Source organism: Corylus avellana, chromosome ca1, assembly GCF_901000735.1.
Source record: "Corylus avellana chromosome ca1, CavTom2PMs-1.0".
NCBI lineage: Eukaryota > Viridiplantae > Streptophyta > Magnoliopsida > Fagales > Betulaceae > Corylus > Corylus avellana.
Window position 1 is genome coordinate 2,757,804 of NC_081541.1, and position 69,022 is coordinate 2,826,825.

The window sequence follows — 69,022 nt, forward strand, 5'->3', positions numbered from 1 at the left end:
GTTAGTTATAGTGGAGTAGTATTTTTGCCTTTTTCACTTTTTGAGTTGATCAAAATACCCCTATACTATAACTAACCGGATATTATCCAGCTCATTTGAATTGGAGAGGATGATAATTTAATTTGATTTGGGCAGTTAGAGCCCGAGGAACATTTATATTAGAAAAAATTTTATGTTTAATTTTAAGCCCGACTGTTCAATTGGTAAAAATGTTAGGCATTTTTTAGCCAAACCTGATATTGTTTTGGTTTACTTGGATCAAATGTCAAACTTCCCTCTTTTTTTAGGTTTTAAATGAATATTGTCAAATTTTTTTTACAGGAACAAAGTTTTCCTTTAAATTTAGGGTAGAGAAATTCTCTCCAATCTATTTTATTAAGTTGACGCTGACATGAGTCTAAAATTTATGTAAGAATCATATGCTCTATTAAAAATATATGTAAGAATCACGTCCATTTTTCTCCAATCCTTTTTTTTTTTTTTTTTTTGGTTAAAAATGAAAACCTTTGTTCTTCTGAAGGTTTAGGTTTGAACAGATTGTACGTTAGCCAATCCTTTCATTTAACAAATTGATTGGCACTACCATATTGCGCAGAATTTTCATTCAAGTTGAAAGTTAGTGGCTTAGTTTAAAAAACCCAGTGTAATTTCCATATTAAATCAAATTATATATATAGGATGCATACAAGTGGTTTCCCTAAAGAATTAATATGACTTTAGAAATATATGATCTACAAAAGAACTGGTAAGATTTCTAAAAGCAATAGATCGCCCATTCTGGCATTCTTGCTCCCTTGGAAAAGAGATTTGAACCAAGGGGTAATCTGCTCAACACCATTAAATGTATTAATTATTCCACTCACTCCAAATCATCTACATGGGACAAAAAGAGCTGCATTCCAAATAAACATTTCCAGCACAAATTTAAAGTTCATCACAATTGGAAAAAAGGAGAAACAACTTTATTCTTTGCCGCCAGGATACCCTTTTGTCATATGATCTGACAGAAATCCAGAATCAGTCAAGGGTACAAAATCTCTTTTAACTTCAAATACAAAGCTTGATCGCCACATCAGTTAATTACAAACTTCAGCCAAAACTGTCATCCCAGAATATTATGGGACAAGGGAAATTATCAAAGCCAAAATAGGACCCATCTTTATTTACCCCTGACCTTAACATCAAGAGTCCACTGAACCTTCCCCTCCGGCAAAGGGATAGACTTGGGAAAGCGTAGTGGCAACTCAAATTCACCAAAAGTTGTCAAAGGAGAAGGTAGATGCAGGTTTTCAGGTGCAATCCGAACACAAAGCTGCCTTTCCACCTGAAATGGCATACAAACTGTATCAGTGGGACAAATAGAAAACCGGGGGGGCGAATCACCAAGCCTATTCCCAGATATTTATGTGTAGTTCCCTTGATTCCATTCCAACACTTTATTAATATTTTCAGTGCCCAACACCTAATCAATAGCCGCATCTAAGTCAGTCTCCAGTGGATCTCTGATCAACAAATCTATTGCCATCGTTACAGTCGAAGGATTACATGCAAATTGTTTGCAGTTGTATACACATTAAGAAAGGAAGTATAAAACATGAAACACATATGAAAACATATGATGACTAACGAGGAATCACAAGGTGAGGTGTGTTTAAATAAATACGGTCGTAAATAATCACTATGTATTGATTTCAGAGCCAAATCACACCTTTTAAACTTTCCAAATTCCATTATTGTATACAAACTGTCTGAGCGGTCCACAGCTTATAGGCATTAAAAAGTAAAATATTAACCATATGTCCTAGAATTCAAAAATCTCCAGGTGCAAGTAAACCCTCGGTCCCTCCAAGAAAAAAATGCTAGTCAAAAGTTAAGAGGAATCCAAGGATTATAACCACAAAGCCGCCCTTTGTTTTTCCATCTACACTCTATGGCATAGAATGTTGGGCTATTAAGAAGCAATACCTTCATATGATAAGCTTAGCCAAAATGAGAATGTTAAGATTGATGAGTAATTTGTTAAAAAGCAGGAGTAGCTCTGAGGAGAAAAGATGTGTAGAGTCCCTTAAAATGTTTGACACTGATGAAAAATTGTGATTTAATCAAGTTGACGAAGTAAAAAGAGATAAATAGAAACCTAAAATAAAATGGGTGGAAGAGATGAAGAATGATATGTTAATTGAGGTAACAGAAAGAGTGATTTTGGATATAATAGGATAGGGGAAAGGAATACATGTGACCCTAACGATTAGTTAGCAAGGATGCATAGAGCTGACCCCAAACAAATAGAACATATAGAACAAAAACCAAACCTCAGCAATGATATCATCCTTTGTTACTGGTGAACGCAATTCTATAGGATCATCTTTTGTGGCACGTGAACGAAATTTTTCAGCATCGATTAACCTCCGCAATACCTGCAAAATCTTATACATGTCAGATACCCTGCATCTCAATTTAATGCTATCAACATTTAATTCCTGTATCAGAGACCTACACCAATAATTTAAATGATAGGATAAACAGTGATAGAGAGGCAGCCTATCAACCTTGATGGGCCCACACCTATTTTCACCTACAGTTGTGGGATTAAATAAATATTTAGACGATAAGGTACAAAATTTTGAATTTTTTCTTAAACTAGTGAAGTAAAAGAATCTATATCTCTACTTATAGTTATAAGGCAAAATAGTATTACATGTATTAAATTTTAAAAATAAAAAATAAAAAATAAAAAATTGTTATCTTTATGAAAATAAGCGTCCAATTCACAACTTTCACTTTGTTATCTATATAAGAGGCCTTTATGTATTGAATGGTTTAGATTGTTTTAAAGACCTACAATTGTAGGAGAAAGGAGAAAATAGGTGTTTCTTGACTGCCACCCTATCATGGTTTCTCACCTTAAATGGTAACTTAAAAGAGCGTACATATATCTAAATGCAAGTAACATGTCGATGGTACAAATTTCCATATTTTTTATTTTAAAAAAAACCATATATTAACTTTGGGAATTGTTCTTTAAACATAGCACACATGGTGAGAAACCAGTTTAATTAAGTTTTAAACCTTTTTTTTTTTTTTTTAACTTATCATAATTTTAGAATCTTAAGGAGATTCATCTCGTACTTTTAGGATCACACCCAAAGATGAACTTTGATCTCTGTCCAAAAGTAAATCAGAACTAATTGCATCTATTAACATATATCGCAATTTTCACTTCTTGACAAATTAGATCACGCTTTAACTGGGAAAGAAGAAAGGGATATAAATAGAAAAAATAAAAATACTAATTAATTTTTAGTAGTACTTATCAAAAAAAAAAAAAAAAAAAATACTGTGCCGATTAGCAATTAAAAGCATTGAAAGGTGCAAACCAGCTTAGAATTGTCTAGACGCCTTGCTGCCTTCTCATATGCCTTCATCATGTCTTCCTTAGACTCTTTAACTACTTCAACCTCTTCTTCTTCCTCCTCAGGTTGGTAGATCTGAAGCAAATAAATTAGAAGCATATGCTCAACATTTTATTACATAACATAAAGAGGCTTTGCTATAATGTCAGAATTTGTATCTACATCATGCTTCACTAAAATTGAGAAATGTAAACAGTTCAAGGGCAGGAGAGTTTACGACCACATGCACGAGAGACAGAAAGAACACCTAATGTCCCTTTAAGTTTCCAAGAGCTTACCAACTAGCACTAACAAATTTTCTAATAAGTTATACCAGCACTACCAGCATGCTGCATAAGTGCAACAACATTCCATCCCAACGATAGATTCTTAATTTCACATGCATATGTGCACATTTTTGTGTCTCCAAAACATACCCAATACAAAACATAATCTACTGATGAGATCTGTGCAGCAGAAAAGAACCTTGCGCTGTTCCCTGACAAGAAACGCATATTTCTCAATATTTGGGACCGCTAGCAACTTGGGCATAAGGTGGTTGCGGAAATACCCGGGAGCAACCTTAACTGTCTCGCCGGATTTGCCAAGCTTTTTTATGCTCTGAATGCATCAACACTAACCAATTAGTTAATAAAAATCCAACAAACAAACATGTAATGTAGCAATTATGGGCAAGAGCATTCTTAAATTCCCCGGCTCACCGTAGTTAGAATGACTTCCAACTTCCGATATCTAAGTCCTTGACAAGCATATAGCAGCGGATTCACCAAGCGATCGTTGCTCTGGAGGCTAGTGTTTGTAATAATCTTCCCAAATGCTTTTCTACCATATTGCATATAAGCCATCTAAAGCCTCAATCTAAATCCCCTTGACCACACACAAAAGCCCAAACATATTAATCATGAATCACGTTGAAACACAAATAGCATGAAAGTAAGTTTCTTAAAAAGGGATTTCAATTCTAATCCAATCTATCAGAAATGACAACCCTTTTATGCCACATACTAAGAATATTTACTTAACAGCACTCTCCAACAAAATTGTTACAAAAATGCTTCTATATATAAATATTGTTTAAGGGTTGTTGCAATGGAGATTGAGTTTTCTCGGGACCCAATCTTCAAAGATTTAGAATTCGTAACAGCCATAAAAAGAGGCATATAAGATTAAATCTACCTCTGGTTTATGCCTATATTTGAATCCATAAATTAGTATTGCCATTGATGTAACTTTGTTTTCTTCTTTTTGATCAAGAGCGTTGCCATTGATGTAACTTCAGATGAAAAAACAGTACACCCAAGCGCAGTTGTCCTCACAAATTTTCTTAAGCAGTATCAATTTAAAATTACTTGAATTCAAGAATTTAAAAACTCCCTTTGGTTGCTAAGAAAATGTAGAAAACGGGAGGACTCAAAACTCTAATATCTAGGCTTCTCACAATGTAGGACACAATAAAACAAAAACCACCACCCAACACAAGTGAGCCTAAAAGAACCATTTTGGGGGGTTCAGAGACTGAAATCTCAAACAGCTTCCAACAATAGCAAAATATTTCAGAGTCAAAAAGCGCGCCGTGCGTGCAAAAATGAGAGGGATGGGCAGGGAAGGAGAGATCAGAGAGTGACAGAGAAAGAGACAAAAAGAGTAAGAGAGGATTGATACCTGGAAGCCGGAGGAGCTGCGGCTGCTGCGCGAGAACGACGGCGGCGACGGCCAAGAGGAGCTGCGGAGGAAGCGAGAACCAGTTGAGAAGGAACCGGGGGGTTAAAATGTTTTACGCCCTGTGCCCTTATGTTTTCGGAACACGATCAACATTTTATTTTAGACTAAATATTAAATTAGTCAATGTGGTAACTTTATTTAATTTTTTTTCTACGTGGTTTTATAATTTTATTTTTTTTTTCTATGTGGTTTTATTTTTATTTACAGGAGGTCTTTGTAGTTTTGATAATAAACCAAGTTAGTTCTTCGTCAGTTGACCGTTAGTTGACTTAACAGAATTTCACGTGGACCAATCAAATGTTAACACGTAGCACCTACTTAAATTTTTTTTTTTTTAATTTAAAAAAGAATGTATTTTCTAAAAAAAAAAAAAAAGAATAAAAGTAAAAAAGAAAAAAGATTGGGCCCTTGTCCATTTGGGGGTGGCCTTTGGCCATAGGGGCCACCCCCATCTGGCCACCCCAATCTTTTTTCTTTTTTCATTTTGTTTTTTTTTTTTTAAAGAAAATACATTTTTCTTTTTATTTTTTATTTTTTTAAAAAAAAAATTAGTAGGTGCCACGTGTCAACATTTGATTGGTTCACGTGGAATTCCGTTAAGTCAACTAATGGTCAACTGATGGATGACTAACTTGGTTTATTATTAAAACCACATGAACCTTCTGTAATAAAAATAAAACCACAGGAAAAAAAAAATAAAGTTATGAAACCACATATACTAATTTAGTATTTAACCCTTTATTTTATTGTGTCACAATTTTATTTTATTTTACTGCATTACAGTAGACGGACCAAGGTGACTGATTTAAATGAGAGTATTATTTACATTATTTGTTATAATAAAATAAGACTTTAATTATAAAATAATTTTTATTCAATTTTAATTGAAATAAAGAGAATCTTTTTCTTATGTTTTTGTGGTCACGACTCAACAGAAATGATTTAACATAGCCTTATGCCTTGTTTTTTAATTGCGTTTGAAAAGCCTAAAAATATTTTTAACACTCAAAAAGTTCGTTTGAAGAAAAAAGTACTCGTTTGGTAAAAAAATTAAAAAACACTTTTAATGGTTGAAAAAACTTAAAAATAGTTAAAAAGTACTTTTGGCAAAAACTTAAAAATGAACTTTTTGCTCAAAAATTCTATTCATCAAACACAATTCCAAACAGGCTCTTAAAGGGTTTACTGGAGAAAATTTTTAAACACTCTTTTCACTAAAAACTCTATTCAAATACTAGTAAACTAAACAAATCGTGAGATGTAAGTTGCATTAAGAAATAAATTTTGGATTGTCTCTCAAAAATGCTATTTGAAAAACACGAATCATTACCTAAAATTGACAAACATTCGAGATATATTTCATTTATCAATCTTATTACCAAAAATTGAAATTCCAGGGTCAGTTTGGTAAATTTTTCAAAACCCTTTTCACTAAAACTCTTCTCAAATTGATCCTTTTAAGTACAAATTCTGCCCATTTTTCTTTTTACGGAGCCCTACGAAATTATATTTCCACCCTAAAATAAATAATAAATAATAAATAAAAACACATAAAAAAGATGACTTTAAGTTTAGAAATATGCTAGAATTTAATAAAAACTCAATATTTTGCCCATAAAAGTTCATGTAACAAAATGCCACATCATCTTCTTTTTATTGTCTTTTTCGCTTCACAAAAAAATGATGTAGAATCTTACCACGTGAACTTTTATGGGCAAAATATGAAGCTTTTATTAGATTTTAACATTTCTCTTAAGCTTAAGAGGCTGTGTTTGTTTATGAGGTGGTCAGCTATTGCTTTTTTTTATTCTTTGTTGAATGGTCATGTGTCACAAAAAGAAAGAACAAGAAAATACTTATTGCATCGTCTAACCATTAGAGAGGATACTCAATTTGGATTATAGGCAACAACTAACAGGTATCAACAATCAGTATCAAATTTGCAAATATTCAAAAATTGGCCCTTTTTTTTTTTTTTCTTTTCTTTTGCCACAACAGTCGGACAATGGAGCATATCATAAATGCAAATAGAAAAAATAAAAATAAAATTATACTAATAAAGAAAATACTTGAATCATCTCCAGGACCTTAAGCATTCTCTTGCTGATTACTTACTTGACTAGAAAGTCATAACTTAAGGAGCTTATCTAGGGCTCCCAAGAGGTAGCTCCATTCTGGCTTTCTCGGAAAACTCCCACGTGTACTTGCATAGGCAACGTTAACACACGTATGCGAAACAAATATCTGGGATTTAGAACTGGAGTTCGATCATCAACACAAGGGCATTACAGGCACGAAGTGAAAACTACATATATATCCCCCTAGGGAGAGATGGCTACGTCTATCCCATCCCTTCAGCAGGAAAACTGGAAGATGCAGAAAAAGTATTGGATGCCACATTTACAGTGGAATCTTTCTTTCGCTATGAACTTCATACTCCTAGAACCGGAGCCAGATGACGATATGCAAACCATCCTGCGCATGGACCATTGAGCAAAAGGCCCCTTGCGCTCTAGGACCGTACATCTGATGATCTGAGAAATCAGGAAAAAAAAAAACTAAATGGCACTATCCTGTATAGCGAGCTTTCAGTATGCGTGCTGCTTGCAGTAACTTACGGACCATCTTCTTGCGCTGAAAAAAAGAGAAAACGGGTGTAACTGTGGTTTCAATTTATAAGGGGGCCAGAAAATCCAAGATTTGAGCATGCATGCGTTTCTCTATGCTGTTTGTGTGTGTGTGTGTGTGAGAGAGAGAGAGAGAGAGACTTACTGCTCAAAATAAATCCCTGGAGCAAGCTCTGAGCTCTCTCAGTCTGCTCTGGAGTACCCGATATTTGAATGATCTTTTGTGTCATCTCTGGTCTATCTTCTACCAGGGTTACATTGGCTCCCGACAACTGTTCCCATCAGAACAAGGGTCAAAAGGCATTCTACTTGGTCACTGCTAAACACAAAAAATTAAGCTAGGCAAATGAGTAACCGAGGCCGGTCAGACTAACCTCACTTATCTGCGCAAGCTTGTTCTTTGATTTCATTACGAGCTTGGGAACTGCATGCTCTGGTATGACAACTTCGAGTGTACTCCTAGTGACAAGTGGTACGGCGATTCTAACAGAAAAATGAACAGACAGTATCAGCAGGAGAGGCATTGATTGAGAGCAGGCCCAAATGCAAAAGAAGAATAAGAAGATAGGGGACTATATGAATGAGACTTAGCATACAGTGTGCGAAATAGTAGAACGAAGCAGAAATTCACTACCTATTCAAGCTACTAAGAACATCCTCACGGCGGTGATTTTCATTCTGCTTTGGTATTTCACTGCTGGTCCCTCCAGTGTCCTAGAAAACAAGGGTTAAGGTATTAGAATACCAATTCAAGAGCTCATGTGAATGGGAAAAAGACTGCTACCAGTTCAAAATCATAGAGTGGAAGTCCATCGAGATGAGGCAGTAGAAAGTTGATGTAAAGGTTACATTTGCCCAAAAAACAAAAATCACAATTAAAACAAGATTAAGTTTGGCTGGCTGGAAATTGCATTTAACCAGATAACAGAAAAAGCAATTAAAAAGAGGAGCTAATATTGGCGAGAGAGAGCATATCTTAATCCATGAAGAAAAGAAGTTACCCTCGATGGCTGAGCTGTTGCCACATTCTGATAGGTTGCAGTAGGAGCATCAACTCCAATATGAGCATCGCGAACTGGAGTTATGTTATTGATAGAAGATGCTTCGAGTCCTAAACCGCTGCCCACAGGGCCTGGTGCAGAGACAGAAGGCGGCGTCATATCCTTTTGAAAGAACTCCCTATATAAGTAACTCCGCAGTCTTGATGTCACCTCCATAAGAGCATCTCGAGCCACTTTTATCTCCCCTACAATCTGTAGATGAAACGAAGGAGCCAATCAGACATGCCAAAAGTAGAATTGATCCTGACCTTGTGAGGCACAATATTGGACCTATCTGTTAGTTTTTGTTAGAAAACTTTAACTGATAATATGGAGACAGAAATATAGATGCCCAAATCCATATACATAAAGATGAAAATACACATCACATACAAGGGAAGAAGCAAATTCAGATAACAAGACACTCTAACATCAACAGCATAATTAGGTGAAAAATGGATCTCTGTCCTCTAAAAGTTCACTTCAAGTCCCACTATCATAGGTGAAAAAGATATATACAAACCCACTAATGAGGGACCACCATGCCTACACACACCATGAGGATGCTGTGACAAGGGAGAATTCATCGTCATTATAAAGTCCAGCATCCAATTTACTTATATTATCCGGAACCCAAGGCAACTAACAAATTTGGATACTTGAGCAAATTAATATAATGACAAACCTGTACAAGCTCATCAGTCCCTGAGACACACGGAGGAATTTCTTCTCTTGGCAAAATTTGAATGTTTGCACCGGTTAATCTCCTCATCTCTGACAATGACCCATCTCTTCCCTCTAAACATCGAATATCACTGGACGGTACAAGTAACCTAGTTGTTACTATGTTGTCTTTATCTGGAACAAGATCAACAATGCAGGTTTGGATATGCAACAAAGCTTCCTGGGCTGGAAACAGCTCGTCATCAGGACCCTAAGTAGAGAAACAAACAGATGGTTGGTTATAACCCACTAAAGTAAAAGTATCATCTTAGAAAGCAATCAACAGCTATTTTTTTTGATAAGTAGAAAGCAATCAACAGCTATAAATACATATGTTTTACCATTTAGATGTAACAAGATGTTCAAACTTATTTCCAAAAGCTTATCATAGCATTCATTGACCAGAAAGGGTAAACCTAAAAGAGTATCATCACTTCCAAGATATTTAATATTAAGCTTCTACTTATCAAAAAAAGATATTTAATATTATTTATCCACAGTACTTGATAAAGATAGAGAAATGGGAAGTACCTCCTCTGAAGAAATGATTATAATCTGCTCATTTGAACCAACCACGGGATCAGTAACCTTAACATCCACGCCAATTTCATTTTGAAGCAATTCTAAGATTCCATCTGCCTCTCCAACAACACAATCCACCTTGTCACTTGGGCAAAGCATTCGAAACACAAGGTCCTCACCATAAAAGGGCTGCACATTGTCAACCATGGGGGCAGCGCCAGATTCAATTGTAAAACCAGATGACCGTGAGGCATAGTTGTTGCCTCTGTTGCCAGATAATCTTGATCCAAACGCGGCACCATCCATGGATGACCTGCGTGCTGCATTGTTTACGTGAGGAATATAATCATCATCAGGAGGAAAAAACCTTTCTGGTGAATGCATTCGTCCATGGAAATGACCGCGGTCACGATGCTGACTCTCCCTCAAGCGCGATGAAATAATAGCTATAGCATTCTTTACATCATTCACATCACCTACAACCTGGAGGGAAACAGCAACATCATATTCGAATTTTAAATCTTCGGAAAGTCTTTTTAAACCATATGTTTACACGGGCATTTCAGATGCATGATCTTGAAGACTTCAACATCAAGCATTTTATTTTGCTCAAAATCTGAAGTACATAAAGCACAAAAGGTTGCTTTTTAGAGCATTACCACAAGGTGTATAGCAAAATAAATAGTTGACTGTAACATTGACCAGCAAATATGAGGCATTCACCATGATAATTTGTCAAACGAATTTACAACATATTCTGTAAGTATAATCTGCAATTCAAAATATTAGAGGGAAAAAAACTGCACCACATATATGTTTTAATGGTGCACAAATAACAAGCTCATCACAAACTTGTAACTTCACATATTGTGCATATGACAGGAACTTCAACCAGATTATTCTAGAATCTGACAAAACTAAGATTTGTTCCCTTTATTCCCTTCATCCCTTGTTTTGTACTGTTAATGACAATGTAGCTTCCAATGCCACATAGATTAGTTGTGTTGAAGTCATTCCAGCACAACCTGGATTGTGTAATTATGGTCTTTTTCAAAGGCAATATTGTGTAACAATCAGGTTACTCTTCATTAACATTCTGAAACTAAAACTAGTTCTCCAAGACCAAATTCCACTGCTATTTTTAATCTAATCACTGACTACCCCGAATATTCAGCACAGCTAATACACCAACTACCAGAAAATTTCAAACACCAGTCACTATATTATTAAGATGCCAGTGATTTCGTTCTTTTAGTCTGATATAAAGGCAATAAGCATAACCAATTGAGGTTACTCTCAGTATTCAATGAGCAATCAAAATTTGGCTTTCTGACACCCATATGTCCGATCACTTCCAGTCCAACCAAGGCAAACCCATATACCCATTTGAGCTAATAGTTGCAGCGAAATGTAGCTTCTCGAATGCCACATTGCCTAGTCACTATAACATTAAGCTCCCAAATGATATGGGTCGTTTTGCTTGGTTCTTCTACGCAGACAGGCAATAATTATACCCAAATCAGGTAGGTTAATCTTAGTAAAGTTCACCCCCTTCAATTTAATAAAAGTCTAACCGTCCAAGACCCAAAAGAAACTCTTTTATTCAACATGCAATGGCAGATTTTGTTGGTTTAAACCTGAACAATCTCCTCCGACATGGAAACGCAACGGGGCAACGTATGATCTCTAGGCAGAATCCTAATCTGGGTCCTCGTCTCAACCCTCATTTGCTCAATAATCTTGCCTGCTTTCCCCAACAAACACCCCACGTGCATTCTCGACACCACCAGCCTCGTTGTCACCTTGTCCCTCCCACCACCCACACCCCCCATTCCGTACCCGTCGTCTCCGCCGCCGCCGCCGCCGCCGCCGAACTCGTCGCTGCTCTCGAGGATCCGATCGTGGATGAGGAGCAGCGCCTCCTGGGCCGGCGAGAAGTTCGGCATTCGGCCCTCCGGGTCACGACGGCGCGTGTCGGAGATCTCGATCACGCGCTCGTCGTCGCCAGGGACCAGCTCGTGCACGTTGATCCACGCGCTGGTGTGCTGCCGGATCGACTTGATGATGCTCCCGGACTTCCCGATCACCCCCCCGGCCTTCGCGTCGTGGCAGAGGATCCGATACGTCGTTGTCACAGTCAAGGACGGGTCCGCCTGCGGCTTCGGCGCCCGAGCCGACCCACCACGATGTCGGTGGTGCGGCGAGGGATTCGCCGCCGGGTAGTTGTGGTTGTACCGTGGCCTCGTCCTACCCACCGTCTCCGAATCATAGTCCTGGTGTTCATAGTAGTAGTTCCTCTTAGATCTCGACCTCTCCATCTCAAAGACCAGAAAAAAACTAGGGTTTTTCGAGCTCACACTTCTCTCAGAATCCAACAGCGCACATTTTCACCAACGAATTTTCAGGTCTCTTGCTTCGGATTTCTCAGCTAGGGTTTTCTGTCCTCGTACTCTCTGTTTTCCAGTTCTTAGTTCCTTTTCTCTCCTGTTTGTTTCTCAGGAAACTGTGGCAAAAGTTTCAAATTTCAAACTCCGAAACCCATGAAGCTCGAAATCTGAGACTTGAGAGATTTAACAGATTTGAGTTGCTCAGGAATTTTGGCAGCTCGAGTGTGGTCACTTTACTGTCTCTTGTGTGATGCAACAGTTACATACACGATCGCAAATTTCGGGGATAAAAAGATAAGCAAACGACATCGTTTCCGTGTTGTCGTTGGCTTCTGCTTCTACTCCAAAAGTCGTGCGTAGAGTAAAACGTACAGTGTGTGAAATCCTATTTGTAGTGTTGTACTGCTAATTGTTAAAGCCTTTTGCTTGCTGTTTGGTTTTTGCCTTGGAAGAGGAATCTTAGGCTTCCAAACAAATTTTATAAAAAAATTTATAATTTAATTTAAAATAAAATAAATTTAATTATGTTGTAAAAAAATTTTTATAAAATTTATTTATAAGCTAAACATTTTTCTTGCTAAAAACCTCCATTTTCTGCCGGGTCCTGCCACTACTTTTTAGGAATTAATGGCAAAATTAGATAATAGGCTTTTTCGTGGATGCTTTGAGTGGCAGAAAATCTAAGAATGAATGATATGATATTAATTGAATTGTAAATTAATGAGACACAAGTACTTTGATGTACAGTTTTGGTAGATTCTTTGAGATGGGTAATTAAGGATATGGGTCAAATGACTATTGTTAATCTTTGAAGCAATTTTTTTGACGGCGCAAAATAGAAAAAATGGTAACCGAAAATTTGGAGGAAATAACGGGTGTGTTTGCGAATGGCCCTGGAACGGTACTGTTCCAGGGCCTCCCTCAATCCCAAAAAAAATTTATTTTCACCTCAAAATTAATCCCAACATCTCTACTTTTTATACCACATCAATCATTTTTATTATTATTATTTAAATAAATAAAAAATCACTACAAAATAAATTTTTTATATTTTTTCATATAAAATATATTTTTTTACTTTTTCCCACAAAATATTTTCACTAATACCAATCAAACACTCATTTCTAAAAAAAAGATACAGTACCGACCCTGGAACAGTACCGTTCCAGCGCCATTGGCAAACAGGGCCAACGTATCTCAGCATGAGTGTTAAAATAGAAAAAGAGATTCCCGATCTTCCAAGTGTGTATCGCTTTTTATAGGAGATCCTTCATAAATATACTGTTATTTTTTATATAGTGGACTGGTGGACTTGTGTTGTTATCTTCAATATAGTAGAGTGCTTGAAGGGTTTACCTGGAATTTTTATCCCCAACATTTAAGGTTATTATAGGGTTTTTTAAAAAAAAAAAATTAATGTGACAACTTTTTTTTTTTTTTTTTTTATAAGAATTGTCAATTTCTCATTAAAAATATCAAATAGCTGGAGCAATCTGCTCCAACAATATACAATCTCGAATGCGATCAGGCGGCTCCAACCATAAATTATCTATGACATATGTCTTTGCATGAGTAGCTAAAAGATGTGCCACTTTATTCCCATCACGCTTCACGTAAGAAATCTTCCGGTTGTACATGGACTGAGCCTCCAATTAATGTGACAATTTATGTATTGCTTAGTTGATCGATCATTAAACACCCAAATTTGTCTATTTAAGTTTTATTGTAAACATGATTAGACTTGTATTAATTGACTTGAACACAAAATTTGGAGCAGAAGAAGCTGTTTAGTGTTTAGTCAATTGTGTAGCCGTCATTCATGACAAACTAATTGATGTCATAAATTTAGGGATGATCATATGTCCCGTTATGGACCGACTAAATGATTTTGGTCTAGACGTGATTAATACGATATAGAGTACATAGAAGATTATAATTTTTTTATTTTTTTTTTAAAAAAAAAAGACTTTGATCAGTCCATTGCCAAACAGATTAAGATTTAGTGGATGTCAGAATTGGAAATTTCTAATTTTTCAGGCCTTGATTTTAACGATAGAGTTGGAAAAAATTGCCTACGTTGTTGTCACGTCATTGCAGAAAATAACCAAACCATGAAACAAAATTCGCTGGATTCATCAATTATGCGAGAGTGTAACGTCATCAATGACATGGACCACACCTCAGGAAAAATAATAATAATAATAATAATAATAATAATAATAATATATTAGTCAAAATTGGTTTTGCCTTCTGGTATAGTCAAATTGGTTTTCAAAGAAAAAGAAATTTGTTTATGGAGGGAGGAGGGTCGTTTTACTTTTCAGGCTTTAAGAGCGATAGCTTTAATAGTGATAGTGGCACAAAAGAAAAGGATTATTATGTGAATGAATGATTATATACTAATATTATAAAAAATATAAAAAATTTAGAATTCAATATTAAGAGAGAGTTGCACGTGTAAATTGGGTTGTGTTCAAGCTTTCACTATTATCGATACACATACATACACGGCTGATTTATTTGTTTAGTAACAATTGTTGCACGTGCAATGATGTATTAAAAAAAAACAAAAAAAACAAAATTACATATTTTTTAACAATAGTGGTAAGTAGGAGAGAAATTTGATGGGATTAAGATTCTTTTAATAATTTATTATTTGAAATGTTAGTAATTTGAATAGCTAATATATAAGAGTTTTTATGAAACTTATCTATTTGAGCCGGTAAACAAACAATACAAGACTTGTTTGTCAAGGTAAAGATGAGGTGAAAAGTGGGGGAGAAATTCAATAATCAAGAGAATAGACATTCTCTATAATTGCGTTGTTCGAAATAACCTTACTCCATTCATTAGATAGCTTTGGGGGTGTGAGTCCTATTGTCTTTATAATTTATATTGAAAAAGTTATATTTTGTTCAAAATAAGCGCAGAGCACACTAGCGCGAAAGTCATCATGCTAATTAAAGTAGTATAAAAAGTTATGTCATTTTCTTATAACCAAACGTGTTTTTAGGAACACTTGGTGACTGTTCCCAATGGTAGTTTAATTGACTAAAAACCATGCCTTAAGAAGCTGAGGTCATTAGTTCGAATCTCCGCTTCTCTCTTATGTGGACATGTAAAAAAAAAAAAACACTTGGTGACTAAACTTATGACCAAAAATTACTCAATAGTTCATTTAATATATATTTCTATAAATATTTGAAAGTTAGGTTTTTTTTTTTTTTTTTTTTTGAAAGCTAGGGTTGAAAGGATCAAATGTTGATATTCACTATGCGGATAGACCAAATTTGTTTTTATTAGAGTAATGTTATATTTCGTACCTTGTTTTTTTCTTCATAATTATTTTATAATGTTGACATTCTAAATAATTCTTTGATTTTTTTATTTTTTATTTTAACAATTACTAATTTAAAAATTGGTGGAGGCTGTCACATCAATATTACAGGATAGTTACAGAATAAAATTGTAGTTTCTAGCACTATTTAACCATAAAATAAAAAATAAAAAAAATAAAAAAATAAAAAAACTTATTTACACTTTCTTTTATTACGAGTGCATTTATAAAGTGTATTTTAATCGGTTCATTAAAATGTGTGGAGTTTTACTCAAAAAAATTTCATACTAATTCTTTTCATAAGTAAATTACTATGAAAATTCTTTACGTACTTTTTTACTCTATTTAATAGGTACTTTTTTTTTTTTTTTTTTTTTGAAGAAGAAGAAGAAGAAGGAGGTAGAGATATTCTCATTAAAAAAATAGTCTCAACAATATAATCTGGTATCTCCTCATGCCACGTATGCTCCACAGCCTCCACTCCATTCTTAACAGCAATTGTGGCAAGTCTGTGAGCTGCCACATTACCATCCCTCTTAACAAATGTCACATGCCAATTTTCAAACACTTGAAGTGCCCCAACTTACTGCAGTTGACACCCGAAGCTACCACAGCATCTATTATTCTCTTCGCATCCCCTTCCAGATGAACATGAATGAGACCCAACTTAGAACACAGCTTAATAGCCAATAGCGCCGCCTTGGCTTCAGCTGCCTCCGGCGAAAGGTGTACAACAATGTGCCGCTCCATGGCCACGCGTGGGATTTTTCTTCCTGTTATGAAAATTTTCAAACTTCTCTCTCTTTTTTATCCCATTTTTCAATTTATTTTGCAAGGAGCAAAAATAAGTCAATTTGAAATTTAATTTTAACTGTTATTATTTAGTATTTTAATAACAGCATCTAAGTAGATGTTATTGAGTTTATCTGTAAAGACTTTTTTCTCAAAATCTTTTTAAACCCAACGCCGATCGGGTCAGGTAAACTTACGGGTCAAGCACTCGAGCCCAACGAGCGATGGTATTCTCGTAGTTTACCACTTTACCTAAGGATTTGGTGGCATTCTCGCCGAGTAAAGCAAAGGCTCAAGGCAAATGTAAAAGAGAAACACAGTAACGCGGATAGCACAGATGGCGATTTCCACACTGCCCTTCTGTCTCTCTTCGGCTTCACCTGTGACTTTCTCTCTCTCGCTTTCCTGGAAACTTTTTTTTCTGTTTGTTTCTCGAGAAAACTTATCGAACATAAACTTTTAGTATTGAATTAATGAAGTAAGTAACAACATAAAACTCAAAATCTTATTTTATTTTCTATGAATCTCTCATTTTTTTCTCGGGAACCAAACAGGAAATTGGTGACTTATTTTGTTGCACCATATTCATACCGTAAATGTTTTTTTTTTTTTTTTTTGACATGCAGAGGATTGAGATAAGAGCTGGGAATCAATGGGGGCCGAGCTGCTCTGTTCGCGCACAGGTTAATATTGCATTTCGAAGCTCTGTGCGAATTAATTGTTTCGTAAATTAGTGTAAAATTATTAATTTTATATATATAATTATTTAAATTCGTGTTCAAATCGTTGGCAGGTAATATCTCAAATGCAAAAGGACGGCCGTGGCAGGCGAGTGTGGCGGCGAAGGAAACTGGTACCAAGAAAACCCCCTTATTTGTTTGCTATATAATCTATGAATTTATTTGTTTTTCAATTTGTTGATAGCAATTGTACAAATTGAAAGAAGTTTTTGACAAAGTTCATGTTTTAATTTTATTATTATTATTATTATTATTATTATTATTTACTTTCTTTTTGTCAATTTGGTGCATGAATAACTTTGACTGCTAGGAAATAGTATCTATTGGTGGTGGCATTGAGTGAAAAATCAATGGGTAGTGCTAATTGTTTGTAAAGGAGTAGAAGTTGCAGTTTTTTTTGTTTTTTTGTTTTGTGAGTAATTGAAATATCAATAAAAGTGCAAAGCCCATACTTGAGAAATACCTATTTAGAAGGAGAAGTATAATTTGCAGTTTAAAGGTAGTCTGAATTGGCAAAAAAATAAGTAATGATTCGGAGGTGGAGTAGATCTATGGTGCAACAAAGAAGCAAGCATTAGATAAAAGATTATGGCCATTCCTAGAGTCTTCTCTTGCTCCTGTTTGGCATACTGTTAGACACATTTTATTGCCGGATGCAATTCCTGCTGCTGATCTCTTATTCCTAGCCATGTTAAGAATTTTGGGTGGCTTAGTATATGGCCTGTTCGTGTGTTCAGAAATGGGTGGATAGGTATTTCAGCATACATGCTGCATAGAACAAAGCACATGGCATGTTCATGAGCAAGATTTAACATTTTCAGATTCAAAATAAGTTAAGGGAATGAAACTTTTGTGTGGACTTTATGGCAAGTTCGAGTATGGATGCCGCTCTTATAGAGTTCAAACACCCCACCAGAAGGAAATGGGCATTTTTCTATGCAATTTGGTTTAAAATTGTACTTTCGGCTTGCGAAATCGCAGTGCCAAACACACTCTTAATTGGATTGACCTACTTTACGTTTGGAACAAAGCATCTGATCTATCTTTTTTCCCTAAGATGGAATTGGCCAATCAAGTATAATGCTTGTTTTGTCTCTCCCCTATAACCCAAATAAAGACTTCTTGTATTTTCTGCTCAATCTTGATGTGTTAAGTATTTAAAGTCAAGGAGGTACTAGGCAAGCAGTTTTCCCACTGCTTCTTATGCATTGCTGTTTATCTGTTCAAGAACAAAATTGCAATTGAATCACCATTGAGGGTACTTTCCAAGAAAGTAATCATGGTGATTATGTTATGAGCAAACCTTCTCTGCTACCGTGCTCACGCGTACTGTTTCTTTGTTTCAGACGAAGAAGGATGACATGTTGCGCTACAAAATGGAGCGAATTCCTTTCCTTGAGGAGCAGGTGAGGAAGATAAAGGAAACAGGAAAGGTGTTGACTATGGACATTGAAAGATTGTTGCTATCAGAGGATAACCGCTTTGATTTTGTTAACGAGGTAGCTGCCGAGGCCAAAGAATATGTTGAGAACAACCGGGACGAGTATGGAGGTAGGAAAAAAGCTATCCTTCATGTGCTCAGCAACCGTATTAATGATGCTGGATTTTTCCGACCAGAGGCATACGAGGAATCTGACCCCTTTAAGCCTGGCCCCGATTACTTGAAAGAAGAATTCACATAGGCTGAGACTTGTATAATTGTCAGTTTCTTCGAGTCTGTATTCAATACTTTCCTAGACCTTTCTATTCTATTCAGCAGTTAGTTTGTATGAGGTTGCACTGTTAGGGAATTCCGAGAATTTGGGCGTGCAAAACTTTTATTACACAACTATCCTATATTGCCGACATGACGAAAAATAAACACAATGTCAGGCTCTAAACCCGAATAATGTCAACAAATTGTAAAAGAGTTATACACCAGTTGTAATTATAAAATTTTTCTAAAAATATTTACCTCTGAAAACAATTGTGATTTTTTTTTGTTCCTCTTTGCTTTTATGTAAAGGAATGAACAATAGTAGAAATTTCTTTCTTTACCGCTTTAAACACTGCTTTTCAAATAATTACTAGTATTCTTTCTTCACCAGCAAATAATAGTTGAGCAATTTACCATGTAATTACAAGTAATCTAATCAAATGTGTGACCTTTTTCTAAGCTTCCTACGAAATTTTACCTTGGTAGCATTTTAAGGGCTTAGTTTGTTAACTTTTTATTTTTTTATTTTTCCAAATCAAAAACAAAAGAACACCCAAAAAACGAAAGTCTTCTGCGGTGCAACGAGCGTGGCAAAAAATGACAGCCGACCCACAGCCATACATTTTGTAGAAATGCAAATGATCAGGTTTTGACAATTCATAATGACAGTGAAGTAATGGGTCCTATCTGATGTGTCAACATCTGAACTGGCTGCTCTGTCCAATCACAGTGAAGGACACCACCCAATCTAGAATCCAATCCGTTAAATCAGTTAGAGGCCTTCCTTCGTTCTCTCTTATCCTCCACTAAACCAAACCATCTCAACCACTTCCTCGTCCAAAGCTGTTTTCCAACACTTTGAGCCATCGAACTGAGTTTGATTCAAACTCTGTTAATGGCACTACTAAGCCCACAGTTGCAGAAATTCCTCCTGACAAAGTTCCACTACAGCAGCTCCAGCTTGAAGCCACCCAAGAAATCTACTTGTACCACCAAAGCAAGAAGCCGATGCTGCTCGGCTATTGCTATTGATGCACCGTCATCACTGACAGGTGTTGCCGGTGTCCGTTGGGGGTCGACAACCCGGCAGGGTCCCCGGGATGAGATGGAGGATGATGTCGTTGTCCGGTCCGATGGCCTTGATGGGTTCTCGTTTGCTGCAGTGTTTGATGGGCATGGTGGCTTTTCTTCTGTCAAGTTCCTCAGGTCAGGCAAGATGGAAATTATGTAACTTGATATAATTCTTGGAGAACGAAAAAAAACAGAGAAGATTGTGTTTTCCTTGTTTGCATGTTTTTCTGTTTAATTTGCTTTCTGTGCAATTCTAGGGAAGCATTTATACTGATAGGCGTGGTGGGTTTCCATGGTTACCTAACCTGTGCATATTAGGAGGGATTTTCTCAAATATTGAGCATGAGATGGTACTTATTTCTGAAATTCGATAATTAATTCGAAAAGTTATAGAATAAGTAAATCTTTGTTAAGAATCTCTTTTTGTAATCCTTGATATAGATGTTTTTACAAACATTTTTTTAACTCATTCCTCAAAATCTTGACTATATTCTTGATTTCTAACTTTGTTTGTAAGTTCTTGACTAACTCTAACTTCATTGCATTTTTTTTTATGCAAAGTCTGAATATTGTCACCATTCTTATGTTCATTTGAACAAGACATGTTATGGATCAATGGGAACATTCCATCTTTCTGTATAGGTTTTGCAATAGCCCAGTTCGTTGTATGTATACGACTTTTTATACAATTTATTGGCATTTATTATAAAGAAAGCTGTGGAATATTATCTGGAGCTCTTAATTTTTAATTAAGTTTGCTTTTCAAGATCCCATCTGATCTTATGTACCAACAACAGGGATGAGCTTTATAAAGAGTGTGTTGCAGCTTTACAAGGTGGATTGCTTTTGAGGGGAAAGGATTTCAAAAACATTAGAGAGGCATTAAAGGAGGCTTTTGTAAAAGCTGATACGAAGTTATTAAATTGGTATGCACATATATATGTCTCAGGAAAATCATTTTGTCTGCCTAGCATATGCAAATCATATTGTCCCAATATGATTTTATTCTCTATATTACTGAATCGAAGGTTTAGATGGTGTTTCATTTTGTTCAAGGCTTGAAATGTCTGGGGAGGAAGACGAATCTGGATCAACAGCTACTGTAATGTTCATTGGAAATGATATGCTGTTTATTTCACATATTGGTGACTCATGTGTGGTACGTTTCCAATTCTAGCATTCCTTTTGGACCCCATGGTCCTTATTGTTCTTTTGAAGCTTTTTACTTCGATAAATTTCTTATTATTTTTTCAAATACTGTGGTTTTAGCTCCCAATAAGATATCAGTAAAAGGAAAGGGAATACAACCGAAAAAAAAAATGTGAGTTTTATGGTTTGAGTATGGTAGAAGTGGCAGACTCCAAGAACTCTTTCCCCTATAGAATTTCAGGAATTATTAGATTGAGTCAATGATACCAGAGATTTAGAGGATTTATATGATTTTTCATATTTTCTTTGCTCCCTTGTTGATGCAGGTCCTATCTCGTTCTGGAAAAGTGGAAGTGTTAACCAATCCTCATCGGCCTTATGGAAGCAACATGGCCTCACTACAAGAAATCAAAAGAGTTAGAGATGCAGGTGGATGGGTGTGTTTTTCCATTCATTTTCTTCCATTTAATTAAAACTGAAACTACTATGAAATGCAAAAATCCATTTTCCTTAATAAACCAACTTGTTGGATGTTTCAAATTGGCATTTCTCGTCATCTCTGCTTTTTGCCGCCTTCCAAGAATTTAAGGTCAACAATACTCCTCTCTGCAACTTTATTTAACTTTAGGTTGAAGATTTATGTGGCTTCTATACATCTCAGCTTGCCATGTACTAGGAAGTTGGAGTATCTGAATGTTGCTACCATATTATTATTATTGCTCTCTTTTTTCCATGCATACTGAAATTTCCCCTGAAATTATTTTTTAGAGATCCTTGATTATGATTCAATTAGCATATTTACTTGGCTTTACCGTTTTGACATTTTTGAAATTAAAACCGGGGCATATCTTTTAGTTATTTAGATTATTAATTAAAACTCCAGTTTTTCTTTGGAGCTCACATCTAATCCATATTACATGTCTCATGACAAGTTTTCTTATGGTGTCTACAGATTAATAATGGAAGAATTTGTGGAGACATTGCTATAGCTCGCGCTTTTGGTGACATGCGGTTCAAGACAAAGAAGAATGAGTTTGGTCTTTCTACCCTGTTCTTTTTCGTCTTAACTTAGGCTCCCGATTCTTTCATGTAAATTTTAATATGTGCCTAACCACTATATGCATCTCCTGATGGTCTTCTTTGTTTTCACTATGAAAAGGATGCTGAAGAAAGGAGTAGCAGAAGGGAGATGGTCTGAGAAATTTGTTTCTCGGTAGGTAATCTCATATAATTTCTTGATTATTTGTGTTTTCACTTATATGTGTCAGATCAGCTTATTATTATTGTTGTTTTTGTTATATGAGTGTTGTCAATCTCACCTTCCTCATGAAATTCACACATTTTCAGCCATATCAGATGATTGGATCAAATTAATCACATAATTTAATCTGTTGTCAACTCTTAAATGAACTATATGGCCATTCCTAGTTATAAGCTCGGGTCATCATTTGAGTGCTGCGAAGGCTTGAATCTGTACTCAAAGACTTCCAATTGAATGGTGAGATCCAACATATGATCTTTTTTGTGAATGGATGGATGAGGAGTATCCATCTGACAAACGATTATGTTATGCCCCACATATTAACTATCATCTGAAGTTTTCAAGCGACTTGGTACTTTCTTGGGTCTGAAAATATATGATTCAAATTTCTAAAAATTTGGTTGATGCAATTCTGGAGTATGCTTGTAACTCTTGTGTGAATTTCCACAATGTAGGAGGATTTTTAAATTACTATCTCATGAGATGAAGCTTCACTAGATACCCAAAATTGTTTTGAATTAGTAACATAAATTAGATACACCATTTTTCTGGTATTATAGTTGTTGATTGCATACCACAAACTTTACAAGATTACTTTGACAGTTAAAACATTTATTTTGTACCAGTGTACAATTCAATGCAGACTTGGTTGTTGCATCTCCAGATATTTTTCAAGCTGCTCTTGGGTCAGATGTGGAGTTTGTACTGTTAGCATCTGATGGCCTATGGGATTACATGAACAGGTTGGCTATTCCATTAGGCAGTCTGTTAAAAAGAGTCTGCAGTTGTTTTAATTGACTTCCATTGTCTGCTAAAATCAAGAGAGGAGAATCATTTAGCATTTTTGCTATTGTTTTCAGCTCATATGCAGACACTGAACATTTTTGCTGTTGCTTTTTCAGCTCAGATGTAGTTACTTTTGTTAGAAATCATCTTCGACAGCATGGAGACGTTCAGGTCTATATCACACCTCCTGTTAATATATAGGTTCCATAAAATTGTTATAACCTAAAAACCCAGTTCAAATTTTGCCTTTCTTTCTTTTCATTGCTATTTTAATCATGGACAGTGTTAACATTCCTCTTGTTCTGATTTCAGCTAGCTTGTGAAGCACTTGCCCAAGAAGTTCTGGTAATGAATCATATCAACAATTTGTTTATTCTGCACAGATGGTTATATGTTTTTTTTCGCAGTTCTAGTGACCTAAAACTCTATGTGCTCTGCAGGACCGACAATCACAAGATAACGTCAGCATCGTCATCGCTGATTTAGGGTATGCACCTGTTTGTTCATATATGACTGAATAAATCTGATTCAGCCTTTGAAAAAAAAAAAAAAAAAAACACTAATACATCTTAGAATGACAATAATCTCAAGACTCAAAGTCTCAAGACTCAAAGTTGAATATTCTTTTCCAACTGTAATTGTCAAAAATCTAGAGTTCAAATATGGTTTAAAAATTTCTTTGGCAACTGTTATGCTTGTAATCTTTTGCATATTTAGAGATGAATTTTACATAGTCTGCCTATTTTTGTTAACTTTTCTCACTTTGCCGTGGTTCTGACTTTTGCATAGGCGGACAGATTGGCAAAATTTGCCACTACAGCAACAAAACTTTGTATACGAATTGGGGCAAGCTTTTGCTACTATTGGTCTCGTGTCTCTTGGAATTTGGATGTCATCTCTGCTGTCTTTATAGATTTCAACCTCTGGCAGTGTATATAAATCAACACAGATTTCCAGATTTTCTCTATGTACAATGCAATTGTACATGTCTCACACCTTTATAATGTTGGTTTAGGAAACAAAGAATAATCAAAGAAGAATACTAAGACCTTTGTTACTTCATATATCTCACTTCCAAAATTCAGTTGTACTGTAATTACTGCAACATGAAGCATATTCAAATGCAAATTCTTTCTAATAGTGATGACTACACCTAAGATCAGGATTTATAAAGGAAGAATTTCAAAGACTGACTGCTCTTTCCTGTTATCTAAAAGCCTGCCAAGAAATATTATATTTTCACTAGTTCAATAATCTGACTCATCCTGTTATAACCTCTCACCTGATTGGAAGAACATCTTAGTATTAAGATGCAATATCACTGTTAAGCCTAGTAGGAGAGCTAAAAGAAACCATTGTAAGATCCAAAAGTCTATGTAATGTTTAGACAAAACATTTACACAAGATGGGTATTTAATTATTCTATTTGACCAACATACATATGTATGTATCAAAGTTTCTTAACTAAAGGATAAAAATTAGAGAGTAGTAATTCTTAAAATAAAAAGACTTGGTTGTGTTGGAGCTTTTACTCCATGGCCAGGGTCCAGTCTATAGATTGGTCAGTGGTCACTCTCTCTGAATCCTTCCCTTAGTGATAGAACAAGTACTTGAGTCAACAAGTGGAAGGGGAACAATGATTTTTTTCCAAGAAAATGAGGACTGATTTCTTTACTCAATGTGAGATTAGTTTTTTTTTTTTTTTTTTCCTTTTATATTTTATGGATCCTGTCAAAGAGGAGTACAGAACGTACTGAAAACTAATACAAATTCTGAAAGAAATCATAATCAAGGATTTACATGTCACTATCAAGACTAATTGATAAAAGTTCAATCCATGATTGTGTATAGAGCAAGAATGCTTATCTAATTCAGTTAAGAGGCTAGGAAGTTGTGTTATAGATGTCCTGCGACTTGATAGGAGAAGGGAAGGGGATTTAGATATTTGGTTTAGAGGTTTCTATTAAGTGTGCTATGGTCAGCCACAGTGAAATGGAGAAGTGGAATGGTGCCAGATTCCTACATATCCAATTGATTTGTAGGAAGAGAGGAGGAAGGGTATGAAAAGAACAAAATTGAAGTCAGCATTGAAGAGAACTTCTACAGAAATGAGTCTCACAGCTACTGCTGAAAAGAAGGCTGATGCTTAAAACCATTATTAAATTTATATATTCAATGAATTTCTGCGTTGAAAAAGACTAGTAGGTCTCTGAATTCCAAAAACCATAGGATGTGGTCTCAAGTCTATAATTGGAAACAACCATTAGGAAACATTGTACCTAATCTTGGTGTACAAAATCTTCAATTTTTGACAGTCAATTTGGGATAATAAAATATTAATTGGTTTTGATGAAGTGGGTGGAACTATCTTGCCATCTTTTATTGGTTGGATCCCTCACCTCCATTATCTTATAGGCACCAATAATACACACACTAATTTTCAGTGTTGTATAGAAACTATATGGTGCTTAAGAATGTATTTTTGACTTGCTGTTACTAAAATCCAAACTGTAGTCAGAACATGAAATCATTACAAGCAATAAATTTTTGGACGTTGAGAACAAAGATTTCTGAAAATGTCAAGACCATATGTTAACTGTGACTCTTCTGGTCTCTTCCCCCCCACCCAAAAGAAGAAAAAAAAGAAAAAATGGGAAATGGGAAGGACTGTAGATATCCTGTTCTTGCTGTAATCATACTTTGACCTTGCATTATAGCCACAAAATCACTGGCCACATGTTTTCAATTCTGTTCGTACAATTCATCTGCTTTAGAGCATTTACTGAAGATTGTAATTTCCCAAATATAATACATGTTTAGGCTGTCCCTTAAAATTTTGAAGTATTTTCCAATTCAACTCGAGCTTAGTTTCAAGCTTGCAATATCTTGTGTTACATTATAAATTTCTTCATGCACTGATCAGCATGGCTTTTTGCTTGCTATTTCAGTAAATTGCCTGTTAAGATTGGTCAACCAGTAAACTTCGTGCATGGTCAGTTTTATTTTTACCAATTATATTTGATTATATCTTGCTTCTTATATTTAATATAATTTTTGGTATTAAAGCAATAGTAGCAACTTTATTTATACATAATATCCAGGATGAGCAATTGCAGCAGAACTGCATACATAGGAAACATCTGATATACATACAAGGAAAGGTCATATATATTTTAAGGCCCTTAAACTACACCCACAACTAGGGTTATATAATATCATTCATAAAGAAACTCATTTGGAATTAATGCTACATATTACGTTTCAACATGCATGATCAAAACCCCTAGAGAGAGAGAGAGAGAGTAGTGTCTATTATATAGTTAATTAGGGCCCAAAAGGGAAGTTAAGGGTTCCTGCCACCACCATTTCCAGGCTTCCTTCTAGGATCATGCCTAGGGTTAGCTCCAGCATCATCATAATCCAGCAGAGAATCTAACTCTAGAAGCTTCCTCAACTTCATTCGGCTACCATCCTTTAACAAACCCAAAAAAAAAAAAAAAATCACATTTTGTTAGCAAAGAAGTATATATGTAACTAGAAAATAACCTTACGTTAGACATAAAATCATATAAAATGTAACTATACATATTATAGTTGGTAAAAAAGTGCTATCTGCATAATGTGACTTTCCTTACACATATGGAATGTATCCATATTTTTCCATTATAAAAGTAAAAATATCTGGTAGGCTAGGCTACCTTGTAAAGTGAGTGATAGGGGATGGTGCCATCCTTGAAGCCTTCAACTATGCCTACATGGAACATGAGAATTTGTTATTTATTAAGCTACTTGAATATTTGGAACAGAGGTCTAAGGTAATTAATTAACATTCAAAACTTTCTCACCTGATAAGGGAATGAGGAGAATGAGGAGAAGTAGAATAACAGTTTTGATTCTAAGAGCCATGGCTGATCTTCTTCTTCTTCTTCAAGGTGGCCTATGGATTTAGCAGGGAGGGTCTGCTTTTATGCTTACTTGGTGGTAGAAAATGTGTCATGAGAGCTGTTGTCATGGTGCACCCCACCTCATAGCAACAGAATGATGATGATATGCATTAAACTTTAGCCACAACTCTAAAGTCAACTGCACTATTATATTTTGCATCAAAAAAGCAGAATTTGTATGCATGTGGACAGTACTGCAAACAATCCCTTGCATGGCTCAAACTCTAGCCACTTTCAGCTTGGCTTTTGGGGTGTTTATCACCTTTTTATAAGTCAATCTGCTTTTCTTCTCTCTGCACACTAACATGTGCCAGAGCCTCATCACTCATTTCTTATGCATTTGGACAGCACTTTAGGCTCCCCCATTGTTCTGAAAACAAAATTAATCCTGTTTGAAACTTTAGACGCCCATTGTTTCAATAAAACATATGAAAACGACTGCCCATATGAATGTCACATGCAACCCCACTAACTTTGCATGTTCGGAGTAATATTACTCTAATTCACATCCATTTCACACCGGTTAACAGGACGTATTTAAATGGTTTTTTTTTTTTTTGTTAAGCAGTTGATATGCGAAACCACTTAAAACAAGTCACGTAAGCGAGTGTAAAATGGAGGTAAAGAATAGTAGCATTATTACTTTGTTTGGGCTATGAAACACTCGGAGCGAATAGGAAAAATAAAATAATATTTTTTTTTCACACTATATTTTTATATTGGCAGTGGTGATTCATGGACTTCTTTCTGAATAGATCCGTGGTACCAACACCACTATGGTGTATGATGCTTTTGGTCCTCATATTTCGGCTTTCATCACTTCCTAAGTCAATAGATGGAGACAATTAAACATAAAGAGTGGGCTATTACTATAGATGAAATCAAATAAAAAGCATTAGGAGGGTTGAATGTTGGGGGGGGAGCCATTAGTGGGAGCACTAGCAAGAGGGAGACAACTCAACATTTTGCAACTCCCCCAACACACTAATTTTATTTTAATCAACATATTAAAACAAAAACTAATTAAAAAAAAATTAACTAATCATCCTCCTTGAGACCCTATGCTGGTAATGATGATGTTTATAGGGTGTAACTTGCTAAAACTCCGTTTTTGGCAACAGTCTAGGTTGTCGGGGGTTAGATTATTACAAGTAAGCAGACGACCTAAAAATTAAGGTTCAATACAGGAAATAAGATTAAAAGATAGAGTAAAATAAAAAATAATTTTTTTTTTTTTTAAAAAAAGATCTTCTATATTTAGGAGGTCATTTGCCCCCTCTTACTACCTAGCTCAGTCATTGCGTCTAACTGTGGTTAAATTGTAACGATACATGGTGTATTTGTTAATGTGTTTTAGGAGGTATTTTTTGTTTTTTATTTGAAAAAGTGTTATGATATAACATAAAAGTCAAAACGTCTTGATTTAGAAAGGATTTCTGTTAAATATCGTTGAAGGCTCCCTAACATTTTTTGCATTGCGTCTTTGATCTCTACCATGTCTACTTCTAATTTTTGGATCCGCTCTTTGGAGCCATGGTGGCAATTATGGGTGGTGGGGGACAATGAATGGCTGCTCATTTTTTTGGGCATTTTTTGGTTTGTACGGAATTGGATTGGAACGGCTTTGATACCAATTTATAGGTACCCGAGGTTGGGTAGTGTGAGTGTTTTGTGTTTGTGGATCATTTTTTAATATTTTTGTTTTGAGAATAGAAACCAAAAGACAGAAGATGAAAATTTAAACAAAGGAAGCCAATGACAATATGATTTTACAATTGTCACACTGTCATGTGTTATTGCATACTCTGCATAATTGTGTAATCTGAGTCTTGTGCCACGTTTTAGAATGCATGTTATGAAGAGAGGAGGAGGAGGAGGAGGAGAATAAGTGCAGGAGCAGGCATTTTGAAGTCACTACAAGACTGCTCAAAGTGGTAGGTTCTGTTCATTTAGGATGCTTATATTTCTCTCACTGCCCAACCATTTCTTTTTTGGGGGCTCCTTTCACTGTTGTATTGTATAAGGAGAGATGATGGAGAAAGCTGCAGCACATAGAGTGATGCCAGGAAAAGAACAAAATAGGAAAACTTTATGAGCACTACTGATGTCTAAGATATGGAAGGTGGCAGTCATATCACAAAGGGTCACACCACTTTCTCTGTACTACCTTAAAAGTAAGAGTAACCTATCTTCTACTTCTCTTCCCTAAAGCTTTAATGAGCAGTACTGGCGACCCTTCATGGACAAAATGGATGAATGCAACTTATCTACTAACTCATGTTTTGGAATTGTGTATACGTAGCTTTCAACCACACAAGATTTTTGTGTACCTAAAACCTGAATTGATTGCCAATATTAACAAACTAGTGACAATAAGAGGCTTGGGCTGAGCTTCTTTCAGTTTGGTTACATCATCAGTGTTCCCCTACAGAAGAGATTCAAGCTTTCTTAAGCCCCCACTTTAACAAAAACGCAAATGAGAAAAAACCAAACTTCTTTGGGCTTCTCCTCCCATGCACCATATGGCCCATCCCAAGGGTCGGTTGGTAAATCACAATTCTGCTGGGTTTGTTGCCAAATTAAAAACCACCTGGCTTGTCTTTACCATTATGCTTTTGATTTTTGAATAATCAGTCTCATTGGAGAGTGGCGCCACCCATTGGAGAGGACATACAGGACCATGCACAGTAAGGCCAACAATTAAGTCGGGAAAGGATATTAAGGATCTAATATCCAATACCAAGACTTGCACTCGTTGCTAATTGAATTATCGCAAATCATCGACCAAAAATAAATAAATAAAACAGGCTTAAAAGGACAAGAAAATTAGGAATAAAAACAAAACAAAAAAAAAGATCTGCCCAAATTTACAAAAATTCATTGTTTCTATAATATCACTTGAAAGATAACAACTGAGGCAAGACCACAAATATACTGCCTCTCCAAACAAGTGACGCTCCAAATCCTTACTCAGCCCTTTAAATGTCATCACAATTCGGTGACATTTCAATAAAAATTATGATTACACATTCCAAAGCACAATAAACAACTATACTTTAAAAAAAAGAAAAAGAAAAAAAAAAAAAAAAGCGAAAGAAACGGCGCCGAACCAATGATTTCATGAATGCATGGTATTTGGACATTTGACCTGAGAAACGGCCACTAAGACTGACAAAAATGAAAAATGAATGAATGCAATGCAGGATGAAATGCTCCCCGTGGTATGTGGGTGGTGGATGCCAGCCACACGTACCAAGTATATGAAAAAAAATATGAAAGTGATGAAATACAACCCGACCATGATGGACATATGATGAACAGATGCAGACGCAAATTAGCAAAAAGAATTAGAATCTGCCAATGAAGGAGAAATTAGGAATGAAGATCTTCTCTAGAAAGGAGATATCAGGAATGAAAACCTGCTGAAGTAAGGAGAAATTCTCGAAAATATAGCATCTGGGTGGCGTTGAAATGTCATGACCCCATAAACAACTCTCTGCATTCGTCCATTCAACTCCTGTAAAACCGACACCAGGTTTGAATAGGACTACTCTAAAAGGGTCTCATCAAACAGCCAACGATCAAGCAGCTTGAGTTATGTCTACTTTCCTCAAGCTTAACTCCACCTCCACCTCCGCAACCGCACCCCTCCCACGAACCCTAATATATATTTTTTTTTCCTGATTTTCTATGTTGGCCTCCACCCATTTCAGTGAAGCCATCACTACCCACTTTCTCCTGACAAACCAGAACCCGACCCAACGGCGCTGATGCATTAGTTAGCAACAAGTTTTGCTGATGATGCAATAGTTAGTGACAACTTGAAGACCAACAACACTGTTGTCTGAAAATGGTGATGACTCAACAAGTATGCGATCCCGGACCCCGACTCAACACACCCAAATGCATGCAGGGACTTCTAAAATTAAGGGGCATACCAAGTGATGGTAGCATCAAACAGAAATGGCACGACTGATGGCCAATTTGGCCCATTCAGCAGATTCTTTAATCAAATGGTCATCTGAGGACAAGCATTCATTTAAAAATTCTTTGCTTGACAGAGATTGCTGTATCAAAGAACCTGCATTACTTCCAAGCGTATCTGCTAGATCTCCAAGGACTCCAACAGCAGTTTTCATCACCAAATCATCCCTATAAATAAATAAATAAAAGATTTTAGCAAATAAAATATCATAAGAAACATTCCACACAAGAATAAAGGAAAATTAGAATCTTCTATAAACTCACATGTCTTTCTCCATATATATGCTGTCCAAGAACTGGAGGATGTGAGGTGCATAGGGAATCAAGAGCTGGGTTTTGGTAGAGTTCTTGAAGCCTTGGAAAATGCCAGAATATGCCTCCAAGATTCCATTTCTTAGAGAATTTGTGTACTCCATCATATCATCGTCAGCACCTGATGTGTGAGCAGACAACTCTGCTGCACTCTGGAGCATGGGCATCGCATACATCAAATATTTTTCAAAGTTCTCTCCAATAGCAAGTGCTATATCACCAAAACAAGAGAATATGGGAGGCTTAACAGAACGGTGCAACTGATTGCTTGATAAGTTCTTAAGGAGCTGTGTCATAATCCCATCACAGTAAGGAAGAATCTTATCCTCCAATGCCCTGCATATATCCCCCACAACACCAACTGTCACAGCACACACTTGGTACTCCTCAAAATTTTGAAGACCCATTTCCAAATACTTGTAAAACTCAGGCATGTATTTTGCAAAATCTGGGCCTGCTGCATAGGCAAGGGCTCCAATGGCAAGCATGGCCTCCTCATGCACAGTGGCACTTCTACAAGCAAAAACCCGCAGGAATAGACCCATCACTTGATCTGCATACTGCATAAAGACATATTTAGTTGGCTCTGATGATCCTAGCTTCTGAATAATGACCTGTAAACACCCACAAAGAAGGCCTTGTACTTCACTCTGCTTCTCTCTCTCATCAGATGAAAGCTTTTGCCCCTCAAGAGTCTGGTGCAGCTCCATCATGATGACGGGAACAAGTTGCAACACCATGGGAGCTGTTTCATCAGTTGAACACCTCACCACTTCATTCAAAGTCTCATAGGCAGCGGTCCTTAATCGAGATTCGCCAGCGTCTTCTCTGTGAGTAGCAGTGAGAAGGGCCTGAACAATTTCCTGGAAAAAAGGAGTTAAAGGAGATGATGGGGCCCCCTCCTCATAACCTTGTGCAAGAAAATAGAGCGCGCCACAAGCCTTCTCAGCAACATTTGGAACATCCTTCATGCTCTGAAGCAGAACAGTAATGATCTGTTGGCAATTTGCTTGTGTAATTATTGGTGCATCCGTGGTTGAACCATGAAGAAATTCAAAGATTCGCCCCAGGGTCCATGCAGTAGTGTCCTTCACATGGGTATTTGGGTCCCTTGTTAAAGCACTAAGCATGAATGTCAAAGCAACATTGACAATGGGAGTTAACTTGTCAGGGGAAGGACCCTCCAAAATTGAACCAAAAGCATATGTGGCTGCTTCCCGATGCCTCCAATCAGGTTTTGTTATGTTCTCTTCAATAAAAGGCATAACAAGTGGGACAATATCATCTCCCACAGTACGCGCAACCAGGCCAAGGCAAGTGCCACCAGCCATTGCAATATTCCAAGCCCCTTCATCCTGATCCTGATCCTCCTCTTGCTTAAGGAGTGTCTCCAACAGCAAAGGGACAAGGGCAGGGAGGGCCTGTTTGATAAAATAGAAACAAGGAATACCAGAGTCACCAGTGAAATCATCCCCATAATCTTCCAAGATATCTATCTCCTCATCACAAATTGAACTCCAGAACTCAATGGCTTGAAGAGCAACAGGCTCCTCATCTTCCTTCACGGCCTTTGCTGTAATGTTAAAGATGTCCTGGATATAAGGAGCTAATTTCTCATAGTAAGTTGATGAAATGGAGACCAGACACTCAAAAGCTGCCTGTCGTATCTTCAATTCTGTGGACAAAGTTGCCTCACAGACAACTCTCATGATATAATCACGCTCCATATCATTACTAAAATTTGCCTGAGCAAAGCCCAAAGCATTGTACAGTGCTCGAGTAGCAGCAAGCCTAACATCACTGTTCCCTTCAGATGCATTCATTCCCTGAACTACAGCCGTAAGTATTTTATTCACGTGATCTTGATCCACACAATTAGGAGAGACTTCCTCACACAAGTATCCAAGAGTCTCCAAAGTTGCTTGCTTAACATTAGCCGGTACTTGGTGAATATTTGACAAAAGCGATCCTATCAACTCAGGCCACTGTTTCTGAGGCAACTCAATGCCTGCAACCTTCGCAATGACTTGAGATGCAGTAGATCGAGCATCAGGGGCAGGAGCAGAGAGGGTCTGTAACAAGCATGTTTTGATCTGGGCCTTCACAGCAGCGTCCAGTGACACCCACCTTTGAACAAGCTCATACTTTCTAGCTTGTTCCTTGGCATCCAAGGCATTCTTAAGTATCAAACCTGCTAATTTACGGCTCTCAACAGGCTTATCATCATTTGCTAGCTCCCCCGACAGAGAGAGAAAAAAACTGGGAAGGTTTTGCTCCTGAAACTGTTTTAAACTGTCTTCTGCATGCTTCCGCACTGTTCCATCTATTGATTGTGCATTTAGAAGAATCTGGGTAACTTCCATCGCCATTATCTGAGTGTATCAAATATATACTTATCAGATAAATGGAGTTCCATTAATCATATGAGTCTCCAACCCATCCCAAACCCAAGTCCATAAAGAAATGAGTAAAGAGTTGAGAAGGGGCATCACAGTGTCATCAAACCACCCAAAAAAAAGTTGTAGGGAGAGAAGGAAAAAATAGTACGAGACATTTCAATTCCTTAAAAAGAAAGTAAAGTAAAAATGCACCCAACTGAACAAACACAACAAAATTGCTAGTTGACTTCGATGTAAAGCTTTTATATATAAATTCCCTTTTTTTCTCATCATTTCCCGTAGCCAACCAAAGATCAACATTTTCAGATGCAGATTAAATTAAAAAATGATTACATTGAATGAAACTGTAAGAATTTTGAAGCATAAAAAAGACCCCAAAAAGGAAAATCGTGCCTCTACTGTGGACTCCGAAAATTATCATCAGAATCAGACAATATCTGGAAACAGAAAACACTTGAGAATGGTAACCTTACAAGTAAATCAGGTGAACTAACTACTTACGGCAAAAAAGTGGAAGATAAATACACTGTAATAAAGCCAAACAATAAATAATAAATCAGAAACCCAAATTCACCCAGAAAACAGAAAAATCTATATCACAGGTCACAGCAACCCCTCGGAAAAACACTCAAAATTTCAAAACCATTAAGAAACGAAATTAATCAACCAGAAACACTACTTCGATCCAAACTAATCAATAAAAAACCAACTTTTGCTCTTTTCATCTGAAAACCTAGCATACCCACCAGACCCTGAACACTTGGAATTGAAACCCATATAAGTAAAAGTTGAAGAAATCACGGATCTAATCCGATTGAAAACAATAACGCATAAAATTCGAGTAAATTCAAATTACTTCAAGAACACACTAGTAGTCGCAAAAAACAACGGAAACCCATTAAAATTACCGTCACAAGAAAATCAAAATTCGACCACTTTCACGAAAATTGAAGAACCAATAAATCGAATCAGAGATCAGCAAAAAGTCGAGATCGAATCTCCAAATCACAGCACAGAACCCTAATTGCCGTTAATAAAATCAGGATTTAGAGAGAGATAACAAATTACCTGAGGGTTCACGAAATTGACGGAGACAGTACGATAACCGATTGGAAAAAGCAAAACTGCGCTCTGAAACCCTAAAAGAGTGTGGGAGAGAGAGAGAGAGGAAAATTGAAAAAGAGGGGGCTTGAATTCTACTTTTTTCTTTTTTTTTTTAATTTGAGGTTTTATAGTAGTGACTTGTTTTGTGGGACCCTAGTAGTATTATTTGTTATCCTTAAACAGATCAGAACCGTTGGATTTAAAGGAGTCTAGCATTTCTCATTCTGATAATTGCTTTGGGTTAAGGTGTGAGTTGTCTAGTGGGCTCCATAAATAATTACGTAGGTTAGAGTTGATAAGAAGTATTATAATATTATTGGGGAAATGCTTATTTGACGGACGAGATTGTTCATCAAGAATACTCAATTGTACTGCCGTGGAAGAAGATAACGTGTGGGACCAGCTAGCACCAATATTGTTAATTTTAAGATTGATATAAATCAATTTAATTCTCCATCCTACAAAAAATACTTTAGTCTTTTAAAATAGCATTTTCTGATTAAACTAGCTGGAACAGAAGAGGTAAAATGATTGGATGAACCACAAAAATATATGCAAGTAATATATTTATTAATTGAATAATAAATTAAATTTTTTAGTAAATGTCATTAGACTTCAGTGAGGTAAAGTGTCAATCATACGAATACACACCAGCTAAAGTCTAATGACATTTACTAAAAAAATTAATTTTCTCCTTGTTTATATATATATATATATATATAAACAAGGAAAAAATACATTTTACCTCCTTGAACTGTCCACTCATTTTCACTTTTAATTTTAATGTTTAAAAAGTGACATTTTATCCCTCCAAAGTATCTGACATTAACATTTGACCCCATAAAGTACACTTTACCCCTTAAGTATTTTGAGTTGACATTTTACCCCCCAATTAACTAAGTTTTGGAGAGTAAAGTGTCAACTCAAAATACTCATGGGGTAAAATGTACTTCATGTGGTCAATGTTAGATACTTTAAAGGGATAAAGTGTTACTTTTTAAACATTTGAGTTAAAAGTGCAAATGGGTAGATAATTTAGGGGGTCAAGTGTATTTTTCCCTATAAACAATTTGTATGTGATTGAAGCAAAAAGTTGTAAGCATTTAACATCTTATAATACTTTATATTCACATATTGATACGTGTCAGAAGTTGTAAATGAATTATAAATGAGTTGTTTGTCTAGCATTTTCTTGAAAAAGAAAATGATAAGTTTAAAAATCTGAATTTTTTCAGATTTTTAAACCCAGGCAATGCATGAATTTTTATTTTTATTTTATTTTTAAATGCAACTATGATTTTTACTAAATTTTTAATTGTGTTTTTAAAGATATTAACTACATTTTAAAATTACTGTTTATTTTTTCAGATTTTTAAACCCAGGCAATGCATGAATTTTTATTTTTATTTTATTTTTAAATGCAACTATGATTTTTACTAAATTTTTAATTGTGTTTTTAAAGATATTAACTACATTTTAAAATTACTATTTTTTCAAGCCGCATATTTTGAGATCACTAATAGAAATTAATTAAGGCTCCGTTTACTTCGACGTAAAATGGTTTCTTTCGTAAAATATTTTCAGAAAAGTCATTTTCTTTAAAAATATTTTTCGTCGAAAACATTTTACGGCGTTTACCTTGTACATGGAAAATAATTTTTTTTTTTTTTCATATCTTTTTATATATATATTTTTTCCAATAAGGTCCCCGCCGGGACCTACACGGAACTTGTTCGAAACTCCGTAGGGACCTGCTAGGGAACTGCCTGGGACCCACTCGGGACTTGACTGGGACCTGCCCGAGACCTAACCGGGACCCGTCCGAGATTTGCTCGGGACCCGCCCTAGACCTGACCGGGACCAGCCCGGGACGTGCCTGGGACCCGCTCGGGACTTGACTGGGACCTGCCCGGGGCCCGCCCTAGACCTAACCGGGACCCGTCCGAGACTTGCCCAGGACCCGCCTTGTACCTGATTGGGACTCACCCGGGACCTAACCGAGACCCGCTCAGGACCTGACCGGGACCCGCAGGGGACTTGCCCGGGACCCGCCTAGGCAGGTCCCGGGCGGGTCTCGGTTAGGTCCTGGGCAAGTCCCGCCGGGGTTCGGGGCGGGTCCCAGGCAGGTCCCGGTCAGGTCCAGTGCGGGTCCCGGGCAGGTCCCAGGCGGGTCCTGGTCATGTCCCAAGAAAGTCCCGGGTGGGTCCGGGGTAGGTCCCGGTCAAGTCCCGGTCAGGTCCCGGGCTAGTCCCAGGCAGGTCCCGGTTAGGCCCCGGGCAGGTCCCGCCAGGGTCCCAGGCAGGTCTCGAGCAGGTCCCGAGTAGGTCCCGGTCAGATCTTGGGCTAGTCCTGGGCAGGTCCCAGTTAGGTCCCGGGCGAGTCCCGGTTAGGTCCCGGGCAGGTCCCGGTCAAGTCCCGAGAGGGTCCCGGGCTAGTCCCGGGCAGGTCCTAGGTGGGTCCCGGGCTAGTCCCGGGCAGGTCCTAGGTGGGTCCCGGTCAAGTCCTAGGTGGGTCCTTGGTAGGTCCCGTGCTGGTCCCGCACAGGTCCTGGGCGGGTCCCGGTCAAGTCCTGGGCAGGTCCCGGTCAATTCCCGGCGAGGTTCTGGGCGGGTCTTGGCAAGGTCCATCGATTTAAGAATAAGATGCTTATAATCGGAAAATGGTTTTCGGTTTTCAAAATCGTAAACTATTTTCCGAAAATTAAAGAAGAATTTTCGGTCAAAAGGAAAATATTTTTCGTTGACCACTATTTTACGTCGAAGTAAATACCGTAAAATACGGAAATCATTTTCTGAAAACCATTTTACGTCGAAGTAAACGGAGCCTAAGTAAAAACATTGAAAATCAAAATTATCCCAAATGATAATGGAATTTACCTAATTACGTATGGGTTTTATTACAGGAAACCAACGGTTAAGATTGCGCAGGAGATGTGGTTATAAACAGTTAGTCCAAGGTACTTCAGTAGTACTTTTAAGCAAGTTGGAGGACAATATGAATGTGTTCCGATTCTCACCTGACTTTATGAGACAACTTTTCTAGCCTTAACCAGTTAACCTCCACTACCCAATTGTTAATTCATTTTGGAAGCAAAGAATCACTGTCCTTTTGGGGTTAAAAAGAAAAAATAAATAAATAAATAAGAATCATCATCATTTTTCATATTTTGACTCATTTTTTACTATTTGGTTGTATTTTTTACACGGTAATTTTTGTTTTGGGTATGTTGCTAGCCTACCCATGTGTCCTTATAACCCTTTCTCATTTTGTTTAGAAAAAAAAAAAAAATGGGACACTCCAGTCTGCATAAATTAAGTCTCACATTAAGAAGATGAATTGTCTATTGAGCGGGTTGATCATGAAGGTATTTATATATGCTAAGTCGCATATTGATTACATATTGGGTGAGAGTGAGTTTTATAAATAATTAAAAAAAATTATAATTATAAATTGATTAGTGAATTTTATTAGAGTGAGTTGATAGCTCAAATTATAACTAATGCTTTCATTAGTTGTTAATTTTGTAAGAATATACCTTTAAAAAAAAATGTGTCACATCAATATGACCAAATTAAAATGATGGATAATTCATGGACAAACTTAAAAAAAAATTAAAAAATTAAAAAAATTTTAAAAAAAAAATATGGGGAAAAATCTTGGCAGATATAGAGTAGGTGGCAGAGAGGGATTCATTGCTAATAAATAAATAAATATATCTTAAGTGGATTGATCAATACAATGGTTGTTCACTGAACTAAACCTATCATCCCTTTTTTAATACTACCGCCCAAAGCTTGCTCGAAGGAGACATATTTCAATGTCTTCCTTTAAGTTTCAAATTCTTTAACCAAAAAAAAAAAATTATTTACAAGAATGGAATTTCAGTACTTCCTAAGAGATTAATTAACAAAGAGAATTTCTCGTTTTAGTGTTCTGGGGATCACAGCTCAGAGTTCGTCATGGAAATCTTCATCATAATCTTCATTGTTTTCATCATAGACGGTGCTATAGAAAATGTTCTCGTGATTGAGCATCTCGTCAAGTGACAAGCTCCCATCTTTGTTGTCATCAGCCTGAATGAAATGAAATAGAGGCACAAGTTAGAAAATTCAATGCCACATACTGAAAATCATCAGTCCAATTCATTTTTCCTCCTGAAAAAACCTCCAAAAGCAAAGAAATACAAAAGGGTTTCAATTCTTTAGCAACTTACCTGATGAATTAGATAACTAGTATAATGTTTTGCAGAAAACAGTTCTCCTGGGTGAAGGTAAGGTAGCATGGGTTTCAATTCTTCCACTCCCAGGAATCTTTAAAATTTTTTGCCAATATGAAATCAGTGAATCTGTAAAACCATAAAAATATAATCCTATCATTAATATTTGATCAGAAAATTATATATATATATATATACCTGTCCTTGTTCACATCAAGCTCTGCAAATTTCTCTTCTGCTGTTGGAACAGCAGCCCCAGCAGTTTCAAATTCAACATAATTCTTGTAAATACCATAAGAATGTTCATGGAATTCCGCAAAATCTAGTTTCCCATCACCATCATAGTCCATTCGCCTGTAAACAAATGACAGGGTATATATCATAGCTCAATGACCCATTGTTAAAATGTAAATACAAATGTAGGAACAACTAATAATTACTTCATCTTTTCTCTCAAAAGCCATTTCTGAACTTTCTCGTTTCCACTGTCTTCAGGGTGCAAGAAACTACATGCATGAAAAACATGGCTTTAGATCATCAATTCCACAGCATGCAGAAATCAGTTGTCTACAGACTACATTAATCCCATTATTAAGATTGAAAGTTTACTCTTTGAACTCATCAAAGCTAAGAGATCCATTTTGATCAGCATCAGCATTCTCAAGTTGCTCCTTCCACCATCCAGCTTCACCATACCCCTGTCCATTTTTCTCTGTTTCACATTCTTTAGTTAGTGTCAAACTTGAATATCTATTTGGTTGCCAAGAAAACAAAAAAGAAAAAAAAGTTGCTTGTTTTTCTATCCAATGGGTCATCTTCTATGCAACCAAATGGAGCATACATTGATTGTATAATACATAAAAACCATTTAAGTACCTAGATCTTCATTGGAAAATTGAGATAAATACTCCCTGAAAGATATGATCCCATCTTCATCCTTGTCAAGCAATGCCAACTCTTTCTCTGTCCTATAATTCAATCCTTGTAGGGCTCTCTGTGCAATCCAAACCTCTAGCTCCTTGAAACTAACCACCCCATCATTTGATGCCTTGTCCAACAAAGGGAACAAAACAATCAACCTCAAGGTTATATTTAGCTTTCCTTCACTAAAATATTTGTATGCATCTGCAAACTCATCTGGGAAGGAATGATTTTCCAAATCAAGTGGATTAATGGGGTCCCCTAGCCCATGATTTTGAGCTAATCTTTCCAATTCTGCCACAAGTGGATCAAAAGTCGCGACCGGAAATTTGTAACCGAGACGGCGATTCCGGCCACCTCCAAGGTCCTGACCGTGTTGTTTGGAGGGGGAGAGCACTATGAGGATGATGACGGCGGTGGCTATGAGGGTGTAAACCACCACCTTCGCCATTAGAGAGAGAGAAGGTGGTGGCTATGTTTCTTTTTCTTTGGTCTCAATGATCACCAGCTGGGTGGTGGGAAAAACGGTTGTTGACAGTTACAAGTGAGGGGCTAGAAGGCTGCATGATTTTTATTTGGAATTTGGATATTTTGATTTATTCAAAATTAGGTGAAATCTCATCCAGGCAATATATAATTATGTGGTAGCTAGTGCTAATTAATTTGCATCAGCCTTCAATTTGATCAATTTAGTGAAGAGGAAAAAGAAAAAGAAAAAGAAAACAAAGGATATATTTGAAGTACTAACACAAAAATCAATAAATTAAGAATGATATAAATCATCCATTCATATAATTTCACACACCCAAACACACCATGAAAGAACTCCAAACACCTTGTGTAATATTCAGGATAAATGAAAAATAAGAATAATAATTAAATTTAGATTTTTTTTTTCAAAAATATGCATTTTATTCGAATGAGAGGAATTTCATTTGAACGAGATAGGGTTTGTTTGAACATGGTTGGGTGCCACGTGTCAAATGCCATACCACAGTGAATGTCACTTGCCAGCTTTCCTAGTGATTAATTAAGATGTGTCTCGTTCAAACCAGACACGTGTCATGCACGTAAACATTTCGAGGTAGAACTTGTTACCTAGATGGTTGCTGTGTCGTGTTCAAACAATGTTTACATTCTTGTTGAAACGAGACTAAAAAGTTTCTATAGATATGTGTTTTTCATATGAAGAAATTTCATACTTCTCATTTCCTTATCATTTCACACACAAAAGCATTATGCAAAAATAACATAAAAAAAATTATCTAATTCTAAAGTTTAAGGAGGACATTGCAAATTGCTGGATCATCAAGTTTAATGACTGTTCAAACAAGGTCAATTTGGGATAAAAGAAAAGGCTAATGCAATGAACAGAGAGAAAACCTCGAGAAGTTTTGAACAATAAAGCATAAAGAAGGTTTGAAAAATATAAGATAAATTGACCAAACTTCTATGGAAGAAAAAGGATTTTGGAATCAATTAATCCATTCAATCTAAAGTAAAGGCACCATTACTTTATAAGTCCACACGTTGGTAAAGCCTTACAGTGCTTTAGCACATTCAACAAAAGCAAAAGCAGTCTAATTCTTTGAGACATGGAAGAGCATGTACATCATATGCTAAATTAAAATAGCAAAATATATTCCACCTAAATCGTCTTAGAAAGTAACAGCAAACTTGTCAAGTTTGCTAAAAGAAACTATTGGATTAATTAGGGGGATGAAAGTCATTTGCTTTATAAAATGATATTAACAAAGGCAAAGCATTTAGGTAATTCACTTACTATGTATGGCCCAACAAAACAAAACAAAAATAACAAGAAAAAAACAATCATTTACAATGTTATACTTCTTAATCTCTCTTGGCCTCATGTTCATTTGAAATAAAAAAACAACTAATCCAATAAACCTTACACCCATATATATATATATATATATATATATATATATATATTAAGTAGATTAAATACGACCACATTATTAAGATTCTTTACATATTCATTAGTTTAATTCATATCATCTGGTTTGTATGGAGAATTCCATAATATTGTAGATTTTTTTTATTCAAGTTAAATAAATCATATTTTAACATTTATTAGGATTGAGATCCTATGCAATAGCCCTAATTTGAGCTACTAATGTTAAATGAAAGGCCCATAAACTACCATGTCATCTAAAAAAAAATTCCTATCATTTTCAGCACAATTGCCTCACCTCTCCACCCATAGTAACCTTTCACTCTACTCTTCCGCCACCTCCCAACCACCGTCAAGCTTTTATTCCGCCACCTCCTTCATTATTATCTCGTTACACATAGTAATCGAATCACTCTCAATGAGCAAAAGGATGGTTCAGTCACTCCCAACTAATTTTTAGAGGTAGTTAAACTACTAATTTTGGCCATTGAAATAGTTCCACCACCCTTGATCATCGGGTTGAAGGTAACCAAATCGGTCTTTAGATCATTAACTCAATATAAAGGTATTGCACCACATGCAATATCCTAGATATTACACATGACGCAGATATGTATTTCTTTTTTGAACTGCATGGAAGCCTGGTCCATCCTTTAGTATATCATGTGTTAAATGTTAGGGTTCAAATTCTCATATGTAACAACTAGTAAGGCAATAAAATAAAATTAGTAAGGCAATAAAATTTGAGCAACTTAGAAAAATAATAATAATTATTATTATTATTGGCATTTACAATCTAACCCTTTTCTCCCCATCACTTTACCATAAACAAAGTTTACTTCCATAAAAAGAAATTTGTTTCATCCTTTCTTTGACTCATGTCAATCGTATAGAGTGTATAGACCAGTTTATTCTGACCAAGGAGACCGCCAAGACTGGAAAATGAAGGGCCAGGATCGTCCCAACACAAAACACTCATTCTCATTGGCTCATAGGTCGACTCCTAGTCTCCATTGGCCCACGCCATCGTCGATGATAGTTCTCTTTGAAACACCCATTCTCATTGGCTCACATGTCGACTCCTGAAACTCCATTGGTCCACGTCATCGTCGATGACGCAGCTCTCCGAAACACTAACCCCGACATTCACGGCGGACCCATCCCTATATATTAAGGAGGGAGAAAACACTTGTTGGCGACCGAACAACTTCGTACTGACACTGAGAAACACAAACACGAATTTGAATTCTTTGTACTTTGTTAAGGGTTGGAGCTCCATGCGATGGACGGTGCGTTGAGACCACACGTGCATCTGATCATTTTGGGCATTCTTGTGTTCGGTGAGTGTTTGTTTTGCACTTACTTCTCTATTTATAATTTAAAAATGTAATTTTTAAATTTAAATTGTAGTTTATGGTTGAATAATCTAATTTTGCAATGTGAATGGAAGGCGTAATTAACAGAGTAGATGGTTTTGTTAACAGGAAGTTTATTTGCAATTTCTATTGCGAAAGAGGAAGCAACTAAATTGGGAACGGTAATTGGGATAGACCTGGGCACAACTTATTCTTGTGTGGGTGTTTACAAGAATGGGCATGTGTGAAATCATAGCCAATGATCAAGGAAACCGGATCACCCCTTCATGGGTTGCATTCACTGATGGTGAGAGATTGATCGGTGAGGCTGCTAAGAATCAGGTGGCTGCAAATGCCGAGAGGACCGTTTTTGATGTTAAAAGACTTATTGGAAGAAAGTAATCACTCTTTCTCTCTCTCTCTCTCTCTTGTGTAGATGATATTATGTGTTGTCAAGGCTCTAAAAACTGTGGTTTGGTTTCTGTAGGTTTGATGACAAGGAGGTGCAGAAGGACATGAAGCTTGTTCCATACAAGATTGTGAACAAGGATGGAAAGCCCTACATACAAGTCAAGATCAAGGATGGGGAGACTAAGGTCTTTAGCCCTGAGGAGATCAGTGCTATGATTCTAACAAAGATGAAGGAGACAGCCGAGGCATTTCTTGGGAAGAAAATTAAGGATGCTGTTGTGACAGTTCCTGGTAACTGTAACCCTTTTGTTTGAAATTTGAATACCAACAAGATTGATAGATATGCTTGGTGATGGGCTAATTCATACTTTGTATTGAATTCTACAGCTTACTTCAATGATGCCCAGAGGCAGGCTACCAAGGACGCTGGTATTATTGCTGGGTTGAACGTTGCAAGGATTATAAATGAACCAACTGCGGCGGCCATTGCCTATGGTTTGGACAAAAAGGGTGGTGAGAAGAACATCCTTGTATTTGACCTTGGTGGCGGGACATTTGATGTCAGTATCTTGACAATTGACAATGGTGTTTTTGAGGTTCTTGCCACAAATGGAGACACTCACTTGGGAGGTAAGTACATTTGCTTATGATGTTTGCTCTTTATTTGGTTAATAATGATTTCAAGTGAGTACTGGGTAGAGAACAATTTAGTCTGGAAAAGGATTAGAGGTTTAATTAATATTCATTCAATTCCCTTATAGGTGAGGACTTCAATCATAGAATCATGGAGTATTTCATCAAATTGATTAAGAAGAAGTATGAAAAGGACATTAGCAAAGACAATAGGGCTCTTGGGAAGCTGAGGAGAGAAAGTGAGCGTGCCAAGAGAGCCTTGAGCAGCCAGCATCAGGTCCGTGTGGAGATTGAATCTCTCTTTGAAGGTGTGGATTTCTCTTAACCATTTACCAGGGCTCGATTCGAAGAGTTGAACAATGATCTCTTCAGAAAGACCATGGGACCTGTTAATAAGGCTATGGAAGATGCCGGATTGGGCAAGCACCAAATCGATGAACTTGTCCTTGTTGGTGGAAGCACCAGGATTCCAAAGGTTCAACATCTTCTTAAGGACTATTTTGATGGTAAGGAGCCAAACAAGGGTGTGAACCCTGATGAAGCTGTAGCTTACGGTGCTGCTGTACAAGGAAGCATTTTGAGTGGAGAGGGTGGTGATGAAACCAAAGGTACTTTTACTTACAATTATAAGTTATTTGAGAATTCTTCATCAATCTTTTAAGAATATGACTACAGGTTTACTGACTACTCTTTTCTGTTGAATTGTATTTAGATATCCTTATCTTGGATGTCGCCCCGCTCACTCTTGGTATCGAAACCGTTGGTGGAGTGATGACAAATTGATTCCTAGAAACACTGTTATCCCATCCAAGAAATCCCAGGTCTTCACTACTTACCAGGATCAGCAGACAACTGTGACAATCCAGGTACACGATCTTTTTGCATGAGTTTAGTTTAGCATAAAGAGTAGTCCTGATGCCAACTTGGAGGTTTTTGAAGGGGAAAGGAGTCTCACAAAAGACTGCAGATTGCTTGGGAAATTTGATTTGACTGGAATTCCTCCAGCTCCAAGGTCTTTTTCCCATGCCTCTTTTCAATCTGTTTACGTTCTATCAAAGTTATGTGTGCTTCAACTTTACTAGAATTTGCTTGTTTTATTTGAGCAGAGGAACTCCTCAGATTGAAGTCACATTTGAGGTTGATGCCAATGGTATTCTAAACGTTAAAGCTGAAGATAAGGCCTCGGGGTGTTCTGAGAAGATCACAATCACCAATGACAAGGGTTGGCTGAGCCAGAACGACATTGACAGGATGGTCCGGGAGGCTGAGGAGTTTGCTGAGGAAGATAAGAAGGTGAAGGAGAAGATTGATGCCCGAAACAGCCTGGAGACTTTCATTTACAACATGAAGAACCAGATAAATGACAAGGACAAACTTGAGGACAAGTTAGAGTCTGATGAGAATGAGAAGATTGAGACAGCAGTTAAAGAGGCACTGGAATGGTTGGATGACAATCAGGATGCTGAGAAAGAGGATTATGAGGAGAGGCTGAAAGAGGTGGAGGCTGTTTGCAACCCAATTATAACTGCTGTCTATCAGAGGTCTGGTGGAGCCCCTGGCGGCGGATCAGATGGCGGCGAAGATGATGATGATGATTCCCATGATGAACTCTAAAGATATAAGCTTTAGGTAGTGCTAAGAGAATTGAAGAGTAGGATAAACAAACAATGTCTTTTTCTAATCCAATTCTTTTTGGTGTTTGGCTTAGTAGAGTGGAAGGAAACAGTGTGAGGGACAAGGTCACTACTTGTCCTTCCTTTTCTTCTGTCCGATTTTCACGTGGTGACTTGTATAGAGAGATCCTATATTAGAAGATGGGTTTTGTACTTACCACAATTAATTTTTTCAGCAATCAAAGTACAGGTAGTTGGTTTTCGAGATTGCAATCTTCTTTATATATATATATATATCAAATGCATCATTCATCTTATTGTGATGACGTGGTAGTGTTTATCAACCATTGAATTAATTATTTATTTATTAGTACCCATCATGTAAGTGTAGTATGTGAGATTGTTACATCACTTTTGTGGAATTAAAAAGTGATTTTTAGAAGTACTCTTTCCCTAATGATTTAGATACTAGATCAACTATCTAAATTTTCCATAACCTTTATTAGAAAGGAACCAGGATTAGCCAGTATTTGTATTTTGTAGCCCCACAGACAAAGTTTCTCCAAACTAAGGTATAGAACTTCCAACCCAATTTGAAAGAAAACAGTGAATCCCACAAAAAGCACATTGTTTTCTAACCAGTATCAATCTGTCATTCCTTTCAAGTGTGGTCATTTCTCTTTACAAACCCCGTGAAGCCATTCCCCAATTTCGACAGTATTATTCTTAAAGATTTAGTCTCATACTCAATACTTACAATCATATCAAGATTTTAGAAAACAAACATTCCAAGAAGTTACTTCCGTTACTTCTATTGCCACTTTTTTTTTTTCTTTTTTTTTCTTTTTTAATTTTTTATTCTATTCAAAGTGGGGGAATGGAAAAGGGAAATTACAAGAACACAAATAAAATCAACAAAGAAATCCTAGTAACAGTCGAGAATGAGTCAATTAAATGACTCGGCCCATCAAGTGAACCAATACGGCCAAAAGAGGCTGTTATAAACAGCAAAATTCTGTAAACGAAACAACACTCCAAAGGGTAGCCGACCATCAGTAGTCGAAAAGGAGAGAAAAATCTCTGTCAAAAATTATATTAAAAAAAAGAAAAAAAGAAAAAGAAAAAAAAAAGGGGGCCAAATCAAGGATCTAGCCAAGAAAAGATGCACAGTGAACAAAAAATTACAAAGAAAAATAAAGAGACAACAAATACAATAAATTAAAAGCAGAATAAAATCTCTTAAACCAAAAATCAAAAACACCAACGGCAAAGATGGCTAAGATGCGTCGGCCCGGGATGGCCGAAAGGGTGAGCGAGAGGCAACGGTGGGAGGAGATGATGCCGGAAACAATGGTGGAGGGGTGCGATGGGTGGTGGGGCTGCCAGTGGGAAACCAGATCAAACTTCAAAGAAACCAAATTGAAAACCCATGACGGATCCGAATGAAAATGTTGTTGTCATGGCTCGGAAGAGGCAGTGGAACGTCGGAGGAGGGGCTGGAGTTGTGATTTCTGACAAAGATAGAATAAATTGCACAAGGCGATGGATAAAACCGGACAAAAGAAATCACTGTTGAGAGGCAACATGGAGAGAGGAAGAGGGATAAAAGAGGAAAGGCGGGGGTGGGAAGAACCTGGTCAGCCGTTCTTCCCACCCCCTTAGTCTTGCTTTTCTCTATGGAGGCGCTAGAGAGAAGAGAAAGAAACCCTAGGGGTATATTCTATTGCCACATTAAATGCACAAGTGCACAACTTCGAATCAATGAATCAAATTTGACAATTCCATAACAAAAGAAAGCATATGCATGCTGTTTCAACCCCTTGAAATCAAACTTTATATGTTCTTTAAGTACAGTATCGGGAAGAATGGGAAAAAAAAAAAAGTAATGGTGAAGGGGCAAGGGCTAAGGTAGAAAGAACTTGATCACTAATTTCATATATCTGAAAGATATAAAAGTTGTAAGGGTTATACAGAAGCATATACACATCCATCGAAAATTTGTCAAAAACAAATTTGACAGAAAGAAACCTAAGACTAATAAGCTATCAGTCAATCTGCTTCCCTGCAAATTGCATCCAAGGCCAGTTTGCCTCACACAGATCAGAAGGAGAGTTGCCCTCATTGTCCTTTATATCAGTCTCTGCATTTTCCTTCACAAGATATTCGGCAATGGCTTCTCTCTCGCACACAACAGCATAATGCAATGGGGTTTGGCCGTCATTATCCTTCCAATAGAGAGAGACAGACAATATTAATAACAAAAAAGAAAGTTGAAAAGGCAAAGAACTACTTTTTCTTATTACCCACAGCCTCACATTCCACCTTGATACAAAGAAAGTACCATTCGAGCTAAAGCTCATTGCCCGAGGCAAAAAAATATACGCATAAAAGAAGAAAGACCATTACAGGTTCTTTTCCCATCGTTATATTTCAAAAGACAAAATGTATTGAGAGCAAGAAGGCAGTCCAAAATGCCAACAAATGATACATAAATAAACTACCTTTGCATTTACATCAGCATTCCTGCTAACAAGCAATTCAGTGTTCTTAAGGTGGCCACGATCCACAGCCCAGTGCAATGGAGTCCGTCCCTCGCTATCTGCAATCAATTTAGTTAACTGTTTTAGAAAGCAAAATAAGTTTTGATTATCCTAGATGCAAATAGAGGTTGAAGCTGGAAAAAACCCCTCTGAGCTCTGCCTTTTGTTAGAGGAGAGCGTAATACACATCGAGAACAGAAATGGTACAAGCATTGATTGTCAATAAAGTTTTTATAATTTTCCAGCACAGCAAAATTGAGCTTCTGAAGTTAAGCTACTACACATCATTCATGCGTCCAAAACAATTTCACTGCTATCCTAACAAGCTTCTGCCAAAGGTTGCAGCAGGATTCCAAAATCTAAGGATATCTCAACAGAAATAGTTAAAATATGAAAAGAAAGAAGAAGAAAAAATGCACATACAAATGATACATGAGCCTATACATCTACCCCAACAAGTGGAAACTATGCCATGATTAAAAGAACCCGAGCCAAATAGAACTGAGAAGAGTACTGGGCAGTTCAAATCAGATGAGTTGAGAGCTTGATGTTGACCTCAGATAAAGCCGGTGTTTTCTAGCTTTGGTTAATTAATACTTAGGTGAACTCAAGCTGTTCTCGAGCTGTTTGAGCTTGTCAGTCAGTCCAATCTAACATGCAATTTTTTATCAATATCTACCATCAATAATCCAGATAATCATTATAAGATACTAGAAAGGCTACTTTTTCTTTTGTCAATTAGGTCTACCTTAATTGTACAAAACTATCACAGAGTCAAACCTAACATTGCCCAGCTTTGGCTTCTTAAGCAATCATGCTTGAAAGCATGGCTCATTTAAACAAGTGCCCTTCTCAAGAGCTGATCCTAAGCTGTTCACAAGAACTTGCCCTGTTTAATTACCCAAATAACTCTATTAAAGACATTGTAGAAAAGCCTCTAGGATCTCAACAACCATGAAAATTCAACAATGATATCGATATCATTAAGAAATTGTACAGATTTAACACTGGGGACAGTTAAAAAGAAACAAACCCCTCAGATTTACTGAAATGCCACTTTCGATACACTTAAGCAAATTATCCACTTCTCCTTCCCTAGCGAAGGCATGAATAGCGTCCATTTTCCTGAAAAGTAAAACAAGAAGCATTTAGCTCAGTCAAAAGAAAGGAAGAAAGAATTACTTTTGACATTGTCATCAATAATTTAACTCTTCCAACATATTGTATCTCTTGGTGAAAGAACTTTATTACTAAGGAACACTTAACTTACAAGTTAGTTTTCCTGAAAAGTAAAACAAGAAGTATTTAGCTCAGTCAAAAGAACGAAAGAAAGAAATACTTTTGACATTGTTATCAATAGTTTCTCTTCCAACATATCGTATCTCTTGGTGAAAGAAGCTTGTTACTAAGGAACAGTTAATAGATTTTATAAGTTATTTAAAAACTTAATGCTTTGTAATGCTAAGAGTCATGGATCTAACAGATACATCATGTTAACTCATTATGCACCACTTAGCATTCCAAAACCTAGCTATAGATCATAAAACTACTAAATGTTTCCTTCATTAGCAAGAAAGACACCTCTCAAAACCTTTATCAGTGGTTGAACAATAGCAAACTAAATCGCGGTTTTTTTTATTATGTAATTTAATCTCATTAAAAAAAATGCAGAAGGTCACAACCCTGCATACAAGAGAAACCCCTAATCAAGCGAATCATGTTAGTCATGCTCAATGACCAAAAAGTAAACCTAACAATCTTATAATCATTACATTTAAATTGAAAACAGGAAGTTAGCGTTGTAAAGACAGCCTATCTCATTACACAACCAACACAAAAATTACTAAAGGCCCTCTCTCCACACTATAAAGTTACAACCAGACTAGTCATCAGCAAGCAGCCAATAGTCGAGTCAGATATTAAAAATGGATAATCCAACTCATTCCAAAAAGCACGAAATAAGAGAATAAAAAACCAGCTTTCTTTGGGTGGCGTTTTTCTTTTGTTTTGGGATGGGGGGATGCAAAGATCATGAGGCAAAATGTAGTGTAGCTGGATCAAGGTCAATTATTCTAGCATCTTCTTGCACCCAAACCATCTACTAAACAATTCCAATTTTCTTCTCATCTAATCATCAGTCATCTATACATAATCTCTTGCAGCAGGCCAGGCAATAATGTTCAAGGGGTGCAGAAAATACAACATAACTTTTGACAGGAAATTTTGTCAAATTTTAACTCATAGGAACTTACAAAATACCACTGAGAAAAAGCCCTCATGGTTACTCTTCCAAGACATCAGTCATCCCCACTATACAATGTCATAGAGAGAAAACTGACTCCAGGCCCCTCACAAAAAGACCTGAACAACTCCTGTTTAACCTGACTAGCTGCTAAGGGTTGCGAATGGGTATACACACACCCTCATACAGGATCCCCAAATTCAGAATATAAGCAGCCTGCAGCTGAGTCAGATCAAAGCCAAGCCAAGACATAAATGCACACGCTCCACATGTATGTTTACACACAACCACTTAATGGCACATGAAACCATCTTCTTGACAGAACTAATAAAGGCTTAAAATAATAACACTGAACCTTTTACATAAGAAGTTCCAAGAACCTTACAACTCATTTCCAGATTCTTCCTCATAGACAAAAGTGCTGAAAACCGGTCCCATTGGCCCTTTAGCATCTTTACTCAGTGCATCACCTTCTCCACCTCTGCTCTTCTACTTATACATGAGTCAAAAAACCAGGAATGGGTAGGGAAAAGAACATCCAATAGAGAATACGAATATGAACAGGAAGCACCAAGAAACAGCAAGCCGGGAAAACAAAGATTCTCACCAGAGCTGAACCATCCAACCAAGAAGGATATAACTCTGATACTATATCAATGTACTTCTGCATAGCTTCCTCAGGAGGCATAGCACCCAATTTCTGCCATGCTTGCCTACCACACAACAGTCAATGGAAAAAAAATTCACATGCTCAGCCAGGAAATCTTAAAGTAGTAAACATAATTCAGCAGCCTATTCAGATTCCCTACACATTAAAACCTTTTATATGCAGCACTCCATATATAGAATTTTGTAGTTATGACCTAACTTGTTCAAGAGTATCATTCGAGGCAAATTTTGACTAGAACATTTACATGTACATATTTCACCTGAAGACAAATACAGACAAAAAAGTTCTCACAGTTACAATCACCACGTCTCATGCTGTGCTTCTAATTTGGCAACAATTAGACATATGTCTCACAATTAAAATGTGCTTCTAATCCATCAATCATCTTTCACCCTTACACCCACTCTATTAACTTTGTTGCTTAACATCAACTACAAATACTCACACGCACCCTCAGAATACCCAATTTCCCATTGACCTAAAGTCAAATAGCTCAAAACCTTCAATTCCACATACAATCAAACACACCCCAAAACCACATTGGCCCTTACCACCAAGCCCATGCAATTACATTCCACATAGAACCCACGAGACCCACAAATCAAATAAATAAACCAAAATTACCCATTCAACAAAACGTACAAATAAACAGTACACAAACCAAAATTACCAATTACCAAGCTAGTTCAATCACATTCCAAACAAAGCCCACTAGACCCACAACTGAAACAACCAAACCAATAACACGCATTTAACCAACACAAACAAAAAAAACCAACAAAACTCCAAAGATAGACAACACAAATACCACTTGGCCCGAGCCGTGACCTTCAAAGCCGAGGGCTGCGGCGCACTACACGGGCCCTCGGTGGCGATCTTGTAGAGCCCGTAGAGCTTCAGCTGGGCGTCGCTCGAGACCTTCTCGGAGAGCCGATCAGCCGCTGCCGCCGCCACAAACGCCGTGGCCGCGCTGAATATCTCGTCCAGCTCCGTGCACTCCACTCCCTCCCAATCATCGTCGTCGTCGGTTTCGACATCGCTGCCCGGAACGCTGTCGTTTCGGACGCTGCCGTGCTCGGCGACCACCGAGTCGGTCTCGTGTGCCAAACCCGGGTTCGGGTCGTCTGGGATTTCGGGTTTTGGGGCGGAGCGAGTGATGGAGAGGTTGTCTTCTTTGAAGGAGAGGACTATGGAGATCAACTTCGCGACAAGGAACGAGAAAATGAGGCCCAGGACTATGGACTGCACGAGCTGTTGCCAGTCACCCATGGTTGTACGATGAAGCCTATGAAACCAATAATTAACAAAAACCCTAAACGCTTAGAAATGGGACATGAGAGAGAGCTATAAACCCTAGAAATTGAGGGATTTGATGTGAGTGAGGGAGAGAGAGAGAGAGAGAGAGAGAGAGAGAGATGGGACAAATCTGAAAGATGACGAATTGTTTTTTTGATATGATTCAGACGGAGCGCTACTGTAGAGAGGGAATTTTGCACCAACGGAACGCACCGTATTTAAATGCATTGTATGAGAGTGAGGATGGTTCCGATCAGCTTTTGCATCTTTTATCGGATTGATTTTTTTTTTAAGTCTTGAAACATTATTTTTAAATTAAATCATTAAATGGCTTTTTGGTTTAAATTCGGATTTGAGCCTCAAAACAATTTGATCTTAATGTTTTTTAGCCGAAGAATGCTACAAACGCAACTCTTATACAACTTTTTTGTAATTGAACTGATATGGAGTGCTCATAATAAATTATTAGATCAACTTTTATTAAAAAAATATGCATAAATCCAATGATTTACGAGCACTCCACATCAACCAAGTTATACAAAAGTTGTATAAGAATTGAGTTTTTAAATTTACTAATTTCTATCTCACGAGCGACACCTTAGATTTGTATTTTCAATTATTGGACATCAACCTCTTAGTCTCTCCAACTCCAATTAAAGCTATAGTGGGCCAAGTTAACATATGCATCATTAGTATATGTGTTATGATAATAGACATGAGATATATCATGTCAACCATTATCTATTTTAATTAAGAGTTTGAATGCATAGCACTACGGTGCAATGTTTTATTAGAAGTAGGAGTTTATAGTTTATTTCATTATAAAGTTAGGAGTTTGTCTTCGAGCAATTGTAGGAGTTTATGGGCAAGGCTTACATGCAGTCCTTCTAAACTACTGCAAATCTGCGGTAGTTTAGAAGGAAGGCTGAGATCTTCCAAATGGTGATTTTACCCTAAAACGGCAGTAGATGCTTTTTTTTTTATAAAAAAAATTAAAAAAAAAAACGACCGGAAGATGCCCCGTTAATTCTCATCTCTCACATCTCTTTCTTCTCCAAAACTTATCTGAGTTCTCTCTCTGTTCTCTAATGCACTATGGGTAGAAAAACCCAAAATCAACAAAATCTCCAGCCTCTCGATGCTTACGACCGCCGACAGCCCTAAAACGATGATGACCTCTCTTATGCTTCCAATCCTGTTGTCGCTATGGGTAGAAAAACCCAATATCATAGACCTGGTATTTCTTAGGGTTTGTGGTGCAATGGTTTTACCCAAAAATGGAGTCCCTGCCTCCACCCAGAAGAGCGGTGATGCACCCGGCAAGATTGATGATCACAACGTCGATGCACTCGGCAAGATTGATGTGCATTGCGAATTTTATGTTTTTGGGCCATTTTATGGTTGTGATTTTTTCTTTTCTTTTTTTTACCTATTGTCATTTTGAGTTGTAAAGAAATCAAATTAATTTCATAAATATGTTAATTGTAATTTGGCACATTCCTTGGATTATGATAAATTTTCTAGAATTGTTGTTGGCATGTATGGCTACCTAATAAGTTTATAAATGCTCACTACATGAATTGTCTTCGTGTCTATATTTGGATTACTTAGCTTGTAAACACTTAATCTACTACGATTATGTTGAAGAAAGCCGATATTGTATATTAGATATTAGATCCTCCAAAGTCAATTATGCTTAGATCTTTTAGATCAATGTTATGATGCTTTTGATTTTATGTCTTATTGTCCATAAACTTATCAGCTCTAGTCAAATTGTTCATTTTACTTCTAGTTCTTTCAGATATAGCTAGAGCAAGTTTGGTTGTAAAGATGAATTTGCCCAGACAGTTTGTGCACTTCAATTATATTTCTGGTTGCGAACTCTCTGCTTGCAGGTTCCGTCTTATGTGATGCTGGGCTACCGACGTTGACAAGCATCAAGAGGTTGGTGGTTTTGTTGATTTTGGGTTTTTCTACCCAAAGTGCACTAGAGAAAAACCCAAAATTACCCCTTGGAAGTTAACGGGTCATCTTCCTGCCATCATTTTTTTTTTAAAAAAAAAAGCACCTATTGCCATTTTGGGTTAAAATCACCCCTTGGAAGATCTCAGCCTTCCTTCTAAACTACCGTAGATTGCGGTAGTTTAGAAGGACCGCATGTAAGTCTTACTCGGAGTTTATGTTTATGTCAGAGTCAGAGTTTATCTCAAAGTCTTCTACTTTGATTCATGTACTGGTTGAGTCCCCTATTTAAAGGGTGATCAATTGGTTATATGAAGGACTCCTCCAAACTCTGATTCAAGGCCCACCCATTGTTCATAGATTAATTACTTTTTAACAAAAGGAGAGAGAACTAAATATATTATAGCTCTTTCAATGGATTACCATTCTTCAACATCGAACACTATCCATAAGCCAATGAAACTGTTATGCTAACATAATATCATTACATATCAATGCCTATAATCATTTATTCTATTGGCTAAAAAGGAAGAAAACAAAATAGAAGAGAAAAAATAGCTTTAAAATGGGTCTTCATTGCAATTCACCCCATTCTCAATACTTGCACCTTCCATAGCCTGTTTAAACATAAATGACAAACAGAAAAATGAAAACCCTTTTAAAATGCCCCCAAAAAAGGAATAAGTGATTATTAAAATGAAAAAAAAAGAAAAAAAAGAAAAAAGTCTCATATACTTACTTGGATCCACATCAGTGATGGCTCCAGTTTGTTCAAAATCGCAATCATAGCCGTACATTCCCATGGCTTGATAGTACACATTCATTGCATAAGCCGCATGGGCACGAACTGTGTTGGGCTCAAAGCACGCCCCTCCTTCTTCGATAGGCCCACAGTTCAAGCCCAGCCCACAAACATAATCAATATTCCTTTGCAGAGTATCTGGGTCAACCCCTGTTTTGGGCAGACACCATTGTTTTCCCTCAACTGGTGGCATTGGGCCCATTGGTGGAACACCTGGTCCTGGAATTGGGCTGATTGGTGGAACACCTGGTCCTGGGCTTGTATCTGGGCCTGGGCTTATATCTGGGCTTGGTGTCCTATCAGGAATGGATGACCTAGCCTGCCAGAGCCAAGTCCACAAACCAATCAAGCATAAACATAATGACGATTAACAAAAATGTGTTAGGGTGATTATCGGCTGCGGCAGCTACCGTGGGCCGTAGGATCCCAACATCATAGACGGGTGTCATATCAGGCTGAAACAACCCGAAGTTCCTCTCGCACGTTGGGCCGGGCTTGAGATTTTCATTGAATAGGGCAAAAATGTACGTCTCAAATGTCCGGTTGGGCATGAGTGGCGTCCCGCTACCGGAATTCACATGTCGAACAAGGTTTCCATTGTAATCGGCTGCACTTTCCGGGCTAACGCCAACTTGGGATGAATCTCCCACGGAAGGCCAGCCCGTTTCCGCTATAACAATTTCAATGTCGTCAAAGCCCAATAGTTTCATGGCCGAGAAAACCGCATCCAATTGAGCATCCAACATGTTTGTGTATAGAAGCTTGGTGTTCCCATCAAAAACCCCTGGATTGGGCCTAAAGAGTGCATAATCCAGAGAGTCCGGGGAGAAGCCAAAATATGGATATGGGTTTACCATGAAAGGCGAATTGGTGGCCCTGAGGAAGGCAAGCAAGGGTTTGAGCACATGGATGTCGTAGCCTTGTCTAAATTTGCCGGTGGATGGCGGGCTTGAGGATGACAAAATGCCCAACGAGTGGGGGGCCGAAACCTTAATCCGCCGGTCCAAAGAGGCCGCTGCAAGCGCCGCGTGAAGGGTTTGCACGGCGGGGACAAGGCTTGCAATTAACACCTTATTGGCGGTGGATAATACTTCGTTGCCGACCAAAATTCGGACGAGGTTGGTGGCGGGTGTATAAGGTTCGACATTTGTTTTCACCCATTGTTGGGCAAAGCTTAGCTTGGTGAGGTTGGGGATTTGGTCGTTGGGCACCGTGATTGTGACTTCGATTCCGGTGTGAGCAAAGGCTCGCAAGATTGCAGGGTCGGCATCAAAGAGCCTCACACGGTTGATAATGGTCGATTCTAAAAGGAATTTTGCAACTTCGGCCGGCGGAGGAAGATTGTTTGCCACTGTGCCATAGTTGACCCCGATGTTTCCTTGCACTCCTGATCAGCAACAAAATGGTGACATCTTTAGAGTTCGATTTTGCAGGTCAAATATGTATTTTAAACAAAATGGCTTTTTTATTAGGAGGGAAATCAGTCCGAAAAGAAATATCATACAATTTATTTAAAATAATACCAAGTGTCTATAAATATTTAAAAGTTACATTAAATTTAGTTTAGGTTAGTAAATTGCTATTAATAACATTAAGAATTTAATGTACCTTTTAAATGTTTATAGACACTTGATACTATTTTAAATGGGTTTGAGGATATTTCCTTCAGACTGATTTAGAGGAATTTATGTCATTTTTATTATTATATAGATGAAGAGAAGATTCGTTTTTGGTAAATGATCAAGTATTCTGCTAACTCTGCTCCAATCTATGAACAAAAGACATTTGATCCCTTTACAGATACCGACTAAAAAAATTGTATAGAAAATGGTAAAATTTATGAGTGGCTAGTTTAATTATAGACCAAAATCTTTGAATGTAGGAGGAATTTGTGTATTTGGACATACCTTGGAAGATGGTTGATGCAAGGATGAGTAAAACTTTGGTGACTATTGAAGCAAAAACGACACCAGTAGGCTTGTCCATGACTGTACTGGCCATGGGAGATGAAGACGATGAATGGCGCAATGGGGGCAGCCATTGCTGAAGAAGTAACCTTGAGATGCTTTGCTTTAAGATTGGGGAAGTTGTTGGTGCTAAGGGTTGGATTTTTTGTGAGAGATCTTTATTTTTTGTGTTGGCTTTTGGAATTCTAGCTTTGCCTTTGAATCTCTTCTATCACAATCTTCTTGTTGTTTGGGAGGAGATTTTTGATAACTTATTCAATAAAGTGTCATGTCTCTTGATTTTACTCTACCATGAATACAAGCAAGGAAGGTGATGCTTGGTAATGGAGAATTTGCTTTAGTTGAAGTGTTGGACACCAAGGAGAATAATCTTTTCTTACGATGGAGAAGGAATTGTAATATAAACAACTCTAAAGCCTCGTTCTTTAGTTTTTACTTTTGCCGTAAATTACCCTTTGAAGAGGCTAGGGTTATATTGTTGGGAGGAATAATGAACGGGATAGGATCTATTGTTATTAGACTGTCAGAAATTTGTAAAAATTTATTGGATAATCTATCTGTCCTGAACAACTTAAAATACGAAACTTTATTACCTGAACCTACTTGTCCTGAACAACTTAAAATACAAAATTTTAGACAAGTAGACCTGATGACTCATTTATTTTTGTAAATTTGAGTGACTCATCGAAGAGAATCTCACTCCAAAATAACTTGAAGGTATGATGCGTTTAAGTCTTGGTCAACAAGCAATGCCTTGTCGTGATCTCACTCTTTGAAAATTTGGCGTAGAAAATACCAAATTTAACAGCATTCCAAAATATTTTCTCCTATCTTTAGTAATTGTTTGTAATGGTAACAATTTTTTTTTTATTTGGAAATTACCTTTTGCTACTATGAACTATAACGCTTTAACATTTTTTCCTCATAAACTACCAATTATACTACTTTGCCCCCATGAACTATCATTTTGTATCCAAAACCTCATTTCGTCAGTCAAAGCTGTTAACTCAGACGGTCAATCCGTTACTTTATCCCATGAACTACAAAGCATTGTCACTTTAACCGTGTGAGTTAACGACTTTAACTGATGGAAGAGAGTTTTAAGCACAAAATAGTAGTTTATGAGGGGCAAAGTAGTACAGTTGACAATTCATGAGAAGAAAATGCCAAGACGTTGTAGTTCATGGGAATAAAATATAATTTCCCCTAATTTTTTTCAAAACAAAAATATTAACAAACAATTCAAAAGATAAAATACTCAAATCTATTATACACCCAATTCGGATCTAGCTTCACTGATTGAAACAAGACAAAAAGTTTCTATTACGTACCATCGGTTGTGTTAGGCAATAGAATGGAAAAAGGGAGTGAAATGATATTGTAGCAAATTTGATTAATATGAGAAAAAAAAGTAAGAATATTTTGTATAAAAAAAATGAAAAAACTTATTTTGTAGTAATTTTTTTATTTGAATAATAATAAAAAATGATTAATGTGATATAAAAAATAAAAATATTAAAATTAATTTTGAGAAATTTTTTTTTTTGAAGTTTTTGATCCGGTCTGGCACTTTGCCAAACACAGCCTCAATCCGCAACGAAGGGCCAAAAAATAGAGGAGATATTTTGAATCACAACGTAAGCATCTATAAACTTGTCTTTACTCCCCACTTGTCTGGTCGAAAAAACACAAAAAAGAATAATTACGTTATGTTTTTGGATTATATTTATATCTGCATTGGCAGTCTGATCACAAGTTCACAACCCGTCAAATTTGACAACTCAGAAAAGCCCCTTTGGGGAGGGAATAATAATAGTACTCCCATTTACCTGTTTAACATAATTTAATTAGAAAATTTCTGTCAAAAAAATCAGAAAAAAAACTCATAGTTTCGCTAAAAAATAAAGCATGTCAGAGAAGAAACTTTTTTGCTGACATTTAACAGAGCAAGACGCCAAATATGGAGAGGTACTGAAAGATGTTGGAAATTGAGGGTATGTCCGGGCAAAATGCTTTTTAGCTGAGACAAAAATAATAATAATCATGGCAAGTACGACGCAGATTTGTTTGTTTTTTAAAAAAGAGTAAGAGAGATTTCATTAACAACCATCTAGACATGCGTAGAAGATTCAGGTAATTAAGGAAGTATTTAATTAATTATATTTAAGAGGTATTTTTATTTTTTATTTTTTAATTGAACAAGAATATCATTCTAATATAACTAATTATATATTTTATTTTTCCATTCAAATAAACTAGAGATGATTCTAATTCTAAAACTTCAAGGTGTTTGCATGTGTAATTTTTTTATATTATTTTTGACTCAGTTCAAAATTGTGAATATCAAATATATATATATATATATATATATATTTGGACGTTTTAAAAAATATAATTGAAAATAAAATAAAATATATTACAAAAAAAGAAAAAAGAAAATATAATTTATTTTATGTTGAGTTACATATAATTTTCTTTATGTAGAATTTTATTTGTGAAAAACAAAATTTAATTACCTTACTCTAAACTTTATTTGAACGAACGACCTTAATCAATATGTAAGTTTTACGTTCAAGCAAAATGACTTGCTACTTTAAGGTGTCATGAATTCAATTTTTTTTTTCTTCTTTTCCTCTAAAGTTTCAATATCTTGGAAATTTTTATTTTCATAACCATAATTGAGCCTTAATTAAAGAGCATTTACAATAATTGAGGTCTTAAATTTTTCTTTTTTTAAAAAAAAAAACAAACTTAATTATACTATTAGTAATTTGGGCCTTAAACAGCCACCTAATTAGCCTAGCCAATGAGCCAACTATGCTCGCTCTCTCTCTTTCTCTCTATCCAAACACAAGTTTCGGGCAGTGGGTTTTTTTTTCTAAGCAATACTCAGGGGAGAGGGGTTAAATTCCAAGACGATTTGGCTCATTTAATTTATATATTGTTAAAGCATTGACTGAAACTTATTAGTATGAGTATATATATATAAAACGACGACCCCCCCCCCCCCACCCCCCCCTATTTTATAGTTTAACTGCTAGCTTGTTAATTAGTTTATGGTCAAGCTGATCATTAAACTTAATATCAAAGATTTGGTCAGTCAGCATCAACTTTATTTTTTATAGGTTAGAACGGTGGTTGTAAGATTCTACATAAATATTATATATATATAAAAATATAAAATATATACCCATCATGGCTAGCTACATGCCAAATTAACAATTAAGTAATTAATTAAGAAGTACTCTAACTACAAATCATGGCCCTAAACTTAGCTTTATTCAGCTTGCAGGTAAGACATCTACTGTTTAGCTTTATCGCCAAAACATGAAACACAAACTTTAATTTTGACAAATCAAAGAAGAAACATCAGGAAGATTCGCTATTTTTTTCTTCCACTACTCCCAAGTCCCAATATTAATTCCAAACCCTTAACTCACAACCTCAACCAGCTAGCTCTTATATATATATATTTGATCGGGAGATTAATTAATTGGTTATCTGAATATTGGTGTAGTAAGCAATTGAAAAACAAAAATAAAAACAAAAACAAATTAAATATAGCGGGTATTATTTCATGACAAATTTTGAAACTACAAGTTTATGAAAATATAAATAGATTGTTTTTATTGGTTTTAATATATATATATATATATATATATAATCTTCAAATTAATCTACCAAATGGTTGATAAGTGTTGATACATTTTTTGTCCAACAGTCTCCAAATGGTGTGAATGGCACATGTTCTTCGCGTTCTTCGTGGCATCCTTGATCTTCAATTTTGTTGGTCTTCGTGCTTCTTTAATTCCTGCAAAATAATAGCCTATCAGGAGAACTCGTCGGTGGGGTGCCGGCGGGTCTCACTCCGATGTCTAAGTTAATTTTTTTCAGAGTTTGATATTCTCAAGAATGTGGATGTATTGCCTACCTTAGGCTCCATAGCATGTGCCTATATATAATGTAAGTTGCCTGATGATTAGAATGGTAACCAGGCGAGGAAAATGGGATTCAAGAGTGATTGATGGGTGAATTAATAACCCTGTCTCCTGACTGTTATAGTCAATGTAAATTCGTCATTGCAATCAATGTGATCTCGGTCATTAAGTTGGTGGTTACGAATGAAATATGCACCCCCAGTCATTAATGTGCTTGACCATTATGAATGGGATATATGCTTGGAAGTTAATCCTGGACTTTCTCTTATTTTTGATATTTTGACCCGTATTTTAGAGGTACAACAGTTACCCCCCAAATTCCTTTATCCGAGGAACTTGGATAGAGAAATTTTAGCATGTCTTGGGGATTCCACAACTTGTTTTACTCGAGACCCGAGGATAAAAATCAAGACCCGAGGGTGAAAACCGGAATCCAAGGGCAAAAACTGAGACCATTTCTTCAAGACTTGGTTGAAAAACCAAGTAATCACCTTCTTTGACCAAGGGTAAAACCGACCCGAGGATAGAAAACATTCATCTTCAATATCTGAGGATTGAATCCGAGACCCGACGATAAAACCTGAGACCCTCTCTTCAAGACTTGGTTGAAAAACCAAGTAATAATCTTCTTTGATCTTAGGGATGGACTCGAGACTCGAGGATAAAAACCGAGATCTTCTCTTCAAGACTTAGTTAAAAAACTAAGTAATAATGGTGCTCTCCTGATGGGCCATTATTTTGTAGGAATTAAAGAAGTACGAAGACCAACAAAATTGAAGATCAAGGATGCCACGAAGAACAACCATTCACACTAATCGGAGACTGTTAGACCAAAAAATGCACCAATAATAAGGGTGCTTATTTCATAGAACTTCATAAACCCCGTTCCTTGGTAGAAATTAATAAACATGCATGGTTAGCAGCTGGGCGGCACTGGATACAACTACAAACATCAAGGGAAAAAAGAAAAGAAGAATTAAAAAACATATATATATATATATATATAGCCGAAGCATGAAATTAACTGTGTGCGGCCTGGATATATAGCTCCTAGCTGGTGGCTTGTTTGGGTAGCGAGAAAAAGAAAAAGAACTTATCTGAAGTAGGGTGCATCAAATTAAGGATTTTGAAGACAAGAAAGATGATGGTCGAGAAGAACCCAGATGCAAAATCTTCCACTTTTAACATTGCTTGCTCAAATGAGCATCTCAAAAACAGTAGCACCCAGCATCATGGTGATCAATCAGCATGTGCAACTGTGGTTGGAATACTCATTTGAGCAAGAAACGTTACAAAGAAGGAGTCCACAATTCTCTCTCTCTCACACAATGACACAAACAAACAAAGCCATATCTGATATATGAACCCTAGAATCAAGGCTTTATTATAAGCAGCAGGGGATCTACTACCATATATATATATATATATATACAAGTATGTACATGCGAGAGACAATGCAAATTACCAAAAGGACACACGAGGAATTAGGTTAAACACTAATCTTGAGATCTTTTCGAGGGGTGTTATGGGTAACATGAACTTGTTGGATTGATTGAGAAGGGTTAATGTGAAGAGAGGGCATGACAGTCAGTCCAAAGAGTTTACTCAACGGATGAAGGAATTGTAGGTGTTGATGGAAATTGGAATGGCAGCTAAAGGTGGTGTGATAAGCTAGCTCAACAACCAAATGAAACACCGATAAATTCCAAACAAATATTAGATATATGTGTTTTACAAGCAACTTTTTACAATATATATATACCATTCTGGCCATTCTTTTATTTCTTTTTATTTTTTATTTTTATCTTTTTCTCCATCTTTCAGTTTGGGGATCCGGAAGAACAACAATTCTCACCTCCACCAACTAAAATCATGTCAAGAACATGAAGAGTGCGTACATACAAAAATATCTTTTACAATAAATTATAGAATATGTTCCTATCCATCATTGTTTATTCTTTTACTATATATATCAAAGTTGGTTAATTTATGTCAAATATAGAAGGGCCCATGGGGAAAAAAAGTCCATAAATTAATGGTATAGACAAGAATTATCTCAATTAACTACTATGTTGATGTAGTACCTACAAAGCCTACAATAAACCCTTATATCACTTTTTGTTAAACATAATGATGTTAGAAACTATTTTTTTGTCCTACAACTATTTTATAATGCTGATCTAGCAGTTTCAACCAACTCTTAATTATGGGTACTTAACTATACTTAGAAAGAAATAACAAAAAATATAGTTCAACCAAGGATTAAAGATGAAATCTTTTTACACTTTGTGAGTGTATTAATTTAGATGAATTCTTTGTATGGAATATAATGTCTCTTACCAATTAAATAGTTTCACCATCTTTTAGGTGGAAATGTACATTGTGGTTACTTGGCCTAGGAGGGTTGGGATCCTCAGCAATAATAGCTGGAGAATTGCCCATAAAAAATGGCTGAAATTTTGGCCATTGAATCTCATCCAAGTGTATATACACTGTCATCCCCAAGGACCGATTGGGGGTGGCGGGCCACCTCCTATGGCAAAAATGTTTTATTATTACTTTGTTTTATATTTTATTTTTAAAATTTAAATAATATTTTATTATTTTTTAATTAATGGAACACGTGGCAGCATATATACCCTTTGATGAGATTTAATGGTTAGGATTTCAACAATTTTTAATGGTGAATTTCCCATCTATTGCTAGGATCCCGATCCAGCCTTGGAAGCAATCGATTATTGTTATGAATTTAAGATTTGAGATGTTGCAAACGACATATAAAGGTGAAAGTGTCATAATAGGGATTTGGTTTCTTTGCACTTAGCTCGTCGCTATTCGATTTTTGTTTCCATCTTCTAAGAGTCAAAGTTCCAGCTGGACAAAGTCTGCAACTCCTCAAAGTATACATGTGAGTTGCTCTACTTGCCTCCATTTGTTTAATTTCTTCATGAATTTCACTCGATCATCAGACTTTGGAACACCCATTTCGATGGCACTGTCAATTCATTAATTATTTGCCAAAACCCTCATCATTAAAATTGAACGTGCTTCATAACTAAGCATATATAGAATTTGTTAATTTCAACTGTATACACAATTCTTTGGCTAACGAGAAGTGCTACATTTCTTAATTTTTTTTTCTTTCTAAAAGTTGGATCTCAAGATACAAATGATGTCACCATTATACGGGATTTATAAATTTGAAAAATGTATCACCGACTTATAAGATGGTAACACACCAATTAGGAACCAATCTTTAGAAAAAAAAAAATTGAAAAGTGTAACATTTCACTTGGCTAATTTTAAAATTTTTGAAGGGACATTATTAATTAAGTAATAATTTGAAAGAAGTAAGTGAACTTTTCATTTTCATTTATTATTTGAAAGAACGTTTGCACCGTATTCACATCTCGAGCAATGAAGCTATTCATCATATGTGTAGTAAAAAACTTCATATAAGAAGTTACTTGAACCCTACCACGATTAAACATGTGTCCAACACAACCGGTATAGATTAGATTCACTTAGGGTTGAAAATGCGGGTGGTTAACTACTAACCGCTCGCTAACCGCTTTTGAAGACGGTTTAAGATTTTGAAAAAATTACTAACCGCCTATATATATATATATATATATATATATATATGTGTGTGATATAATATATTTTATATCTATATATTTAAAAATATATGATGAAAGTATAAAAATCTAGAGATGATGTCGTATATATGTAGTAGGGTAATATAGTATTACCATGAAAACAACGTTGTTTTGGTTTTTTTTTTTATAAAAAAAAAATTCGTAAAAGCGGTTAATGGTTATTAGGGTTATTAACCGTTAACCGCTGGTTAATCGCCTAAACGGTTAGGATTAGCAGTTTTAGCCAATAAAAACTAATATTAACAGCCTTTTCACCCCTAACTTGAACCTACCACGATTAATTATTGGTTGAATTACATTTATATGTTCAATTGCGTTCCAGAATTTTGTATGAAAAAGAAAAGGAGAAAAAAGTAATCATCTTGGTAATCAATTAATTTCTTTTTTTTCTTACAAAAATTAATATCATTTTTTTTTTTTTTACATTAACAAACAATTTTCTTCATAATTTCTCTCACTCGGCTTGCTTTCTCATAAAAACTCGTTTCTCTTTTTGTTTTCCAAAGCGAAGTTAAAAAAAATATATATATTTTTTAAAAAAATAGCTTCCCTGTTTGGCCTCATTCTGCGTTGTGCTATGTTCTTAGGTAAGAGGGATGGGCTATGCCTTCTCCCTCTTCCCCTCCTCTTCTCCGCTTTGTGCAATGTCTCTCCCCCTTTTATTTTTAATTTATATCAAATATAGTTAACTCCTGTCAAATTCGTGGCCAAGCCACCCCAAATCAGCGGCTGTCAGAGACTTTGCCACCCTTATTAGTAGTTTTCGAACCTTTTTTTTTTTTGTGATAATTTATGTAAAAAAACCTATACAATATATTGATAGTTCGAGAGAATATAAAAAATGAAGTGGACTAAGGGGGGTAGATTAAGAAAATAAATATACTTTTTCTTTTTTAAAATCATTTATTTACCCAAAAAAAAAAAAAAATCATTTTTCTCTCCCTAAACATTCAAAACTCATTGCTTTTTCAATCAAATCTTGTCCTTTTTCTTCCTTGTTTTAGTCTGCTTGGAGTTGGCAGGAAAGTTAGGGAGGGAAAGGGTGGAGGGCTCACGTCGACATAGACAGTGGAGAGTCTAGAGACTAGTGTCAGTACATTTGAAGACGGAATAGGAACGTTCAGTCTAAAATGGATCAAAAAAATATTTAGTTTATAGCTAAAAATTTTAAGAAAGAATTATAAAGTCACAAATAAGATATTGTTTATTAATTAAAAATAATTATAAAATATTATTTTAAATTTAAATAAAAATATAAAATATTAAGAGATAGTTGACCGCTCCAATTAGGAGCTGCAGTGGCTTCGGCCAATCGCTCCTTCATATTTTATAATTTTTTTTAATTTTTAATTAAATCTAAAATAAGATATTTTTCAGTTTATTTTGAATGGGTGAGGATCTATTCCGTCTTGTCCTTTTTCTTGTTCTAATTTGCTTGGAGTTGGCAGGAAAGTTAGGGGAGGCCCGGGAGGAGGGGGCTCACGTCGACATAGACAATAGAGAGTCTAGAGACTAGTGTCTGCACATGAAGACAGGGTTGTGGGGGCGAAAAACAAGAAAAAGGCTTGTAATTAAGGCTCACGCGATAATGACATTTCAAACCATGTAAATCATGTAAACAGTACAAAATATCAAGATGAGGGTTGATGTATAATCACTCAAATGTATTCATTTATAGAAATGAATTCATTAGAAAAAGTACTGATTACATTTATGGAAATGAATACAACAAAACTCAATACCTTTATGGAAATGAATACATCAACTCTCAGTTAAGGGTGTGGAAGTCAATGTATCCCTCTATGTGTTCAATCACTTAAAAGATATTTGAGAATTGAGAACATCGAGTTATGGAAATCACTGAACCATCAGCATAGACAAATGATATTTATCGAGAAAAAAAAGAAAGTGTTAATATCTAAGCACATAACAGCCGCAACCTTTAGGGTGCGTTGTGTAAAAATTTTCAATACGAGATTTAAACCTATGTCATAATGCGTGTTCAACCACTTGAAAGATATTTGAGAGTTGAGACCACTGAACGATCGAGACTATTCAACCATCAGTATATAAAAATCACTGAACCATCTGACAGTGATGGATGATATTTATCAAAAAGAAAACATGATAATATTTCAACACATCACATCCACAATTTTTAAGGTGCATTGTGTGAAAATTTTCAGTACGAGATTCAAATTCACGCCATAATGCATGTTCAACCACTTGAAAGATATTTGACAGTTAAAATAATTGAACAATGGAGAGCACTCAGCCATCACTACTGCATAGAAATTATTGAACCATCTGACAGTAATAAACGATATTTATGAAAAAGAAAGCGCGGTAATATCTAACAACGTCGCTAGTGCATTGGGGACCATATGAATGTCATCTGTCTACCCGCCGCTGTTATCATAGTTGTGTTGAAAACGGTGCATTGGGGTCTGGGGACCATTTTCTTATGCAATTCAAACGGTCCCCATTAAAGCTTCCGTACATAAACCTGAAAATAGAAGTACTTCACTGCCTTCTTTGCTAATTTATAGATAATAATCAGTTAGGCCGGCTTAATGGCTAACCACTGAGGCAATTGCCTAAGACTCCTAATTAATAAGGTTAAAAAAAAAATTAATAAGGCTTAAGAAAAATTTTAATTTTATTTTAACTTAAGGCCTAATTTTTTTTTAAATAAGGCCAAAAAAATTTTTCCATAAAAATTTAAGACCTCTAAAATAAGATCAAATATAATAAGTATATTGTAAAATAAGACTAATTAACTCAAAAAAAAAAAAAACAAATATTTCACATCAATTTTTTTGGGTAACTAGTTAAAAGTTAAACTTAAAAGTCATGAAACAACAATGAAAATAAAAATAATAATAATATTATAGAAATATAATAATATTATTAAAATAAATATTATTTAATTAATATTTAAATATTAAAAAAAATAAGGTCCAACTTCAAAATTTTGTCTACGACCCCTAAATACATTGGGCCGACCTGTAAACAGCCAAGACTATCCTCTCAAATAAATAAGGAGAAATTATTTATTGGGGAAGAACAACAATTGTCACCTCCACCAACTATAATCATGCCCAACAAGAGTGCATACATGCAAAAATGTCTTTTACAATAAATTATAGAATATGTTCCTATCCATCATTGTTTATTCTTTTACTATATATATCAAAGTTGGTTAATTTATGTCAAATATTGAAGGGCCCATGGGAAAAAAAAAGGTTCATAAATTAAAGGTATACACAAGAATTATCTCAACTAATTACTATGTCGATGCAGTAGTTACAATAAACCCTTAATTAAATCACTTTTTGTTAAATATAATAATGTTAAAAATTATTTTTCTATCCTCCAACTATTTCATAATGTGGATTTGGCAGTTTCGACCAACCTTTAATTATGGGTACTTTGGTGCTTATAAAAGAACCAAAAACATACTTAAACCAAGGATTAAAGATGAAATCTTTTTACACTTTTGGGTGTATTAATTCTAATCTCCAACATGTGTGGAATATCTCTTACCAATTAAATAATTTGACCATCTTTTAGGTGGAAATGTAGGATTGAGATTTCCTCAAATTACTCAAAATTGAAAATTCTCATGTTACGAAATCGTGGCCCTTTATTTTAAATCTAATAGTTTATAAAATCAATTAAACCTCGGTAAAACAAAAGTCAGCTTAAAATCAAAATTTAATGCCTCGGTTATACAAAAGTAGTTAGCATTTTATAGACCATTGAATTTAAAATGAATGCCACGATTTCTTAATATGAGAATCTCTAATTTTAAGTAATTGGAGAAGATCTCAATCCAAAAAGGTACATTGTGGTCACCTGGCCTTGGAAGTC

The 69,022-nt window shown here is 36.2% G+C and overlaps 9 protein-coding genes and 1 pseudogene across 10 annotated transcripts; 3 read left to right on the plus strand and 7 right to left on the minus strand.

Moving 5' to 3' along the window:
* Positions 1-940: 940 nt before the first annotated feature.
* On the minus strand, positions 941-5,214 carry LOC132168107 (uncharacterized). Of its 2 annotated transcripts, none has more exons than XM_059579186.1 (6): positions 5,076-5,214; positions 4,115-4,271; positions 3,879-4,013; positions 3,378-3,488; positions 2,313-2,417; positions 941-1,324 (listed from the first exon to the last, which is right to left on the minus strand). In XM_059579186.1, exons 2-6 carry the CDS (start codon positions 4,256-4,258, stop codon positions 1,160-1,162), a joined length of 660 nt encoding a protein of 219 aa, XP_059435169.1. In that variant the 5' UTR covers positions 4,259-4,271; positions 5,076-5,214; the 3' UTR covers positions 941-1,159. The 2 variants fall into 2 exon arrangements, with proteins under 2 accessions (XP_059435169.1, XP_059435168.1); XM_059579185.1 differs by having other exon boundaries at positions 4,115-4,280.
* A 1,949-nt stretch (positions 5,215-7,163) lies between these two features.
* LOC132182878 (RNA-binding KH domain-containing protein RCF3) lies at positions 7,164-12,725 on the minus strand. Its single transcript, XM_059596244.1, has 8 exons — positions 11,685-12,725; positions 10,057-10,530; positions 9,488-9,736; positions 8,764-9,015; positions 8,397-8,476; positions 8,137-8,245; positions 7,908-8,034; positions 7,164-7,769 (listed from the first exon to the last, which is right to left on the minus strand). Exons 1-8 carry the CDS (start codon positions 12,363-12,365, stop codon positions 7,750-7,752), a joined length of 1,992 nt encoding a protein of 663 aa, XP_059452227.1. The 5' UTR covers positions 12,366-12,725; the 3' UTR covers positions 7,164-7,749.
* A 4,077-nt stretch (positions 12,726-16,802) lies between these two features.
* LOC132164065 (protein PLASTID TRANSCRIPTIONALLY ACTIVE 7) lies at positions 16,803-19,075 on the plus strand. Its single transcript, XM_059574478.1, has 4 exons — positions 16,803-16,945; positions 17,190-17,246; positions 17,357-17,416; positions 18,650-19,075. The coding sequence occupies exons 1-4, from the start codon at positions 16,901-16,903 to the stop codon at positions 18,983-18,985; spliced, it is 498 nt and encodes a 165-aa protein (XP_059430461.1). The 5' UTR covers positions 16,803-16,900; the 3' UTR covers positions 18,986-19,075.
* A 628-nt stretch (positions 19,076-19,703) lies between these two features.
* LOC132167830 (protein phosphatase 2C 57) lies at positions 19,704-24,330 on the plus strand. The gene is made up of 11 exons (XM_059578863.1): positions 19,704-20,205; positions 20,868-20,996; positions 21,127-21,229; positions 21,546-21,656; positions 22,172-22,251; positions 22,379-22,432; positions 23,107-23,223; positions 23,383-23,437; positions 23,579-23,611; positions 23,707-23,753; positions 24,056-24,330. Exons 1-11 carry the CDS (start codon positions 19,895-19,897, stop codon positions 24,177-24,179), a joined length of 1,164 nt encoding a protein of 387 aa, XP_059434846.1. The 5' UTR covers positions 19,704-19,894; the 3' UTR covers positions 24,180-24,330.
* A 1,996-nt stretch (positions 24,331-26,326) lies between these two features.
* On the minus strand, positions 26,327-27,218 carry LOC132167785 (uncharacterized). The gene is made up of 3 exons (XM_059578810.1): positions 27,112-27,218; positions 26,965-27,017; positions 26,327-26,738 (listed from the first exon to the last, which is right to left on the minus strand). The coding sequence occupies exons 1-3, from the start codon at positions 27,170-27,172 to the stop codon at positions 26,610-26,612; spliced, it is 243 nt and encodes an 80-aa protein (XP_059434793.1). The 5' UTR covers positions 27,173-27,218; the 3' UTR covers positions 26,327-26,609.
* A 2,837-nt stretch (positions 27,219-30,055) lies between these two features.
* LOC132180750 (importin subunit beta-1) lies at positions 30,056-35,094 on the minus strand. The gene is made up of 3 exons (XM_059593684.1): positions 34,974-35,094; positions 31,459-33,878; positions 30,056-31,362 (listed from the first exon to the last, which is right to left on the minus strand). The coding sequence occupies exons 2-3, from the start codon at positions 33,873-33,875 to the stop codon at positions 31,164-31,166; spliced, it is 2,616 nt and encodes an 871-aa protein (XP_059449667.1). The 5' UTR covers positions 33,876-33,878; positions 34,974-35,094; the 3' UTR covers positions 30,056-31,163.
* A 3,862-nt stretch (positions 35,095-38,956) lies between these two features.
* LOC132192343 (uncharacterized) lies at positions 38,957-40,597 on the minus strand. Its single transcript, XM_059571739.1, has 6 exons — positions 40,102-40,597; positions 39,835-39,937; positions 39,666-39,731; positions 39,424-39,579; positions 39,223-39,319; positions 38,957-39,082 (listed from the first exon to the last, which is right to left on the minus strand). Exons 1-6 carry the CDS (start codon positions 40,595-40,597, stop codon positions 38,957-38,959), a joined length of 1,044 nt encoding a protein of 347 aa, XP_059427722.1.
* Positions 40,598-43,270: 2,673 nt separating this feature from the next.
* On the plus strand, positions 43,271-46,319 carry LOC132167167 (luminal-binding protein 5-like; annotated as a pseudogene).
* A 1,663-nt stretch (positions 46,320-47,982) lies between these two features.
* On the minus strand, positions 47,983-53,042 carry LOC132191423 (acyl-CoA-binding domain-containing protein 1). The gene is made up of 6 exons (XM_059606437.1): positions 52,334-53,042; positions 51,463-51,568; positions 51,241-51,344; positions 49,647-49,738; positions 48,575-48,672; positions 47,983-48,298 (listed from the first exon to the last, which is right to left on the minus strand). The coding sequence occupies exons 1-6, from the start codon at positions 52,792-52,794 to the stop codon at positions 48,119-48,121; spliced, it is 1,041 nt and encodes a 346-aa protein (XP_059462420.1). The 5' UTR covers positions 52,795-53,042; the 3' UTR covers positions 47,983-48,118.
* Positions 53,043-55,175: 2,133 nt separating this feature from the next.
* On the minus strand, positions 55,176-58,048 carry LOC132185972 (glucan endo-1,3-beta-glucosidase). The gene is made up of 4 exons (XM_059599797.1): positions 57,493-58,048; positions 55,996-56,972; positions 55,523-55,904; positions 55,176-55,400 (listed from the first exon to the last, which is right to left on the minus strand). Exons 1-4 carry the CDS (start codon positions 57,584-57,586, stop codon positions 55,378-55,380), a joined length of 1,476 nt encoding a protein of 491 aa, XP_059455780.1. The 5' UTR covers positions 57,587-58,048; the 3' UTR covers positions 55,176-55,377.
* Between the last annotated feature and the right edge of the window lie 10,974 nt (positions 58,049-69,022).

Excerpts from the sequence above, each read along its gene's own strand:
- LOC132185972 (XM_059599797.1), bottom strand. The coding sequence starts at position 57,586 with ATGGCCAGTACAGTCATGGACAAGCCTACTGGTGTCGTTTTTGCTTCA. Across the intron at positions 55,905-55,995 it reads TTGGGATCCTACGGCCCACG|GCTAGGTCATCCATTCCTGA; the intron begins GTAGCTGCCGCA and ends TGGCTCTGGCAG. Across the intron at positions 55,401-55,522 it reads CATCACTGATGTGGATCCAA|GCTATGGAAGGTGCAAGTAT; the intron begins GTAAGTATATGA and ends ATGTTTAAACAG.
- LOC132191423 (XM_059606437.1), bottom strand. The coding sequence starts at position 52,794 with ATGGGTGACTGGCAACAGCTCGTGCAGTCCATAGTCCTGGGCCTCATT. Across the intron at positions 51,345-51,462 it reads GGTTGGATGGTTCAGCTCTG|AAGAGCAGAGGTGGAGAAGG; the intron begins GTGAGAATCTTT and ends ATGTATAAGTAG. Across the intron at positions 48,299-48,574 it reads ATGCTGATGTAAATGCAAAG|GATAATGACGGCCAAACCCC; the intron begins GTAGTTTATTTA and ends CTCTATTGGAAG.
- LOC132192343 (XM_059571739.1), bottom strand. The coding sequence starts at position 40,597 with ATGGCGAAGGTGGTGGTTTACACCCTCATAGCCACCGCCGTCATCATC. Across the intron at positions 39,732-39,834 it reads AGCTTTGATGAGTTCAAAGA|TTTCTTGCACCCTGAAGACA; the intron begins GTAAACTTTCAA and ends TCATGCATGTAG. Across the intron at positions 39,320-39,423 it reads CTTGATGTGAACAAGGACAG|ATTCCTGGGAGTGGAAGAAT; the intron begins GTATATATATAT and ends AAAATTTTAAAG.
- LOC132182878 (XM_059596244.1), bottom strand. The coding sequence starts at position 12,365 with ATGGAGAGGTCGAGATCTAAGAGGAACTACTACTATGAACACCAGGAC. Across the intron at positions 10,531-11,684 it reads TGTCGGAGGAGATTGTTCAG|GTTGTAGGTGATGTGAATGA; the intron begins GTTTAAACCAAC and ends GTTTCCCTCCAG. Across the intron at positions 7,770-7,907 it reads CCAGGGATTTATTTTGAGCA|CGCAAGAAGATGGTCCGTAA; the intron begins GTAAGTCTCTCT and ends TCTTTTTTTCAG.
- LOC132164065 (XM_059574478.1), top strand. The coding sequence starts at position 16,901 with ATGGCGATTTCCACACTGCCCTTCTGTCTCTCTTCGGCTTCACCT. Across the intron at positions 17,247-17,356 it reads GCTGCTCTGTTCGCGCACAG|GTAATATCTCAAATGCAAAA; the intron begins GTTAATATTGCA and ends AATCGTTGGCAG. Across the intron at positions 17,417-18,649 it reads TGTGGCGGCGAAGGAAACTG|ACGAAGAAGGATGACATGTT; the intron begins GTACCAAGAAAA and ends TCTTTGTTTCAG.
- LOC132167785 (XM_059578810.1), bottom strand. The coding sequence starts at position 27,172 with ATGGCTCTTAGAATCAAAACTGTTATTCTACTTCTCCTCATTCTCCTC. Across the intron at positions 27,018-27,111 it reads TCTCCTCATTCCCTTATCAG|GCATAGTTGAAGGCTTCAAG; the intron begins GTGAGAAAGTTT and ends TGTTCCATGTAG. Across the intron at positions 26,739-26,964 it reads CCTATCACTCACTTTACAAG|GATGGTAGCCGAATGAAGTT; the intron begins GTAGCCTAGCCT and ends GGTTTGTTAAAG.
- LOC132167830 (XM_059578863.1), top strand. The coding sequence starts at position 19,895 with ATGGCACTACTAAGCCCACAGTTGCAGAAATTCCTCCTGACAAAGTTC. Across the intron at positions 20,206-20,867 it reads TCTTCTGTCAAGTTCCTCAG|GGATGAGCTTTATAAAGAGT; the intron begins GTCAGGCAAGAT and ends TACCAACAACAG. Across the intron at positions 22,433-23,106 it reads TCTGAGAAATTTGTTTCTCG|TGTACAATTCAATGCAGACT; the intron begins GTAGGTAATCTC and ends ATTTTGTACCAG.
- LOC132180750 (XM_059593684.1), bottom strand. The coding sequence starts at position 33,875 with ATGGCGATGGAAGTTACCCAGATTCTTCTAAATGCACAATCAATAGAT. Across the intron at positions 31,363-31,458 it reads ATATATATGGAGAAAGACAT|GGATGATTTGGTGATGAAAA; the intron begins GTGAGTTTATAG and ends ATTTATTTATAG.
- LOC132168107 (XM_059579186.1), bottom strand. The coding sequence starts at position 4,258 with ATGGCTTATATGCAATATGGTAGAAAAGCATTTGGGAAGATTATTACA. Across the intron at positions 4,014-4,114 it reads TGGAAGTCATTCTAACTACG|AGCATAAAAAAGCTTGGCAA; the intron begins GTGAGCCGGGGA and ends TGATGCATTCAG. Across the intron at positions 3,489-3,878 it reads TTGTCAGGGAACAGCGCAAG|ATCTACCAACCTGAGGAGGA; the intron begins GTTCTTTTCTGC and ends TATTTGCTTCAG.